Genomic DNA, 72,089 nt, shown 5'->3' with positions numbered 1-72,089 from the left:
CCAAATGGAACAATCCCGAATGCAACAAAATGTATTGTTTCCATAAGGGTTCCAAATTGTGTATCACACAATCACTAAAAATTTTAAAGACAGGATTAGCTCTGTCCACTGCCAGAAGAGTGAATGCAATGGCTTCTGCTAAAGAAACTAAAATACTGTATTGAAACCTCCTCATCTCGCCCTCTGGTAACAGGAGGCTAATGTATTTTATGTCTCCTTATCACCACTCGGTTGGGTTTCTTGTCCCAGTAAAATGAGCACTTTTAATAATATAACTGTGGAATGGATTGTTCCTATCTCCATGCCTTTACTGTGGTTGATTACCAACAGTGGAGAGGCAGAGGTAAGATGTGGTCCATCTGTGGTATCTTCTATTAGAGCAGTTGGTAATGGGATAATGCATTCCCCATGTGAGGAGGCAATCTCCCTAGAAGCTGTTTCCACAAGTCTCCTGCATGAGCTCAAACCTGTTACGACACACACATGCCCCCTAGGATATCTCCTGTGAAAAGCCCTGACGTTGTTTTCTCCTGCTGGACAACACAAAAGCTCAGGAAGGGAAGTCAAGTAATCCCTTCAGCTTACATCCACCCACCATGGCCAGGAACCTACCCTCGTTGTCAACCTCACAGACCACTGATTCAATGTGGCCTCCCAGATTAAGCCTCCACATACCGCCATGGAATCTAGCCTGGGGCTGTCCCCAAATCCCAGTTTCAGCCCAGATCCCTATTGTGAAAACATTTCCAGCCTGACATCTTGCAAAAGGTTGATGGAGCCAGGACTCAACTCATTGTCACCTGGAAACAGGTTGGAGGTCTCCCTAGAACTGCATCCAGGATTGGCAATTCCGGGTTCCCTGGAAAGGACTGGGGAATCTGTTCTGTGGGAGGCTATGCAGATTCTTCGGTCTGTCCTCCTGACTAATAGATCTTGATATAGAGTGAAACCCCTTAAGTAACTAATGGATACCTGGACAGGATGAGCATTGACCTCCAGATACCTACCCAGAGAATTCATCTGCTGACTGTCCAGCCTCCACAGTCCCCACAATGTGCTACCCAACCATCTCCTGGTCATCCCTCCCAGGTGTCTCTACTAGCCTTGGCCAGAGATGGTGTGCTCCTGGTTCAAATCTACTCCCCCCACCTAATTTTTCACACACACTTCTTCCTGGTCAGAGCCCTCATAACTGAAGAGACCCTGAAGAATAATGTGCCCATGTCCCATTGCATTTCCTCTTAAATGGCTCCTGGCGCTTCCCCTATATTAATCCAGTGAGTAGGAGTGAGACATTCCCATAGAGGGAGGATATGAATTTAGGTTGCTGGTGACCTAGATGTGGCTGCGGGAATTCCACTCAGGGTAAACAGGCAAAGAAGCCTCTGTGAGGAGCCAGCCTGGAAATAAAATAATTATTTCAAATATCTGAAATACTGGGGAGTAAAAGCATGCACACCAAATCATATGTTGCAGTCTTCTATTAAGATTAAAAAAAAACACACAACTGCCTAATAACATTTTAGATCAAAAATGAACAAAGCAGATGCAATATTCCCCATAACAATTTCAGAAAAATAATATCAACAAGTACAGAAAATGTCTTCTAGGAGAAAACATAGTATAATTTGCAGATCTCTGGATGGGATCTTTTTCTAAATCAGAAATTCAGACATTTGTAAAACAGTTTCAGATTAACTTGTTTACTTCTGTTTACAACCAATGTACAAATTGCCAGGATGATTTACCTACATTTTTTAGAAAATGTATTTCAGTAAGACAAACTTGACATTCTGGATTGGTAAGCACCCTTTGAGATTCCCATATATATACCTAACGAAAAACTGCAGTGTCTGTGTAGTGGGGGGAGTATATGTGTAGGCGCCCAAAAGCATACCATGTAGCACATTGTGGACTTGACCATTTCCAACTAGTTCAGCAGAGGAATTCCTGGTTCACCATATCAGTCCAGGAGGGGGACATATCCTTATTCCAACAGACTCCTCCTGAGGGACCTCTTCTGTGAAAGACAAGTCTCCCAGTCCATGAGCTGTCTCATTCCCTATGACAGTCTTCAGAGGACGAGGATACCTACAGGTCTTCTTAGGAAACTCTAGCAAACACATACACAGAGGTTCCCTCACTCTTTATGACACGATAAACTGTGTTTGTAAAAAAAAAAAAAATTCCCAGAAATGAAAGAAACCTTGACACTTTCTATCTCTAATCTGCCTCTGTTACATGAAAATCTACAAAAAAGTGTGATTTCTTCTGCACAGTTCCTATTGTCCCTTACTTTCCAGTAAGGGTGGCATGTCCAAGTTTGAATACAGAGTGAACATACATTATGATGAGATGTCACAACTGCACATCTATGGTCACACTCAGAAGCTTTTGGTTATCATGCGATAATTTTCATTCTACAATCAATTTGTCAATTACTTCTCTAAGAAATAGAATGATAACACAGAGCACCTATAACCTGACCTCAAAAACCATTTTGCTAGATTCGTGAACTTGGCACTGTTTTTCTGAGGTATCAACCCAGGTCCAAACGTGAATTTGAACTGGTCTGAAATCCAGAGTCCACTTCTTCTGTGGCAGGAGGTGCCACATAGCAGACGGTAGCAAAATATTCATAGGAACTTATGTTCAGTGGGAGGCTGGGCATTTCCCCTTGGAATAAGAGTCCCTGTCAGTTTCCTTCTCTGCCGTCTTAATGTAGGAGATAGTGAAGGGAACATAATACATTCAATGAGATTCAATCAGGCTGGATGCAGTTATCTCCCCAAAATAAGCATTTAATTCCTTTCTTACCATTTCCAAGCAATGACCAAAACACATCGCTGGCAAGGCCCCACGCATGCTTCTGTTCAGGCAAATATTCTTTTGATATAAATAGAAGATAAGCAATGGGAAGTGCGGAGCATGACGAGAGGGTCGAATATACTTCAAATCCAGGTCCTCAGCATCATATCCACTCTCAATCCTGACTGCTCACTACCTCTCACCTGCAAGTTGCCCCTACTCTCCCCAAGGCTGAAGGAGAGGCCGGTTCCAGGATAGACCCCATATGAATCCACACTATTCCAATATAAGATCATGACAATGAACCCGCTTTAAATGTCAGTGTCCTCTAGTTTCAGTCGAAGGCCATAGCCCAGGAACACACCCAGATAGATGGTTCTTCCATACATACAGAACACACATTTCACACAACACCAAATATTTCCAGTGTGGGACTGTGTTCGGGTTTGGTGAGTGAGTGACACCGTGTGTGTGTGTGTGTGTGTGCGCGCGTGCGCGTGCGTGCCCATGTGCAATAAAGTTAGTAGACACATCCCTGCACTGCTTCCCCAGACCTCTGTCCCTTCTTGCTCGTCCTTTTGGTTGGTCTGGCTCTCCCTGGCACATGCGGGACTTTGGCCACATCCCCGGCCACCTGAGGTGGGATCATCCCAGCTGCAGTGTGGAGCAGGTCCATGGTTTGCTGAGGATGATTCTTGGGCATCTCATGTCTGTATTTGGAGTGCTGAAGGATGACTGCATTCTCAGGAAGAGCAATTTCTCTTCTCCTGACATGAAGTTCAGGCTTAGGTCGGTTGCGTTCTTGGAGGCATCTCCCCTGGTCTAATGTGGTTTGTTGCCTTGAGGTCTCTTCCCCGTGCTCCTCTGACTCAGCAAGGTTCACAGTGGGATCCCTTGTGCTCTCTCCTGAGGCCTCACCCACCTCTGCGGGGTCTGCCTCGGGAGATGCGATTCCTCCCTCGACTGACCCACTCACAAGGTCTCTTTCCATATCGGTCTTCTGCATATAAAAGAGGACATAGGCAAGTTGGCGCAGGGCACAAGTCACAACGCAGGCGCTGACCTTAGCATCATCCATTTTATGCCACTGGCCATTTCCTGCCTTTACGAAACAGAAATAACGTCCACTGTGGCAACTCCACCCAGCATGCACCAGCACGGCATAGAGCACATAAACCAAGGGTCCTGCCCTCTGCTCAGACAGGGAGTGTTGCATGTCAAGGCACTCAGGATATTGCATCTCCTTAGTCATTTTGTTGCCTGTGAAGTCTGAGAATCGTTTCAAGACCAGGATGAGGACTTTTGCACAACTGTGCAAAGTCAACACCTTGGACGCAGGCACTTTCTCTAGACACTTACTACAATGGTAGGCATTTTCACCTTCAAGCATTTCGGGCTTCACCAACTGCTCCAAAGCTTGGCTGACACTCTGAGCAGCCCCGATGTCCAGGCTGATGTCCAGGTAAGGTTCCAGAGTGCTGGAAATGCTTTGGCAGTGGAGACACTGGATTTGTGACCTCCAGTACCCCCCAAAGCTATGCTGGATGAGGGTGCTGTCCTGAGCATGCTGAGAGTCTGAGGGCTTGTCTTCAGGCAAGCATGCTTGCTGCATTGCATCCAGAATGAACATGAGATACTCATGGGCATCTTCTTGCTTGTGTGTGTGGAAGGCGGCGAGCAGGAGTGGAAGGGGTCGGAGCACACGTCCAGGATGGCAGAGAACCCGGGTCATGTGAGCCTGCAGAGTACACAGCGTGCAGGATGTCTGCTTCCTACAGGCTGTCCCGTGCTTCTGGGACAGCACGTAGCTGGCAAGGGGCTCTGTGTAGGTCAGACACTGTAGGGTTGCATTCACGTAGCAAGTGTTCCCCGTGTTCTGAAGCCCAGCTCCCACCTGGGAAAGATCCTCCCAACTCAGAGGCGTCTTGGTGGGAGGCCGCCCTGCTGATGCGGGAGCCAAAGGATCAGTCAGGGAGGAGAGTGTCTTTGATGCAGGGGATGTCTTCTCAGGCAGAGAGGGTCCTCCGTGGACTTCAGCACCACCTCTCTTTGACCAGCATGATTGGGGTTTGGGAGAGTCGTTGAACTGAGATGCCTCTGAGCGGTGGAGGTAGGCAGCCTCCATGTCGGCAGAAACAGTGTCCACAAGATAAATTCAACCAGGAGCTTCAGGTCACAAAGGGATGCTTCTCTCACTGAGCCAGTTTCCAAATGGCAGATAGTGACCCTCACCTCCACCTTTTATGGCTTTTGGGCCCTGGGATAAGGCACAAAATCCTCTAATCCACTGGAATCGCTTGATTGGATTACAGGATTTGGGTGTGGTCCCTTTCTCATAGAGAACATTCAGGTCAGCCCACCTCCTAATCTTGCCTCTGAAAACAGCCAACACATTCAGATTCTTCTCAACCTCTTTAAGTGTCCCTGCACCTTTCTGAACAGAATTTGTTCAGAGTTTCTATGTTCAAAGGAAATCTTTTTGAAAGTCCTTTTCCTTTGACTAACCGCAAGGGAGCCAAGGAGTGTCAGATGTCAGTCCTGTAGGACAGGGAAGCTCACTTTCCCAAAGGAGCTGAGATATCACATAGGAACACGTTCTCCTCACCAGCCAGAGTGTTTGTAGCTGTAACCAATTATTTGGGAACGTGGCATCCATTGCTTTGCTTCTACACCTTCATCTCTCTCTACTATGATTCCAATATACAAAGATTATGAAGGTTTAGATGAATATCATTTTCTGCTTAGGTGTGTCTCGGGTCTACAACAAGAGAAATTCAATGGCTGGTTCTATGCTTTGGGAAAGATTCCTTTAAAACTCCTTTTCCTGCAAGTCTATATCTTAAATCCAGTTTTTATATGCCTAATTTTAACTGTTCCTCAGGTAATTCTACACCAATATCCATTATATACTTTCGATTTAATTGGAGTATGTTGTAGGCTTGCACATTTTTTACACATTATGGTTTTGGCAGTTGTAGATGCAGGGAGGAAGGCACTGCGGTGGCTCGTGGTTTGGAAATGCCATTATGGTTTATTCTGCTTACAGAATTAGTAGTGTCTGTGGAAATTTTGAGTCGACAAGACAATTAATTCCTTCTTGTGACCATGACCTTTTCCAGTTTATGAATTTGGGTAAGTCTTAGGAAAGGTGGAAACCTAAGTCCATTTGTCTTCGTTACTAAACAGAGGCCAAGAACAACAGGAGCATTTTGCCAGGCCTTGGTCAGTGACTGGGCTTCAGAAACACTGGGGCCCTGCTGAATTCTTGACGTTCACTTGTCATCACTGGACACTAAGAGAATAAAAGTGTCATCTTTGACACCACCATGTTTTAGGATATTTATTCTGTAATCACGGAGTCCAAAAAAATTTTGTGTAGGATGCTCTTTATGATATCTCCGTTTTTAACTGGAAGTTTTAATTGACAAAATGAATGTTACATCATGAATATCCTCAAACTTTGACCCCATTTTCATTGCCATTAGCTCTCAATCGAGCAGAAGTGTTGGTAAAATACCAATAGTCAGGAAACAGGAGTCCTGAGGTTAATTCCCACGCTAAAATGTACCACTATGATTTCACTTGCAGAAATTTTGGTATCCACCAAATCCGCATGGACTTACATGTCCATTCAGAGACACACACACAGGCACACACACATAGAGCCCACCCGCTGTGGGCTCTGCAAATGGACATTGTTTTCTCCTGAGATGGGTTTTTCTTGTGTCAATGCTGGTAGCTTTGCGGGAACTGTGATTGTCAATATTTAACCCATGCAGCTTGTTTATTCTTTAGTGTTAATTTAGAATTGTGTGTAGTGTTTTATGTCCCTTAATAAAATATTAGCACAGATGAATAGCGTGCATGTCTTGCTTTTGATCTTGTTTTGTGGGGGGGTTTTCTCGGCATTTCTGAACCTCTCTATAATTATATTAAGTCCATTAATTCCTCCAGCCTTAGTTACCTGAGGGGAGACAGCAGCTTGATCGGTTCAGGGAATACGTAGACATTGAGGATCTCCTGCACACCCAGGGTTCTGCGTGAAGTACTGCATAGGGAACATTGATCCCTGAGCATCCAGGGTGGGTGCCATTAGCACCACATGGGGCCTCGGTTGCACGTTGGTCTGTAATGGGACGAGTTGACGGTTGTCCTCTATACATATCCCAAAACCCACTTCAATGTTGGTTCATGCTGCCTCCTTCCTGAGGCCTGGGCATGGAGATTTTTCACCCTCCAGATGATTTCCCAAGGAGGCAATGTTTGACAAGTGGGCACATAATGGTCCAATAACACGAGACCCAGGACTGGTTGCTTTCTTCTGACTCTCTCTCTCTTTCTCTCTCTGTCTCTCATCCTCAGGCATATCTCTGATGTGGGCTCATGGAAACAAAACAATATAACACCATGTGAAACCAAACCAAATGAAACTAAATGAAACAAAACCAAATCAATCCAAACCAAACCAAACCAAACCAAAGCACATCCATTGTCGTGTTGAGAGAATTTCTTTTTTTAGGAAAAACAACTGACTGCTCTTTCCTCACTCCAGAGCACATGTTTAAGGGTGTTCCCTCTCTCTGTGCAGATGCCTGTAGGTGGAGGGTAGAGGAGCTCCTGGATGAGCGCACTGGGCTTTTAAAAGTCAGAGGTCAGTAGAGAAGCCATGGTGTGGGATCCTTCTCCTGCCCCCAAGGCCTAAGTAACTCCCATTCATGCAATCATTATGTGACCCAGGTCAGAGTCTGGTCCCTTGAGCCTTGGGCCCCGGTCTCATCCCATGAACACTTCCCTATTGCTATCTCACGGCTTCTGACGAAAATGCGGCTTCTTGGGCACTCAAGGGATGCGTGCAGTAATAGAAATGTTCCCTACTTTCTGGAAGCCTATGAAGATCCCAGAGGTCCAAGGGTAGAAAGGCCTATCCTCACAGGGGATGTTGGGATTGGAGCTAGTGAAGTAGCCTAAGGAGTCTTGAACCTGCAGATATATAGGGTACAGGGGTGAGGAGACAGGCAGGCGTGAGCAAAGGGCCATAAGGCTGGGTTCTCCATCAGAATTGGCACTTCATGTACAGTTGAGGGGATTCATTCCATGTGACCAGGGAGACCAGGGAGAAAGGCTAGCTGAAGAAGTCCTGAGCAGGCCCGTGCTCTCCCCTCTAGTCACCTCACGTGTCTTTTGCTTCCCCGCCATCCATTAACCAAAGCAAAGCAAAGCAAAGCAAAGCAGACCAAACCTGTCTTCCCAAAGGAAAATCCACTCCCATCCAGATATGGAGGAAGACAGAGTTATCTGGACAAACTGGCATAGGTTATGGATACACCATGAGCGTGAGACACTAAATCTCAAAATTGTCAAGAAGCAAAACTTATAGATGGAGAACCATAAAATTCATTCCAGTGACAAAAAGCCAAACATGAAGAATGTATCTATAAAATAAAAATGTAAAAAAATTGATGTTAACAAAAGCCTTAAAATCAGAGTTGAGAAAATATGAAACCAGGTGAAAAGGGGAAAAACACAAAAAAGCATCGTATAATTTTAAACCGCAGATATAGGAATCATTAGGTAAATGCTCAAATTCTGTATACTGTGTTGTCCCAAACCCGGGATACGCACAACTGAATACATATTCTTCTCAAGTGCACATGGAACTTTCTCCAGAATGGACCACATATTGGGTCACAAATCGGGTCTGAACTGATACCAAAAGATTGGGATCGTCCCCTGCATATTCTCAGACCATAATGCTTTGAAATTAGAACTCAATCACAAGAAGTTTGGAAGGATTTCAAACACGTGGAGGTTAAGGACCATCCTGCTAAAGATGAAAGGGTCAACCAGGAAATTAAGGAAGAATTAAAAAGATTCATAGAAACAAATGAGAATGAAGATACAACCATTCAAACTCCTTGGGATAGAGCAGTACCAAAGTTTCTACAAATAGTCCTATATTGGTTGATTTTACTGTGGGTTTTAACCTGAGGCTTTATCTCTGCTGAATTTTTTTTTATTTTATCACGATTCTGCTCAACTTAGAGCAAATAACAATGGAATAGACCTACAAATGTGGATCACCAAATTAACTGAAATAGTTATCAGTCTACTAGTTTTAAAATGACCAATGGACGCCTGCCTGGCTCAGTCTGAAGGGCGTGTGGTTATTGATCTTGGGGTCGTGACTTCGAGTCCCACATCGGGCACAGAGTTTCCTTAAAAAAAAAAAAGAAAAGAAAAGCACAAGTGTTTAAAAATGCCCCAAATCAATAAGGCTCCCACCGCTGAGCTGGCCCATGGTGGGATGGGACTTCCCACCTGCTCCTTCAGCCGCTGAGCCCTGAGCACAGATAGTGCCAGAGCTGAGAAGCCGACCAGGTCCTCCTTCTCGGAGCTCATGCTCCAGGGGGAAAGATGGACAAAATACGGAAAATCATCAGGAATGAAAAGAGCAATTGCTCCCTAAAAAAAGAGCCTGATGCTACCTCTGACTCCTGAACTCTACAGGTGAGGCTGTGTCAAACTGTGGGGCTTTGACAAACGCAGCAGCTGGGGTTCCAGGGAGCCACTGAGGGGAGGAGGTGCAGATCCAAGCAGAGCCACTGCCTGCCAGGATCACAGCCTGTGAAGAAGGCAGAAGGGAGCATGGAGCCAGCTCTGTGCCTTCTTTTGGGGTCAAGGCTGCTCCTCCCTTCCTGAGGGGGCTGGGGAAAGTTGTGTGGATGGAACTGGCTACAGACATGGAGATGTGACGGGGGTGGGGGTGGGCACTGACAGCCCAGACAGGAGGCATTCCAGCACATTCCAGTCTGAGGAAGAGCCCGGGTCAGGGCGACACACTGGGTGCACCGCTGTCCACAGCTCACCCAGTGGAAATGAAGGAATGGCCTGTAACACACGACAGGTAGGGTTTCAGGATGAGGACAGCCTCACACCTTCTGGGCCAAGACTCCGACAACTTCTGTAGGGTTTGCCTTGGATTCAGGAGACTAGGATCGTGGGAAGCTATTACCCATCCCTCCCCCGGAGGGACTGTCATCTTCTGGGCCTCCAGAATGAGAATACAGGTGCCCACGTGTGTGCACACAGGACCTTGTGGGCCTGGACACAGGTACACACCAAGGAAGAACATGTGGTGGGAGGTATTTCCTGCATGTGACACCCGTCTCCAATGTCATAGATATGATGCCACAGTGGCCTGGGGACATCTGGAGGAAGCACCCGCTAGGATACTCCCTGTTCCACAGGCAAGACGCAGACCATCCCCGACAGGCACAATGGCTTCTGAGGGGTCAAAACCAGGGAAGAATGGAAAGTTGTGTCTGAACCCAGGTGTGTTTCCAGGCTGGGGCCCTGGCTGCACACAGTCCTTCCATGGGGCCTGCGGAGAGGGATGCAGTTGTGTCATTCTGTGCACACATGCCATTGCCTGCAGGGAGCCGTCGGCAGCCCCGAGCACTGCTCCTGAAGCTTCCTCCAGGTGTGGACTCAGGCAGGGGGTTCCAGGCAGTGAGGTGACTTCCTTGACACAGAGCCCAACAGAACTTGGAACCCCTGTAACCAGGCACCCGCATTCTAGGGCAGCCCCACCTCAGGGTCACTTGGCTGGAGACATCCGCGACTGAAAGATGTTCTCTTGCTACTTTCCCACTTCTGGGGACTCTGGTTTCCAGGAACCCCAGGGATGCCGCTTGTTCACAAGGCCTTCCAGTCAGAGGAAGAACCCGGGTCAGGGCGACACACAGTTCACAAGGGGCTGTAGACTTTGGCTCCACCATAAAATCCAACGCCTCAGGGCGTTTATCAAGAGGCACCATAAGGTAATACAGAGCAGCCCAGCCCAGGCCAGGCCACCTCTGCCAGCCATCCTGGGCAGCCCCATCCCCTCCTCTTCAGTTTCAGGGAAACAGGGATCTGTGGGCAGGTCACATCCAGGCTGGAGGACGTTGCAGGGCAGCAGGTCCCCGGTGATCCCTTCAGGGTCACCCTGATGTCACGGTGGGCAGGGTGGAAACAGGATTCCTGAGGTGCCTCTTACCCAACCCAGAGTTAACCCAAGGCCTGGCAGCTGCATCCCTTTGCTCTCCTTGGGGGAGGTGTGTGCCGACTGCACTGTGGTGTGTCTGGAATGGAGTCAGCTGGGTGTGCGGCCCAGCCAAGGCAGCCAGACCGGGCGCTGAGGCCTCCTGCCGGGCTGCCGGGCACTGTCTTTACACGGAGATCCACCCAGGACATGGGGCAGGAGGGGGAGGAAGAGGTGGTCTGCCCCACCGCCTTGGGGAACTGGGAATTGCCCTGCACAGCTAACAGAGGCCAGCGCGGGCTCCAGGTGAGTGCAGGGGCTGGGGCTATCTGACACCCAGGGCTCTGATGTGGCAGGAAGACCCCGGGTCCCAGAAGCCAGCCTGCAACTCCCCTGGGCTCCCCCCTAGACACCTGCTCCCACATGAGCTGGATTCCCCTCCTCCCCAGACTTGCCCCCATGGCCCTGACCCTGCCTGGGCCAGATGCAGAGTCCCTGTGCACAGATTTGGAGGAATATCAGAATAGAGCCTTCAGGGGATGGCTGGTCGCCCAGTGGTTTAGCGCCTGCCTTCCACCCAGGCCCTGACCCTAAGAGTCCCGGTATCCAGTCCTGCCTCGGGCTCTCTGCACGGCGGCTGCTTCTGCCTCTGTCAGTGTGTCTGCCTCTCTGCTTTTGTGTCTCTGTGTCTCTCATGAATAAATAATAAATGTTTTAAAAAAGAGACACACCATGTCTCATCGCACTCACTCTCCAGTAGTTTGCACTGTCCTATGCTTTCTCCTAACTGGTGCTCCCCGGAGACCCCATTGGCCTGAGGTCCTTCCCCACCTTCCCCAAGGCTTGAGCATGGTCCTGGTGAGTTGGGAGACTTTCTCCCAAAGGGACACGGGGCTCACTGTACTGTGTCTATTGCTCCGCAGTTAGGTTTTGAAGGAGCACATCCCTGACCCCCTTCCCGGGGTCAGGCACAGGGGCCTCGTGTGCTGCACAACATGTCAGAAGGCCAGTCGGTTCCCACAGCCATTGAGCCCTTCACTGATGCAGGGCTCGATGCGATTCCCTTCTGTTGCCAAATTACAGGACGGAGCTCAACATCCTGCAGCCCTCACACCCTGAGCCCTCCCACCCAAGGAAAGGTCTCCCTGTTGGCACCTCAAGAGACAGACGTGTGGTCAAATTCAAGGGGTAAAGCCATTAACGCAGGGAAGTGATTTTAAACCTCAGCTGGCAGTTGGACCTGGGATGCCAACCTCTCCCACTAGATCCTTGTATTGATCCAAATTTGTTTGAAAATTTATCCTCTCAGATTATTTCTTTATTGGATAATTTGCTTGTTTAAGAGGCAGGCAGGGAGCAAGGAGTAGGAGAGGGAGACACGGGCTCCTCAAGCACACTCTGCCCTAAGCGCAGAGCCTGCCAGGGGCACGATCTCAGGATGTTGAGGCTATGACCTGAGCCACAAGCAAGAGTCAGATGCTAAGTGACTGAGCTGCAGGCGTCTAGCCCCAGGTTCCTGCTGTGGGGAGAGAGAGTCCCTGAGATGTTTCCAAAGGAAATCCTGGCCCCTTTGGGAACATGGACCCTGTCATTTGGAACCAGTACACCACCAATGCTCAATGGAGGTCTGGCCATGAAGACCAATGAGATCTCTGTGATCCAGAGTGGGGGGATTCCTACCCTCCCAGTCTCCCTGGGGCCAGCTCCATTGTGAACAACACCCCTATCTCCGAGATGGATGGCTCCCAGTCTGCCATCAGTGCTGAAGTGGAAAAACCAGGTGCTGCCGACAGCGTCCCCAAACACCAATTCCCTCACTTCCTCGAAGAAAATAAGATTGCAGTCAGCTAAGCTCTTTGTCGAGGGAGAAATGCAGGCAGAATGACCTCTAGAACTCTACTTTTTTTTTTTCCTTGTTAGAAGAACCCATCTCCTCCTGTTTTTCTTACTGATGTGCAGATGTTTACACTTGTGATCACAACCTCAGGCAAGTCCTACAATCAGATGTTGTTATGCTGCTTTGCAAAAAAAAAAAAAAAAAAAAAAAAAAAATTAAAAAAGAGAAAAGAAATTGAAAAAAGAAAAAAACCAAAAAATACTGAAACGTATACAGGCTAGAATTTTTTTTTCTTCATTTTGGAAAGAAGCGGGTCCTGCAAAGTAGCTTTGTTACTTGCGACAAGCTGTATACATAAAACCCTTGTACAACCAAGAATAAGTATTTCCAAAGACTATCCTCCTATTTCAAGTTGGAACTTACTGAATTAAAATGGACAAGACAACTGTTAGCCTATTGGGGGAGGGGGTACTGTATACTTCCCTGGTGACTCTATGTGGGTACGTGGACAAGATCTGGCATCTGTTTAGGGCCCTGTTTCGTATGACACCCACCCACCATCTTTCCATTTTTTTTCCTGAATGTACTTTCTTTTTCTTTAAACCAAGGTTGTAGAATTACAAAATTCCTTCAACCTTGGTCCTTAGGTAGGATACCCTCAAATGGACTGGTTTAGTCCTTAGGGGGTCAATATGTGTTGCTGCTTATTTAAATAGAGTCATTCAGAGCCCCAAGAGTGGCAATATACTCCCTATGCTTTCCAGGTGTCTCATTCGTGAGCCAGCAGGAGGGCTAGGCACCTAAGCAGGGACCCTCAGGTGACTTAATTTGGTTCCCCAGTGCCTACTCGATCAAAGACCTGGGTTTTCCTTCTTGAAGAAACTCACGGAAAGGGCATATTTCTTACAGGTTCACATACTACTTTGTACAGAAAAAGTGTCCTTGGTGCAGCTTATGCCAAGTTAGTATGAAGATTGTTCTTGAGTATTGCATGAAGGCTACGATGTTCGAATGGGCAAGTCATGGGTGTGAAAGCTTTAATTTATCTACCTCATTTATTTTTTATTTTTGTAGCCATAATGTCTATTTTCCTATTTTATGACCGCTGAAGTGTTCTAATGCGCTGTCTTAAACCTGAGTTGATGTGTGGTGGGAGCAGCTGGACGTGGAAGATATTTTCATGGTTCTTTTTTTTTTAACTCTACTCGCCCCCCCTTTTTTGTATATGTAATGATGAAACATGCTCTGATGGTTGAACAAAGAGGGAGAAAGAAAGACTTTAATTTCCGAGTGGAGAATCACCTTCTTTGTGGAAAAGTAGATCAAGACTGTTAACAAAAGTTGGTCTGTGTTATGGCACCTGACTTTAGGATCCAAATTTTTTTGGCCACGTTGTGCCTTTCCTTCTGGAATTGTAAGTTGAGAACACAATGCTAGTACCTCCTTACACTGTGAAGTGGATATTGTTACTGAGAACACACCAGCGCTTTTTTCCCTGTTAAGCAAATCATGCCCGTGTGAATGTATGATCTGTGGAGAAACCCCTGTAGTTTTTACCTGCTGATGCTGTCGGTCTTGTTGGAGAATAAATTTTGGATGTTTTTGTTCTCCCCCCCCCCCAAAAAAAAAACAAAGAGCAAAATCATGTGATAATCATCTTTCTCTAATCGACTTATTTTGCTTAGCATAATAACTTCTAGTTCCAACGACATTGTGGCAAATTGTAAGATTCCACCATTTTGATATCTGAGTAATATTCCATTATACATATATATATGAATATATATATATAATGCATATATATTCCATATATTTATAATATAATGTTGCTTTCAAAACCCCTGCTCACGCTGCTTCACCTCCTGTGGAGGAATTCCAGCTCCACTCACCTGCACCCAGCAAACATCCGTTTGGGAGATACTCATTTTTCTTTCTCTTCAACAGTCTCCTGTCTATTCCTTGGGACCAAGGTCTCCCACTTTTCTACTCAGAGGCCTTTTCCTGATGCTTCCGTTATGAGTGATGGCATGATTTGTGACATTAAAAATACATGTCTCTCTCAGACATGACATCTTAAGTTCTTGAATTCAGGATATGGTTTATTCCTTATGGAGCCTAGAATATGGCCAATGGCCAATGTACATCAGCAGAGCTGGTGTTGGATAATCGACCCAGGATCACACAACTCATTAAGAGCAAAACTTGATGTGTGTGCCTGCAAGACTTGGTTCATATCCTCTTTGCTTCCCTCCCTGACAATGAGATCTTCTACCCTGGAGATGCTGAGCTTGAACACAAAGATCTTTCTCCTAGAAATGCACATTTCTGGAATCCTGTGGAAGAACTTGGAAATGATATTCTGATAGGAAAAATATTACATATAGGAGTTGTTTTAGGCAGAGGTAACTAATGGAGAAAGATTTACTTTTCAAAAATGCATGACACTGTAAAAATACCAAAGAGTGCAGAAATAAAAGATGAGGCCAGGAGAGGTGATCTCCAAAAACGTAGGTCTCCTGAGATAATCAGTTACATGGAAAATAATCAAATATCAATCTTGCCCTCCTGTCCTATATTTACTTGGGAAGAGATTCCCAAGCTGCTGTTCATCAAAGGAGTTGTACCAAGTTCTGGATCTTATAAAGGCCAAAGAACGTATGGATACTCATTCTGACTTGTGTATTCTGCAGAGAAGAATAACAAATCTTCCTTCTCTTTCCTCCATAGATTCTTTATCACACTCAGATCTCTTACCAGAGGCAGACAGCTTCTGAGATGCCTCTGTTGACCCTTGAGGATGAAATAGAGGCCAATCTCTTGACCCTACAGCAAGACACTACAGAGGTCTAGCTGTAGGGTCAGATGTTCTCTTAATGAACCAACCAGTTATGGGCAACTCAGAGTACAAATTATCGGGAACTTGGTACTAAAAAAAGGAGGGGGGCAAGACACTTACAATATAAGTGTATAATATAAGAAATTATATATCTTACAGTATAAGAAAAGGTTTATGATGAAAATAAGAACTGCCTTGCAGAGAAAAAAGACCAATAAGCTATACACATTAACAGCCCTGGTCCCATAGTTGAAGCCACAAGGGGATGTCTGAAACATTTAATCTGGACTCCAACATCCAAATAGGTAGTATGTAAACAGTTATACTTAGATACATTTTATAAACAAGACTGCAATAATGAAATATGAAAACCACTATGGAAATTAATAGTTTAAGACATACCTTAAACATTAAAGAGAAATACACAGAAATGTATTAATAAAAGACTATATTCACAATAAAAATATCAACGAAACAGAATAAATACATATCCAGGACCAAAAGAATAAGTAAATGCTTGTTATCTAAAAGGAAATTTTGTAGTAGAATATCTACCAAGACAGGGTTGCTTGGCTGACTCAGTCGGTTAAGCATCAGATTCTTGACTCTTGATTTCAGCTCAGGTCATGGACTTATGGTCCTGGGATCAAGTCCCACATCAGCTCTGTGCTCAGAGGGGTGTCTGCTGGAGATTCTCTCTCCCTCTCCTTCTGCCCCTCCGTGTTTGCTTTCTCTCAAATAAACAAATCTTTAGATAATGATAATAATCCTATTAAAAGAATATCCACCAAGAAAATCAAGGAATACTCTTTTCTATTCTGGATGCACAGGCCACTTTTAAATATTATTTGCATTATATTCTCAAAAGAGAGAGAAATTGATTTTCCTCCTACCCAAGAAGGACTCAATTCAAATGTGTTTTCTCATCCTTTCCTAGGAATGCATATAGTTACAAATGAAAGCAAAGGAAGAGATTACGTGCTGTAAAGAACAAATAAGTATTATACCAATTTCTCAAAGAAATAAAATAAAAGTCAATGAATTATCAGTAAGGTGCTCAAAAAAGATAATTATCTGTCAGAATTCTGAGGTTAATGAAAAGTCCTTTAAAAACAGAATTAAATACATTTTCATTTAAGAACAAACATTATGTTTTGTATAGAAAAGCATTATCTTCAGATAAATGATAGTGATCCCAGGTGCAGGAAGCCTAAAGAATCAGGAAAGGAGAAAGAAAACAAAAAGGGCAAATTTTCATGTGATTAAAAAATAAGCAAGTAGTGTATAGCAATGCTAATTTTATAAAAAGTCATGTATGGCATATAAACACATACACACTAATGTTTATATATTCATATATATATATATAATTTATATTTAAATACATATATTTAAATAAACTAATACACTAGTATCATAGTACACAATCCATAAAGGTAAAATTAGTTAAAGCCCAGAGACACATAAAATACTAGTTCATACTTGAGATTAGTCTTTAGTAAGTCAAGGTTGTAAGTTTTTGTTTTTGAAGATTACTTTAAATATAAATGAATTAAACTCCCCAACCTATAGACATAGAATGGCAGCATGGATTGAAAATTTTAAACAAAGCCAAAGCACTCCTACTGTCTCTGCTCCAGAATTTGCTCCTGGGTTGATTCCAAGTGAGGGAACACTCCTGGTATATCCATACCCTATACCATTTTGTCCAGAATTTAACTCTTCTTCCATATCTGGATGAGAGTGGATTTTCCTTTGGGAAGATAGCTTTGGTTTGGTTTGGTTCGGTTTGGATTTTTGTTGGCGGAGAAGCAAAAGACATGAGAGGTGACTAGAGGGGGAGAACAGGCCTGCTCAGGACTTCTTCAGCTAGCCTTTCTCACTGATCTCCCTGGGCACATGGAAGGAATCCCCTCAACTGCCCATGAAGTGCCAAATCTGCTGGAGAGCCCAGCATTAAGGCCCTTCGCTCAAGCCTGCCTGCCTCCTCACCCCTGTGCCCTGTATACCTGCAGGTCCAAGAATCCTTAGGCTACTTCACTAGCTCCAATCCTGAGATTCCCCTGTGAGGATAGGCCTTTCTACCCTTGGACCTCTGGGATCTTCATAGGCTTCCAGAAGGTAGGGAATGTTTGTTTCCCCACCTATACATCGAGTGGCCAGAAATCAAGAGCCAGGAAGCTGGGTTTTCCTCAGAGGCCATGAGATAGCAATAGGGCAGCATTAATGGGATGAGACAGGGGCTTGAGGCTCAAGGGGCCAGACTCTGACCCTGGTCACATAACGACTGCATGGATGGGAGTTACGGAGGGCTTGGGAGCAGGAGAGGGATCCCAAACCTGCTTCTGTACTGTCCTCTGCCTCTTAAAAATCTAGTGTGCTCATCGAGGAGCTCCTCCACCCTTCAGCTACAGGCATCTGCAGAGAAAGAGAGAGCACCCTTCAATAGGTGCTCTGGAGTGAGGAAAGACCAGTCAGTTGCTCTTCCTAAGAAAGGAATCCTCTCAACACCACTATGGCTTTGTTTGCTTTGGCTTGGTGTGGTATGGTTTTGTTTCCATGGGTTCTCATCAGAGATTTCTGAGAGAGAGAGAGAGAGAGAACTGTAGCCTGTATCTCATGCTAGTTGGACCAACAAGGACCCAGTTGTCAAACATTGCTTCCTAAAGCATCTTGAGGGTGAAAAATCTCCATGCCGAGGCCTCAGAAAGGAGTCATCATGATCCAACATTGAAGTGGGTTCCAGAATATGCATAGAGGGAAACCACCAACTCATCCCCTTATAGACCAACGTGTGACCGTGGCCCCTTGCAGTGCACATGGCACCCACACAGGATGCATGGGGATCAATGTTCCCTATACAGCTCTTCATGCAGGAGAGCTGGGTGTACCCTAGACCCTCGATGTCTAAGAATCCCCCGGTCATAACATGCTGCTGTCTCTTCTCAGGTAATTAAGGCTGGAGGAATTAAAATAACTATAGAGAGGTTCAGAAATGCTGAAAAACAACAACAACAACAACAACAACAATAACAACAACAAAACCCCACAAAACAAAATCAAAAGAAAGACATGCACACTATTCATTGGTGCTAACATTTTATTAAGGGAAATAAAACACTACACACGACTCGAAGGTAACATTCAAGAACAAAAATGAACTACATGGGTGAAATATTGCCCATCAGAAATCCCACAAAGCTACCACCAGGGAGTCAAGAAAAACTCATGTCAGGAGAGAATACGGCATCCATTTGCAGAGCACACAGTGGGTACGCCATGCTGAATCCCCAAATGCAGACATGCGTAAACCAAAGAGAGCTTAACATCTTAGATTTTATTTCCATTGGAGTGACAAGTGCTCACTCAAATCTCCCTCCATTTCACAGATAATGTATTTCTGGAAGAACAACTTGACATTCCACAGGGAAGACTAGCCTTTGCCACAGCCCATGGATTTCCCTAAAGAACAGTACAGTGTGTCTGTTGAGGGGTGGGCATCTGAGCACGGCCCCCAGAAACATGAGAGGCAGGACGCTGTGGGCCTGAAATATTCCATGCAATGCAGTTGAGCAAGCGCCGAATCCCCACATCAGTCCAGGAGTGGACCACGTCCTCAGGTCCACAGACACCCCGTCAGGGTGCAGTGGGGTGGAGGACAAGTGTCCGAGGCCAGGAGCTGGCTCATTCGCTCTCAGTGTCTTCTGAGGATGAGGACACCTGTAGGTCATCGTGGAGGATACTCCAGGGGACATAGTCACAGGCTCCATCCGACATCTGGGTGGCAGGAAGGCCCTGAGCAGGGCCTGGCTTCTCGGGAGGAAGGAATGAGGGAGCTGCTAGGAACCTGGAGCTCCAGCAGCTTCTGTCCAATCTGGTGAAGACCATTCTCAGGGGCTGAGTGGGGGCCAGCACAGAGGGCGGCCGTGGGGGGACGGTGCACGGCCGCAGCGTTTCCAGGTGAGGTGTGGCAGGTGTGGGCCGGGTGCCCCTGCTTGGCAGGAGGGCAGGTGTCTTTCGGGTCTGCGGGGGCACGGCTGTGCATCCACGTGCACATATGCTTCCTGGAGGACATAGACTCCCCGAAATCCCCAGGTGGGCTCCCTGGATGCTCCTGAGGGTGTGCTGGGTGGGGCTCCATTGCGCTTTCTTTCGGGGGTTCTGGGTCCTGTCTAGGGGCATCTGGGCACAGTTCTTGCCTGGAGTCTGGAGGGCCATTTGGGAATTGTCTGCCAATGCGTTGCTGACAGCGGGACAGGTGTTCTCCTCAGGATACTTGGGTGGTGCCTGGGTGTGTCCCAGCCCATGGACCTTGGTGCCAGCCTGGGGATCTTTGAGGGAGACTGGACAGGGCCTCTTGGCTCTCTGCTGCACAACCAGGCTATCAGCCCTGACACAGGGTTGGCGTGCCGGCTGAGGTGTGTCAGCAACCGGCATTTCCTGGACACCAGGAGGTCCACTAGGTGGGCTGAGGCTGACTTTAGGGCTACTGAGAGGAGATGTGGAATGAGACCGGACACGCACGTCAGGGTTCTCAGTACGTGCTTCCGTCGGCAGGGAAGGCTCAGGGATAGAAGGCCTCCTGGTGGTGTAGACGGGCATCGGCATGTGTGGACGCTGTGGGAAAAGAGAACACACGGGACACCATGAGTGTGGCCTCGGCACCAAGGCAAAAGTAACATTCAGGAAAGAAAGAAACCAACAAATGCCTAAGACCTTCTGAACCACCCCCTCCCCCAGAACAGGGAAAGAAAGAGATGGGATCTGTTGACCTACAAGTAGGGAATCCGGCTCCAGGGCTGGTCCGGAACAAAGGCATGACTGGATGCTGCTGATGCACTTTTGACATCGGGGAGGAACACACAAATTTTAGCCTCACATCGATGCTTCCTCCATTGGACCAGCTCTTCCATCCACTCTGCTCACGAGGCTATAGGAGTCCTGCTGCTGGAGGGTCACAGTGGCAGCTCCTGAGGAGGGATGGGCAGTGGGGGAATGTGTCAGGAAGGACAGCGGCTTGTTCTTCTCTAAGGATGGCATGTGTTCCAGGAGTGTCCGCCAATGACCTTCACATGTCAACAAACCCACTGTTCGCACACATTCAAGGCATAAGGCAACATCATGGGCACCAAGGGAAAAATGGGTGCAAAGACCGGGCCACTCAACTGCCCCTGGTCAGAGTGGAAGTGGAGCCCCGCCCTCCCCCAGGAGGCCAATGGAGCCCAGCGAGTGCCCCACAGAGCACAGCAGCCGGGAAGCAGCGCACACTCACCCTCACATAGTCACAAGATTCTGTGCCTTCCTTCCAGGTGCGCTTCTGCCCCTCTCGGGGTCTCCTGGGGAACCTCTGGAGCAGGGCCTTCCTCTGCTCGGCTTCTTGCCTGCACAAGAAATCAAAGCATGGAAAGGAGAAGGAACTCCCTTCCCTGTCTTCCAGCTGGACACCAGGTCCGGGCTTGGGCCAACATGGTCTTTTCCCTACTCCGCCATTTGACGCCCACGCCTGCCCCTCACCCTGACTAAAGTGAGCCCACCAGGTCGTCCAGGCAGTTTCTCTCATTCAGAGCCTATGAGAGAGTTTGCCTTATATTGTGCCAAGCTCCATACATTCACTGGTGCAGGCACACTGCTCCAGCCACAAAACCCCACACCAAGTCAGCAAGGACAGCACCATCAGCCAAATGTGGTCCCTGTTAGCCTGGGAGCTCCTCTGCCTGCCTCGCCTCTCCTGACTCTGCCCGCACGCTGCAGGGCACACAGTGTGCATGCGCACAGACACGGTGTCTGTCGGTCTCATCCCTGGCATTCGGGTCAGCAAGCCCCATTACTCACCTTCGTCTCTCTACTTTCTCCCTCTCAGCCTGGTTCAACAGCCCAGCCTGGTGCCGCTGGTCCCGCTGACTCCACGGCTCCACGTTCTCCTTCAGCCTCCTGGAGCCCAAGGCCACGGGAATGAGGGTTGCGCCCCAGTGTTTTATGGGGCATCTGGTGCTTGATGCCTTGTGTCCAAAGGCCCCACAGTCCCTGCACTTTACCTGGGGGAGGAAGGGGGAGGAGTCAGTGCATCCATTCAAATGCCAGTGAACCTGCCAAGCACACCAATGGGAGGCCATCCTCAGGGTGTGGCACATGGGTTGAGGACAGGGGACATCCTATCTGGCTAGTGAGGTGCCAGCATAGTGAAGACCTCAGGATGCTTCCTCCACAGCCCATGGAAAGGGGAGGGGAGGGGAGGGGAGGGGAGAAGGCATTGGAGGTGTCAGGTTGAAGACAGGTGGAAGCATCATTAAGATTAAGATTCGGGAATCTTAATCTGAAGGCTGAATCTGATCTTATGGTGCCCTGGGGCTGATGCTCAGAGCCTCTGAGTGTCCCAATGTGTAGCCTGGGGCATTTCCTGCCCATGTCACATTGGACAACTGAGTCTGGGCCATGATCTTCTGGGAGCCTAGCCTGTCTCAAGACTCCTGGCAGAGCTCCTGCTTCAAAACCCATGCCAGCCTCCACACTTACCCTGGGATCCTCCTCCTCTGGTCTGGGAACTCTGAGGGCCAGTCCTGCTGTCTGTGGCCTCTTGCCCTTCTGGGCTCTCAAGGGTCTGTTGGGCCCAAGCTGGCTGTGACGCGCCGCCATCAGTCCCACGTCCTGGAGGGACAAGTCAGTCAGCTTCGGGGATGGGTTTCGGGTAGCCTGAGGCAAAAGAAACAAGTGAGTCCTATTCACCATGACATCGGCCTCCTCCCTGTACCGTCTTACCAAGGAGGCATTAGCGAGTGTCAGGACATTTGTGCCAAACACACAATTCCCACTGTCTCTTCTCTTTCCTCCTTCCTGTCTACACCCTCCTGGCCAAGCCACATCCCCGCTCTGAGGAAGCCCACCCTGGAGGCTCAGGGACTCTTGTTGACACTATCATTAAGTCTCTCCAAATCCCCTGTGGAAACAAAACCAGGGACGAGACCTCTCCCGATTGAGGCCCAGTGGGATCCACCATGGAGCACGCAAAAGGCAAAAGCATCGGGAAAGTGGGCTTCCCTCTCTCATATCTGAATGCCCCTTGGGACACCAGAGGAAGCCATAGTTAAGTCCAGATACACTGGGAAAACACATTCCCCTCTACTCCATGGGAAGCTGCCCATCTGAGCACTTCCATTCCATGTGTTCGTGGCAGTGCCCCTAATTAACTGCCATCGAAACTTTGGGAAGTGAATTTCTTTTCACCTTGCGAACCAGGTAATTCTTCTATTGAAAAAAAAGTCAGTTATTTATGGGAGAAAGAGAGAGAGAGAGAGAGAGAGAGAGTGTGTGTGTGTGTGTGTGTGTGTGTGTGTGTGTGTGTGTGTAAGGGAGAGTGATCACCTGAGCTGTATGGACAGAGGGAGAAGCAGACACTCCCTGGGCAGGAAACCCAGTGAGCGCCTGGACTCATCTCCAGAGCCTGAGATCATGACCCGACCCAAGTCAGACCCTGAAACAATGGAGCTGCGCAGGCGCCCTGATCCTGTGTCTTCTCTAGGTCTGCAGTGCCCACTGAGACATTTACAGGCCTTCTGTCCCTGCTCGTCTACCACCCCACACCAATGTGACACTCGAGGCCCCATTCCATTCGCATTGGAACCTCCGGGTGTCCTGGGCATTCACAGCCATGCCTTGGCTCAGTCCCTGCTCTTAGAACATGTTAGACCAGAAAGAGTCCTTAACCCATGGAGGAAGGGCCAATCCCTCCACCATTTCCTCACTGTCCCATTATTCGCTCAGGAAAGGTAGGACCAGTGGTCCGAAAACTCACTTGAAGTGCAACTGTGGTCCTCACGCCTGTCAGGAGATGCTGGGAAAGGTCCTGGACAGGCTCCACTGCAGGAGACGGTGTGTCTCGTGGGAGAGAGGGATGGTGAGGAATGGCCACTTCCGTTGCTCCCTGACTTTTATACTGCTCCGAGGTCACGTGACGTTTCAACCACTTGAAAGACATCCATCTAATCCTCTTAGCTGCAGCAGGGTTTGAGCCAATCAGCAGCTGCAAGGAAGCTAATGATGCCCTCATGAGAAAGATTTCTATGACTCTGTGTGTGTGCCTGTGTGTGTGTGTGTCTGGGTGTGAATGGAGATGTAGGTCCATGCGGATTTGGTGGATACCAAAATTTCTGCAGGTGAAATTATATTGGTATATTTCAGCGTGGGAATTAACCTCAGGACTCACGGTTCCTGAACTATTTGTATTTTGCCAGCACTTCTGCTCAATTTAGAGCTAATAGCAATAAGAATGGGGTCACACTTTGAGGTTATTCATAATGTAATATCCTTTTTGTCAATTAACTTTCAGTTAAAAACTGAAATATCATAAAGAGCAAAAGCTTCCAATCGGCACTAATCACTTGATTGGATTAAGGGATTTGGGAGTGGTCCCTTTCTCATAGAGACCTATCAGGCCAGCCCACCTCCTCATCTTGCCTCCCTCAACAGACAGCACCTTCAGGTCTTTCTCAACCTCCCTAACAGCAGCCCCTGCACCTTTCTGAACAGAATTTGATCCGAGTTTCCATGTTGAATGGATACCTTTATGAATGTCCTTTTTCTTCTTGAGTAACTTCAAGTGAGCGAAGGAGAGTTAGACGTTAGTGCTCTAGAACAGGGAAGATCTCTTTCCCAAAGGAGCTCAGGTATCCCAGGGGAACGCCTTCTCCTCACCAGTCAGAGGCTTTGAGGCTGTAACCAATTATTTGGGGTATATGGTGTCCATGCTTTGCTTCTGCACTTCCATCTCTCTCAACTATGATCTCAATCTACAAAGATTATGAAGGTTTTGATGAATACCAGTATCTGCCTAGGTGTGGCCTGGGTCCACCACAAGAGAAATCCTCTGGCTGGTTTTATGATTTTGGGAAACATTCCTTCGAACTCTGTTTCCTACAAGAGTCTATATCCTAAATGCAGTGTTTATATGCCTCATTTTAACTGTTCCTCAGGGAATTCCACCCCAATATCCTTTATATTCTCTTGATTCAGTTGGAGTACGTTGTAGGCTTGTGCCTTTTTCCACATTACTGAGTAACACTGGACTCCACAGATATAATTGACTTGGATGTGGGAACATTGATGCAAAGATGCAAACATGTTTCATTGTTGGTTTCTTGTTTAAGATGATAGATAGATAGATAGATAGATAGATAGATAGATAGATAGATGATAGATAGATAGATGATAGATAGATAGATAGATAGATAGACAGATAGATAGATAGTTAGATGATAGATAGATTTGAGACAAGAAGAGACCAGAGAGAAACCACAGAGTAGCAGGAGAGTGGGGGCTGAAAAATAGAGGGAGAGAGATTCTCAAGGAGATTACCCAGCAGCCATGCTGCTGGGTGCTGAGCTGCCTCCCACATTGCTGAGACCAACGTGTTTCACATTATTTTTCATTTCCAGTTAAGAAGCATAGGACACTAAGGCCCTTGACCAGACATTATCTAGAACACCTCAACTGCCAAAGCAGCCACATTGGAAGGAATTGGCATCGGATTCCTTCCTGACAGTGGGGCTTTTCCTTATCCACTACTGTCTCACGTCTATGAACCAGAGTATCTTCACTCCCTTGCTCTTACTCTGTGTGGGATTTCTTAAAATTCCATTCTCTCCCTGAGTTCCCTTCCTTGTTTATGGAGTCTTCAGGTACCATGTTTCCTTCAATTCTTTGCTTCTGTATGATCCCTGGCATGTGAGACCCAACATGCTAGAGCCACCACATGGAACTGGTTTACTTAGATGTCTCCAAATGGAACAATCCCGAATGCAACAAAATGTATTGTTTCCATAAGGGTTCCAAATTGTGTATCACACAATCACTAAAAATTTTAAAGACAGGATTAGCTCTGTCCACTGCCAGAAGAGTGAATGCAATGGCTTCTGCTAAAGAAACTAAAATACTGTATTGAAACCTCCTCATCTCGCCCTCTGGTAACAGGAGGCTAATGTATTTTATGTCTCCTTATCACCACTCGGTTGGGTTTCTTGTCCCAGTAAAATGAGCACTTTTAATAATATAACTGTGGAATGGATTGTTCCTATCTCCATGCCTTTACTGTGGTTGATTACCAACAGTGGAGAGGCAGAGGTAAGATGTGGTCCATCTGTGGTATCTTCTATTAGAGCAGTTGGTAATGGGATAATGCATTCCCCATGTGAGGAGGCAATCTCCCTAGAAGCTGTTTCCACAAGTCTCCTGCATGAGCTCAAACCTGTTACGACACACACATGCCCCCTAGGATATCTCCTGTGAAAAGCCCTGACGTTGTTTTCTCCTGCTGGACAACACAAAAGCTCAGGAAGGGAAGTCAAGTAATCCCTTCAGCTTACATCCACCCACCATGGCCAGGAACCTACCCTCGTTGTCAACCTCACAGACCACTGATTCAATGTGGCCTCCCAGATTAAGCCTCCACATACCGCCATGGAATCTAGCCTGGGGCTGTCCCCAAATCCCAGTTTCAGCCCAGATCCCTATTGTGAAAACATTTCCAGCCTGACATCTTGCAAAAGGTTGATGGAGCCAGGACTCAACTCATTGTCACCTGGAAACAGGTTGGAGGTCTCCCTAGAACTGCATCCAGGATTGGCAATTCCGGGTTCCCTGGAAAGGACTGGGGAATCTGTTCTGTGGGAGGCTATGCAGATTCTTCGGTCTGTCCTCCTGACTAATAGATCTTGATATAGAGTGAAACCCCTTAAGTAACTAATGGATACCTGGACAGGATGAGCATTGACCTCCAGACACCTACCCAGAGAATTCATCTGCTGACTGTCCAGCCTCCACAGTCCCCACAATGTGCTACCCAACCATCTCCTGGTCATCCCTCCCAGGTGTCTCTACTAGCCTTGGCCAGAGATGGTGTGCTCCTGGTTCAAATCTACTCCCCCCACCTAATTTTTCACACACACTTCTTCCTGGTCAGAGCCCTCATAACTGAAGAGACCCTGAAGAATAATGTGCCCATGTCCCATTGCATTTCCTCTTAAATGGCTCCTGGCGCTTCCCCTATATTAATCCAGTGAGTAGGAGTGAGACATTCCCATAGAGGGAGGATATGAATTTAGGTTGCTGGTGACCTAGATGTGGCTGCGGGAATTCCACTCAGGGTAAACAGGCAAAGAAGCCTCTGTGAGGAGCCAGCCTGGAAATAAAATAATTATTTCAAATATCTGAAATACTGGGGAGTAAAAGCATGCACACCAAATCATATGTTGCAGTCTTCTATTAAGATTAAAAAAAACACACAACTGCCTAATAACATTTTAGATCAAAAATGAACAAAGCAGATGCAATATTCCCCATAACAATTTCAGAAAAATAATATCAACAAGTACAGAAAATGTCTTCTAGGAGAAAACATAGTATAATTTGCAGATCTCTGGATGGGATCTTTTTCTAAATCAGAAATTCAGACATTTGTAAAACAGTTTCAGATTAACTTGTTTACTTCTGTTTACAACCAATGTACAAATTGCCAGGATGATTTACCTACATTTTTTAGAAAATGTATTTCAGTAAGACAAACTTGACATTCTGGATTGGTAAGCACCCTTTGAGATTCCCATATATATACCTAACGAAAAACTGCAGTGTCTGTGTAGTGGGGGGAGTATATGTGTAGGCGCCCAAAAGCATACCATGTAGCACATTGTGGACTTGACCATTTCCAACTAGTTCAGCAGAGGAATTCCTGGTTCACCATATCAGTCCAGGAGGGGGACATATCCTTATTCCAACAGACTCCTCCTGAGGGACCTCTTCTGTGAAAGACAAGTCTCCCAGTCCATGAGCTGTCTCATTCCCTATGACAGTCTTCAGAGGACGAGGATACCTACAGGTCTTCTTAGGAAACTCTAGCAAACACATACACAGAGGTTCCCTCACTCTTTATGACACGATAAACTGTGTTTGTAAAAAAAAAAAAAATTCCCAGACATGAAAGAAACCTTGACACTTTCTATCTCTAATCTGCCTCTGTTACATGAAAATCTACAAAAAAGTGTGATTTCTTCTGCACAGTTCCTATTGTCCCTTACTTTCCAGTAAGGGTGGCATGTCCAAGTTTGAATACAGAGTGAACATACATTATGATGAGATGTCACAACTGCACATCTATGGTCACACTCAGAAGCTTTTGGTTATCATGCGATAATTTTCATTCTACAATCAATTTGTCAATTACTTCTCTAAGAAATAGAATGATAACACAGAGCACCTATAACCTGACCTCAAAAACCATTTTGCTAGATTCGTGAACTTGGCACTGTTTTTCTGAGGTATCAACCCAGGTCCAAACGTGAATTTGAACTGGTCTGAAATCCAGAGTCCACTTCTTCTGTGGCAGGAGGTGCCACATAGCAGACGGTAGCAAAATATTCATAGGAACTTATGTTCAGTGGGAGGCTGGGCATTTCCCCTTGGAATAAGAGTCCCTGTCAGTTTCCTTCTCTGCCGTCTTAATGTAGGAGATAGTGAAGGGAACATAATACATTCAATGAGATTCAATCAGGCTGGATGCAGTTATCTCCCCAAAATAAGCATTTAATTCCTTTCTTACCATTTCCAAGCAATGACCAAAACACATCGCTGGCAAGGCCCCACGCATGCTTCTGTTCAGGCAAATATTCTTTTGATATAAATAGAAGATAAGCAATGGGAAGTGCGGAGCATGACGAGAGGGTCGAATATACTTCAAATCCAGGTCCTCAGCATCATATCCACTCTCAATCCTGACTGCTCACTACCTCTCACCTGCAAGTTGCCCCTACTCTCCCCAAGGCTGAAGGAGAGGCCGGTTCCAGGATAGACCCCATATGAATCCACACTATTCCAATATAAGATCATGACAATGAACCCGCTTTAAATGTCAGTGTCCTCTAGTTTCAGTCGAAGGCCATAGCCCAGGAACACACCCAGATAGATGGTTCTTCCATACATACAGAACACACATTTCACACAACACCAAATATTTCCAGTGTGGGACTGTGTTCGGGTTTGGTGAGTGAGTGACACCGTGTGTGTGTGTGTGTGTGTGCGCGCGTGCGCGTGCGTGCCCATGTGCAATAAAGTTAGTAGACACATCCCTGCACTGCTTCCCCAGACCTCTGTCCCTTCTTGCTCGTCCTTTTGGTTGGTCTGGCTCTCCCTGGCACATGCGGGACTTTGGCCACATCCCCGGCCACCTGAGGTGGGATCATCCCAGCTGCAGTGTGGAGCAGGTCCATGGTTTGCTGAGGATGATTCTTGGGCATCTCATGTCTGTATTTGGAGTGCTGAAGGATGACTGCATTCTCAGGAAGAGCAATTTCTCTTCTCCTGACATGAAGTTCAGGCTTAGGTCGGTTGCGTTCTTGGAGGCATCTCCCCTGGTCTAATGTGGTTTGTTGCCTTGAGGTCTCTTCCCCGTGCTCCTCTGACTCAGCAAGGTTCACAGTGGGATCCCTTGTGCTCTCTCCTGAGGCCTCACCCACCTCTGCGGGGTCTGCCTCGGGAGATGCGATTCCTCCCTCGACTGACCCACTCACAAGGTCTCTTTCCATATCGGTCTTCTGCATATAAAAGAGGACATAGGCAAGTTGGCGCAGGGCACAAGTCACAACGCAGGCGCTGACCTTAGCATCATCCATTTTATGCCACTGGCCATTTCCTGCCTTTACGAAACAGAAATAACGTCCACTGTGGCAACTCCACCCAGCATGCACCAGCACGGCATAGAGCACATAAACCAAGGGTCCTGCCCTCTGCTCAGACAGGGAGTGTTGCATGTCAAGGCACTCAGGATATTGCATCTCCTTAGTCATTTTGTTGCCTGTGAAGTCTGAGAATCGTTTCAAGACCAGGATGAGGACTTTTGCACAACTGTGCAAAGTCAACACCTTGGACGCAGGCACTTTCTCTAGACACTTACTACAATGGTAGGCATTTTCACCTTCAAGCATTTCGGGCTTCACCAACTGCTCCAAAGCTTGGCTGACACTCTGAGCAGCCCCGATGTCCAGGCTGATGTCCAGGTAAGGTTCCAGAGTGCTGGAAATGCTTTGGCAGTGGAGACACTGGATTTGTGACCTCCAGTACCCCCCAAAGCTATGCTGGATGAGGGTGCTGTCCTGAGCATGCTGAGAGTCTGAGGGCTTGTCTTCAGGCAAGCATGCTTGCTGCATTGCATCCAGAATGAACATGAGATACTCATGGGCATCTTCTTGCTTGTGTGTGTGGAAGGCGGCGAGCAGGAGTGGAAGGGGTCGGAGCACACGTCCAGGATGGCAGAGAACCCGGGTCATGTGAGCCTGCAGAGTACACAGCGTGCAGGATGTCTGCTTCCTACAGGCTGTCCCGTGCTTCTGGGACAGCACGTAGCTGGCAAGGGGCTCTGTGTAGGTCAGACACTGTAGGGTTGCATTCACGTAGCAAGTGTTCCCCGTGTTCTGAAGCCCAGCTCCCACCTGGGAAAGATCCTCCCAACTCAGAGGCGTCTTGGTGGGAGGCCGCCCTGCTGATGCGGGAGCCAAAGGATCAGTCAGGGAGGAGAGTGTCTTTGATGCAGGGGATGTCTTCTCAGGCAGAGAGGGTCCTCCGTGGACTTCAGCACCACCTCTCTTTGACCAGCATGATTGGGGTTTGGGAGAGTCGTTGAACTGAGATGCCTCTGAGCGGTGGAGGTAGGCAGCCTCCATGTCGGCAGAAACAGTGTCCACAAGATAAATTCAACCAGGAGCTTCAGGTCACAAAGGGATGCTTCTCTCACTGAGCCAGTTTCCAAATGGCAGATAGTGACCCTCACCTCCACCTTTTATGGCTTTTGGGCCCTGGGATAAGGCACAAAATCCTCTAATCCACTGGAATCGCTTGATTGGATTACAGGATTTGGGTGTGGTCCCTTTCTCATAGAGAACATTCAGGTCAGCCCACCTCCTAATCTTGCCTCTGAAAACAGCCAACACATTCAGATTCTTCTCAACCTCTTTAAGTGTCCCTGCACCTTTCTGAACAGAATTTGTTCAGAGTTTCTATGTTCAAAGGAAATCTTTTTGAAAGTCCTTTTCCTTTGACTAACCGCAAGGGAGCCAAGGAGTGTCAGATGTCAGTCCTGTAGGACAGGGAAGCTCACTTTCCCAAAGGAGCTGAGATATCACATAGGAACACGTTCTCCTCACCAGCCAGAGTGTTTGTAGCTGTAACCAATTATTTGGGAACGTGGCATCCATTGCTTTGCTTCTACACCTTCATCTCTCTCTACTATGATTCCAATATACAAAGATTATGAAGGTTTAGATGAATATCATTTTCTGCTTAGGTGTGTCTCGGGTCTACAACAAGAGAAATTCAATGGCTGGTTCTATGCTTTGGGAAAGATTCCTTTAAAACTCCTTTTCCTGCAAGTCTATATCTTAAATCCAGTTTTTATATGCCTAATTTTAACTGTTCCTCAGGTAATTCTACACCAATATCCATTATATACTTTTGATTTAATTGGAGTATGTTGTAGGCTTGCACATTTTTTACACATTATGGTTTTGGCAGTTGTAGATGCAGGGAGGAAGGCACTGCGGTGGCTCGTGGTTTGGAAATGCCATTATGGTTTATTCTGCTTACAGAATTAGTAGTGTCTGTGGAAATTTTGAGTCGACAAGACAATTAATTCCTTCTTGTGACCATGACCTTTTCCAGTTTATGAATTTGGGTAAGTCTTAGGAAAGGTGGAAACCTAAGTCCATTTGTCTTCGTTACTAAACAGAGGCCAAGAACAACAGGAGCATTTTGCCAGGCCTTGGTCAGTGACTGGGCTTCAGAAACACTGGGGCCCTGCTGAATTCTTGACGTTCACTTGTCATCACTGGACACTAAGAGAATAAAAGTGTCATCTTTGACACCACCATGTTTTAGGATATTTATTCTGTAATCACGGAGTCCAAAAAAATTTTGTGTAGGATGCTCTTTATGATATCTCCGTTTTTAACTGGAAGTTTTAATTGACAAAATGAATGTTACATCATGAATATCCTCAAACTTTGACCCCATTTTCATTGCCATTAGCTCTCAATCGAGCAGAAGTGTTGGTAAAATACCAATAGTCAGGAAACAGGAGTCCTGAGGTTAATTCCCACGCTAAAATGTACCACTATGATTTCACTTGCAGAAATTTTGGTATCCACCAAATCCGCATGGACTTACATGTCCATTCAGAGACACACACACAGGCACACACACATAGAGCCCACCCGCTGTGGGCTCTGCAAATGGACATTGTTTTCTCCTGAGATGGGTTTTTCTTGTGTCAATGCTGGTAGCTTTGCGGGAACTGTGATTGTCAATATTTAACCCATGCAGCTTGTTTATTCTTTAGTGTTAATTTAGAATTGTGTGTAGTGTTTTATGTCCCTTAATAAAATATTAGCACAGATGAATAGCGTGCATGTCTTGCTTTTGATCTTGTTTTGTGGGGGGGTTTTCTCGGCATTTCTGAACCTCTCTATAATTACATTAAGTCCATTAATTCCTCCAGCCTTAGTTACCTGAGGGGAGACAGCAGCTTGATCGGTTCAGGGAATACGTAGACATTGAGGATCTCCTGCACACCCAGGGTTCTGCGTGAAGTACTGCATAGGGAACATTGATCCCTGAGCATCCAGGGTGGGTGCCATTAGCACCACACGGGGCCTCGGTTGCACGTTGGTCTGTAATGGGACGAGTTGACGGTTGTCCTCTATACATATCCCAAAACCCACTTCAATGTTGGTTCATGCTGCCTCCTTCCTGAGGCCTGGGCATGGAGATTTTTCACCCTCCAGATGATTTCCCAAGGAGGCAATGTTTGACAAGTGGGCACATAATGGTCCAATAACACGAGACCCAGGACTGGTTGCTTTCTTCTGACTCTCTCTCTCTTTCTCTCTCTGTCTCTCATCCTCAGGCATATCTCTGATGTGGGCTCATGGAAACAAAACAATATAACACCATGTGAAACCAAACCAAATGAAACTAAATGAAACAAAACCAAATCAATCCAAACCAAACCAAACCAAACCAAAGCACATCCATTGTCGTGTTGAGAGAATTTCTTTTTTTAGGAAAAACAACTGACTGCTCTTTCCTCACTCCAGAGCACATGTTTAAGGGTGTTCCCTCTCTCTGTGCAGATGCCTGTAGGTGGAGGGTAGAGGAGCTCCTGGATGAGCGCACTGGGCTTTTAAAAGTCAGAGGTCAGTAGAGAAGCCATGGTGTGGGATCCTTCTCCTGCCCCCAAGGCCTAAGTAACTCCCATTCATGCAATCATTATGTGACCCAGGTCAGAGTCTGGTCCCTTGAGCCTTGGGCCCCGGTCTCATCCCATGAACACTTCCCTATTGCTATCTCACGGCTTCTGACGAAAATGCGGCTTCTTGGGCACTCAAGGGATGCGTGCAGTAATAGAAATGTTCCCTACTTTCTGGAAGCCTATGAAGATCCCAGAGTTCCAAGGGTAGAAAGGCCTATCCTCACAGGGGATGTTGGGATTGGAGCTAGTGAAGTAGCCTAAGGAGTCTTGAACCTGCAGATATATAGGGTACAGGGGTGAGGAGACAGGCAGGCGTGAGCAAAGGGCCATAAGGCTGGGTTCTCCATCAGAATTGGCACTTCATGTACAGTTGAGGGGATTCATTCCATGTGACCAGGGAGACCAGGGAGAAAGGCTAGCTGAAGAAGTCCTGAGCAGGCCCGTGCTCTCCCCTCTAGTCACCTCACGTGTCTTTTGCTTCCCCGCCATCCATTAACCAAAGCAAAGCAAAGCAAAGCAAAGCAGACCAAACCTGTCTTCCCAAAGGAAAATCCACTCCCATCCAGATATGGAGGAAGACAGAGTTATCTGGACAAACTGGCATAGGTTATGGATACACCATGAGCGTGAGACACTAAATCTCAAAATTGTCAAGAAGCAAAACTTATAGATGGAGAACCATAAAATTCATTCCAGTGACAAAAAGCCAAACATGAAGAATGTATCTATAAAATAAAAATGTAAAAAAATTGATGTTAACAAAAGCCTTAAAATCAGAGTTGAGAAAATATGAAACCAGGTGAAAAGGGGAAAAACACAAAAAAGCATCGTATAATTTTAAACCGCAGATATAGGAATCATTAGGTAAATGCTCAAATTCTGTATACTGTGTTGTCCCAAACCCGGGATACGCACAACTGAATACATATTCTTCTCAAGTGCACATGGAACTTTCTCCAGAATGGACCACATATTGGGTCACAAATCGGGTCTGAACTGATACCAAAAGATTGGGATCGTCCCCTGCATATTCTCAGACCATAATGCTTTGAAATTAGAACTCAATCACAAGAAGTTTGGAAGGATTTCAAACACGTGGAGGTTAAGGATCATCCTGCTAAAGATGAAAGGGTCAACCAGGAAATTAAGGAAGAATTAAAAAGATTCATAGAAACAAATGAGAATGAAGATACAACCATTCAAACTCCTTGGGATAGAGCAGTACCAAAGTTTCTACAAATAGTCCTATATTGGTTGATTTTACTGTGGGTTTTAACCTGAGGCTTTATCTCTGCTGAATTTTTTTTTATTTTATCACGATTCTGCTCAACTTAGAGCAAATAACAATGGAATAGACCTACAAATGTGGATCACCAAATTAACTGAAATAGTTATCAGTCTACTAGTTTTAAAATGACCAATGGACGCCTGCCTGGCTCAGTCTGAAGGGCGTGTGGTTATTGATCTTGGGGTCGTGACTTCGAGTCCCACATCGGGCACAGAGTTTCCTTAAAAAAAAAAAAGAAAAGAAAAGCACAAGTGTTTAAAAATGCCCCAAATCAATAAGGCTCCCACCGCTGAGCTGGCCCATGGTGGGATGGGACTTCCCACCTGCTCCTTCAGCCGCTGAGCCCTGAGCACAGATAGTGCCAGAGCTGAGAAGCCGACCAGGTCCTCCTTCTCGGAGCTCATGCTCCAGGGGGAAAGATGGACAAAATACGGAAAATCATCAGGAATGAAAAGAGCAATTGCTCCCTAAAAAAAGAGCCTGATGCTACCTCTGACTCCTGAACTCTACAGGTGAGGCTGTGTCAAACTGTGGGGCTTTGACAAACGCAGCAGCTGGGGTTCCAGGGAGCCACTGAGGGGAGGAGGTGCAGATCCAAGCAGAGCCACTGCCTGCCAGGATCACAGCCTGTGAAGAAGGCAGAAGGGAGCATGGAGCCAGCTCTGTGCCTTCTTTTGGGGTCAAGGCTGCTCCTCCCTTCCTGAGGGGGCTGGGGAAAGTTGTGTGGATGGAACTGGCTACAGACATGGAGATGTGACGGGGGTGGGGGTGGGCACTGACAGCCCAGACAGGAGGCATTCCAGCACATTCCAGTCTGAGGAAGAGCCCGGGTCAGGGCGACACACTGGGTGCACCGCTGTCCACAGCTCACCCAGTGGAAATGAAGGAATGGCCTGTAACACACGACAGGTAGGGTTTCAGGATGAGGACAGCCTCACACCTTCTGGGCCAAGACTCCGACAACTTCTGTAGGGTTTGCCTTGGATTCAGGAGACTAGGATCGTGGGAAGCTATTACCCATCCCTCCCCCGGAGGGACTGTCATCTTCTGGGCCTCCAGAATGAGAATACAGGTGCCCACGTGTGTGCACACAGGACCTTGTGGGCCTGGACACAGGTACACACCAAGGAAGAACATGTGGTGGGAGGTATTTCCTGCATGTGACACCCGTCTCCAATGTCATAGATATGATGCCACAGTGGCCTGGGGACATCTGGAGGAAGCACCCGCTAGGATACTCCCTGTTCCACAGGCAAGACGCAGACCATCCCCGACAGGCACAATGGCTTCTGAGGGGTCAAAACCAGGGAAGAATGGAAAGTTGTGTCTGAACCCAGGTGTGTTTCCAGGCTGGGGCCCTGGCTGCACACAGTCCTTCCATGGGGCCTGCGGAGAGGGATGCAGTTGTGTCATTCTGTGCACACATGCCATTGCCTGCAGGGAGCCGTCGGCAGCCCCGAGCACTGCTCCTGAAGCTTCCTCCAGGTGTGGACTCAGGCAGGGGGTTCCAGGCAGTGAGGTGACTTCCTTGACACAGAGCCCAACAGAACTTGGAACCCCTGTAACCAGGCACCCGCATTCTAGGGCAGCCCCACCTCAGGGTCACTTGGCTGGAGACATCCGCGACTGAAAGATGTTCTCTTGCTACTTTCCCACTTCTGGGGACTCTGGTTTCCAGGAACCCCAGGGATGCCGCTTGTTCACAAGGCCTTCCAGTCAGAGGAAGAACCCGGGTCAGGGCGACACACAGTTCACAAGGGGCTGTAGACTTTGGCTCCACCATAAAATCCAACGCCTCAGGGCGTTTATCAAGAGGCACCATAAGGTAATACAGAGCAGCCCAGCCCAGGCCAGGCCACCTCTGCCAGCCATCCTGGGCAGCCCCATCCCCTCCTCTTCAGTTTCAGGGAAACAGGGATCTGTGGGCAGGTCACATCCAGGCTGGAGGACGTTGCAGGGCAGCAGGTCCCCGGTGATCCCTTCAGGGTCACCCTGATGTCACGGTGGGCAGGGTGGAAACAGGATTCCTGAGGTGCCTCTTACCCAACCCAGAGTTAACCCAAGGCCTGGCAGCTGCATCCCTTTGCTCTCCTTGGGGGAGGTGTGTGCCGACTGCACTGTGGTGTGTCTGGAATGGAGTCAGCTGGGTGTGCGGCCCAGCCAAGGCAGCCAGACCGGGCGCTGAGGCCTCCTGCCGGGCTGCCGGGCACTGTCTTTACACGGAGATCCACCCAGGACATGGGGCAGGAGGGGGAGGAAGAGGTGGTCTGCCCCACCGCCTTGGGGAACTGGGAATTGCCCTGCACAGCTAACAGAGGCCAGCGCGGGCTCCAGGTGAGTGCAGGGGCTGGGGCTATCTGACACCCAGGGCTCTGATGTGGCAGGAAGACCCCGGGTCCCAGAAGCCAGCCTGCAACTCCCCTGGGCTCCCCCCTAGACACCTGCTCCCACATGAGCTGGATTCCCCTCCTCCCCAGACTTGCCCCCATGGCCCTGACCCTGCCTGGGCCAGATGCAGAGTCCCTGTGCACAGATTTGGAGGAATATCAGAATAGAGCCTTCAGGGGATGGCTGGTCGCCCAGTGGTTTAGCGCCTGCCTTCCACCCAGGCCCTGACCCTAAGAGTCCCGGTATCCAGTCCTGCCTCGGGCTCTCTGCACGGCGGCTGCTTCTGCCTCTGTCAGTGTGTCTGCCTCTCTGCTTTTGTGTCTCTGTGTCTCTCATGAATAAATAATAAATGTTTTAAAAAAGAGACACACCATGTCTCATCGCACTCACTCTCCAGTAGTTTGCACTGTCCTATGCTTTCTCCTAACTGGTGCTCCCCAGAGACCCCATTGGCCTGAGGTCCTTCCCCACCTTCCCCAAGGCTTGAGCATGGTCCTGGTGAGTTGGGAGACTTTCTCCCAAAGGGACACGGGGCTCACTGTACTGTGTCTATTGCTCCGCAGTTAGGTTTTGAAGGAGCACATCCCTGACCCCCTTCCCGGGGTCAGGCACAGGGGCCTCGTGTGCTGCACAACATGTCAGAAGGCCAGTCGGTTCCCACAGCCATTGAGCCCTTCACTGATGCAGGGCTCGATGCGATTCCCTTCTGTTGCCAAATTACAGGACGGAGCTCAACATCCTGCAGCCCTCACACCCTGAGCCCTCCCACCCAAGGAAAGGTCTCCCTGTTGGCACCTCAAGAGACAGACGTGTGGTCAAATTCAAGGGGTAAAGCCATTAACGCAGGGAAGTGATTTTAAACCTCAGCTGGCAGTTGGACCTGGGATGCCAACCTCTCCCACTAGATCCTTGTATTGATCCAAATTTGTTTGAAAATTTATCCTCTCAGATTATTTCTTTATTGGATAATTTGCTTGTTTAAGAGGCAGGCAGGGAGCAAGGAGTAGGAGAGGGAGACACGGGCTCCTCAAGCACACTCTGCCCTAAGCGCAGAGCCTGCCAGGGGCACGATCTCAGGATGTTGAGGCTATGACCTGAGCCACAAGCAAGAGTCAGATGCTAAGTGACTGAGCTGCAGGCGTCTAGCCCCAGGTTCCTGCTGTGGGGAGAGAGAGTCCCTGAGATGTTTCCAAAGGAAATCCTGGCCCCTTTGGGAACATGGACCCTGTCATTTGGAACCAGTACACCACCAATGCTCAATGGAGGTCTGGCCATGAAGACCAATGAGATCTCTGTGATCCAGAGTGGGGGGATTCCTACCCTCCCAGTCTCCCTGGGGCCAGCTCCATTGTGAACAACACCCCTATCTCCGAGATGGATGGCTCCCAGTCTGCCATCAGTGCTGAAGTGGAAAAACCAGGTGCTGCCGACAGCGTCCCCAAACACCAATTCCCTCACTTCCTCGAAGAAAATAAGATTGCAGTCAGCTAAGCTCTTTGTCGAGGGAGAAATGCAGGCAGAATGACCTCTAGAACTCTACTTTTTTTTTTCCTTGTTAGAAGAACCCATCTCCTCCTGTTTTTCTTACTGATGTGCAGATGTTTACACTTGTGATCACAACCTCAGGCAAGTCCTACAATCAGATGTTGTTATGCTGCTTTGCAAAAAAAAAAAAAAAAAAAAAAAAAAAAAAAAAATTAAAAAAGAGAAAAGAAATTGAAAAAAGAAAAAAACCAAAAAATACTGAAACGTATACAGGCTAGAATTTTTTTTTCTTCATTTTGGAAAGAAGCGGGTCCTGCAAAGTAGCTTTGTTACTTGCGACAAGCTGTATACATAAAACCCTTGTACAACCAAGAATAAGTATTTCCAAAGACTATCCTCCTATTTCAAGTTGGAACTTACTGAATTAAAATGGACAAGACAACTGTTAGCCTATTGGGGGAGGGGGTACTGTATACTTCCCTGGTGACTCTATGTGGGTACGTGGACAAGATCTGGCATCTGTTTAGGGCCCTGTTTCGTATGACACCCACCCACCATCTTTCCATTTTTTTTCCTGAATGTACTTTCTTTTTCTTTAAACCAAGGTTGTAGAATTACAAAATTCCTTCAACCTTGGTCCTTAGGTAGGATACCCTCAAATGGACTGGTTTAGTCCTTAGGGGGTCAATATGTGTTGCTGCTTATTTAAATAGAGTCATTCAGAGCCCCAAGAGTGGCAATATACTCCCTATGCTTTCCAGGTGTCTCATTCGTGAGCCAGCAGGAGGGCTAGGCACCTAAGCAGGGACCCTCAGGTGACTTAATTTGGTTCCCCAGTGCCTACTCGATCAAAGACCTGGGTTTTCCTTCTTGAAGAAACTCACGGAAAGGGCATATTTCTTACAGGTTCACATACTACTTTGTACAGAAAAAGTGTCCTTGGTGCAGCTTATGCCAAGTTAGTATGAAGATTGTTCTTGAGTATTGCATGAAGGCTACGATGTTCGAATGGGCAAGTCATGGGTGTGAAAGCTTTAATTTATCTACCTCATTTATTTTTTATTTTTGTAGCCATAATGTCTATTTTCCTATTTTATGACCGCTGAAGTGTTCTAATGCGCTGTCTTAAACCTGAGTTGATGTGTGGTGGGAGCAGCTGGACGTGGAAGATATTTTCATGGTTCTTTTTTTTTTAACTCTACTCGCCCCCCCTTTTTTGTATATGTAATGATGAAACATGCTCTGATGGTTGAACAAAGAGGGAGAAAGAAAGACTTTAATTTCCGAGTGGAGAATCACCTTCTTTGTGGAAAAGTAGATCAAGACTGTTAACAAAAGTTGGTCTGTGTTATGGCACCTGACTTTAGGATCCAAATTTTTTTGGCCACGTTGTGCCTTTCCTTCTGGAATTGTAAGTTGAGAACACAATGCTAGTACCTCCTTACACTGTGAAGTGGATATTGTTACTGAGAACACACCAGCGCTTTTTTCCCTGTTAAGCAAATCATGCCCGTGTGAATGTATGATCTGTGGAGAAACCCCTGTAGTTTTTACCTGCTGATGCTGTCGGTCTTGTTGGAGAATAAATTTTGGATGTTTTTGTTCTCCCCCCCCCCCAAAAAAAAAACAAAGAGCAAAATCATGTGATAATCATCTTTCTCTAATCGACTTATTTTGCTTAGCATAATAACTTCTAGTTCCAACGACATTGTGGCAAATTGTAAGATTCCACCATTTTGATATCTGAGTAATATTCCATTATACATATATATATGAATATATATATATAATGCATATATATTCCATATATTTATAATATAATGTTGCTTTCAAAACCCCTGCTCACGCTGCTTCACCTCCTGTGGAGGAATTCCAGCTCCACTCACCTGCACCCAGCAAACATCCGTTTGGGAGATACTCATTTTTCTTTCTCTTCAACAGTCTCCTGTCTATTCCTTGGGACCAAGGTCTCCCACTTTTCTACTCAGAGGCCTTTTCCTGATGCTTCCGTTATGAGTGATGGCATGATTTGTGACATTAAAAATACATGTCTCTCTCAGACATGACATCTTAAGTTCTTGAATTCAGGATATGGTTTATTCCTTATGGAGCCTAGAATATGGCCAATGGCCAATGTACATCAGCAGAGCTGGTGTTGGATAATCGACCCAGGATCACACAACTCATTAAGAGCAAAACTTGATGTGTGTGCCTGCAAGACTTGGTTCATATCCTCTTTGCTTCCCTCCCTGACAATGAGATCTTCTACCCTGGAGATGCTGAGCTTGAACACAAAGATCTTTCTCCTAGAAATGCACATTTCTGGAATCCTGTGGAAGAACTTGGAAATGATATTCTGATAGGAAAAATATTACATATAGGAGTTGTTTTAGGCAGAGGTAACTAATGGAGAAAGATTTACTTTTCAAAAATGCATGACACTGTAAAAATACCAAAGAGTGCAGAAATAAAAGATGAGGCCAGGAGAGGTGATCTCCAAAAACGTAGGTCTCCTGAGATAATCAGTTACATGGAAAATAATCAAATATCAATCTTGCCCTCCTGTCCTATATTTACTTGGGAAGAGATTCCCAAGCTGCTGTTCATCAAAGGAGTTGTACCAAGTTCTGGATCTTATAAAGGCCAAAGAACGTATGGATACTCATTCTGACTTGTGTATTCTGCAGAGAAGAATAACAAATCTTCCTTCTCTTTCCTCCATAGATTCTTTATCACACTCAGATCTCTTACCAGAGGCAGACAGCTTCTGAGATGCCTCTGTTGACCCTTGAGGATGAAATAGAGGCCAATCTCTTGACCCTACAGCAAGACACTACAGAGGTCTAGCTGTAGGGTCAGATGTTCTCTTAATGAACCAACCAGTTATGGGCAACTCAGAGTACAAATTATCGGGAACTTGGTACTAAAAAAAGGAGGGGGGCAAGACACTTACAATATAAGTGTATAATATAAGAAATTATATATCTTACAGTATAAGAAAAGGTTTATGATGAAAATAAGAACTGCCTTGCAGAGAGAAAAGACCAATAAGCTATACACATTAACAGCCCTGGTCCCATAGTTGAAGCCACAAGGGGATGTCTGAAACATTTAATCTGGACTCCAACATCCAAATAGGTAGTATGTAAACAGTTATACTTAGATACATTTTATAAACAAGACTGCAATAATGAAATATGAAAACCACTATGGAAATTAATAGTTTAAGACATACCTTAAACATTAAAGAGAAATACACAGAAATGTATTAATAAAAGACTATATTCACAATAAAAATATCAACGAAACAGAATAAATACATATCCAGGACCAAAAGAATAAGTAAATGCTTGTTATCTAAAAGGAAATTTTGTAGTAGAATATCTACCAAGACAGGGTTGCTTGGCTGACTCAGTCGGTTAAGCATCAGATTCTTGACTCTTGATTTCAGCTCAGGTCATGGACTTATGGTCCTGGGATCAAGTCCCACATCAGCTCTGTGCTCAGAGGGGTGTCTGCTGGAGATTCTCTCTCCCTCTCCTTCTGCCCCTCCGTGTTTGCTTTCTCTCAAATAAACAAATCTTTAGATAATGATAATAATCCTATTAAAAGAATATCCACCAAGAAAATCAAGGAATACTCTTTTCTATTCTGGATGCACAGGCCACTTTTAAATATTATTTGCATTATATTCTCAAAAGAGAGAGAAATTGATTTTCCTCCTACCCAAGAAGGACTCAATTCAAATGTGTTTTCTCATCCTTTCCTAGGAATGCATATAGTTACAAATGAAAGCAAAGGAAGAGATTACGTGCTGTAAAGAACAAATAAGTATTATACCAATTTCTCAAAGAAATAAAATAAAAGTCAATGAATTATCAGTAAGGTGCTCAAAAAAGATAATTATCTGTCAGAATTCTGAGGTTAATGAAAAGTCCTTTAAAAACAGAATTAAATACATTTTCATTTAAGAACAAACATTATGTTTTGTATAGAAAAGCATTATCTTCAGATAAATGATAGTGATCCCAGGTGCAGGAAGCCTAAAGAATCAGGAAAGGAGAAAGAAAACAAAAAGGGCAAATTTTCATGTGATTAAAAAATAAGCAAGTAGTGTATAGCAATGCTAATTTTATAAAAAGTCACGTATGGCATATAAACACATACACACTAATGTTTATATATTCATATATATATATATATAATTTATATTTAAATACATATATTTAAATAAACTAATACACTAGTATCATAGTACACAATCCATAAAGGTAAAATTAGTTAAAGCCCAGAGACACATAAAATACTAGTTCATACTTGACATTAGTCTGTAGTAAGTCAAGGTTGTAAGTTTTTGTTTTTGAAGATTACTTTAAATATAAATGAATTAAACTCCCCAACCTATAGACATAGAATGGCAGCATGGATTGAAAATTTTAAACAAAGCCAAAGCACTCCTACTGTCTCTGCTCCAGAATTTGCTCCTGGGTTGATTCCAAGTGAGGGAACACTCCTGGTATATCCATACCCTATACCATTTTGTCCAGAATTTAACTCTTCTTCCATATCTGGATGAGAGTGGATTTTCCTTTGGGAAGATAGCTTTGGTTTGGTTTGGTTCGGTTTGGATTTTTGTTGGCGGAGAAGCAAAAGACACGAGAGGTGACTAGAGGGGGAGAACAGGCCTGCTCAGGACTTCTTCAGCTAGCCTTTCTCACTGATCTCCCTGGGCACATGGAAGGAATCCCCTCAACTGCCCATGAAGTGCCAAATCTGCTGGAGAGCCCAGCATTAAGGCCCTTCGCTCAAGCCTGCCTGCCTCCTCACCCCTGTGCCCTGTATACCTGCAGGTCCAAGAATCCTTAGGCTACTTCACTAGCTCCAATCCTGAGATTCCCCTGTGAGGATAGGCCTTTCTACCCTTGGACCTCTGGGATCTTCATAGGCTTCCAGAAGGTAGGGAATGTTTGTTTCCCCACCTATACATCGAGTGGCCAGAAATCAAGAGCCAGGAAGCTGGGTTTTCCTCAGAGGCCATGAGATAGCAATAGGGCAGCATTAATGCGATGAGACAGGGGCTTGAGGCTCAAGGGGCCAGACTCTGACCCTGGTCACATAACGACTGCATGGATGGGAGTTACGGAGGGCTTGGGAGCAGGAGAGGGATCCCAAACCTGCTTCTGTACTGTCCTCTGCCTCTTAAAAATCTAGTGTGCTCATCGAGGAGCTCCTCCACCCTTCAGCTACAGGCATCTGCAGAGAAAGAGAGAGCACCCTTCAATAGGTGCTCTGGAGTGAGGAAAGACCAGTCAGTTGCTCTTCCTAAGAAAGGAATCCTCTCAACACCACTATGGCTTTGTTTGCTTTGGCTTGGTGTGGTATGGTTTTGTTTCCATGGGTTCTCATCAGAGATTTCTGAGAGAGAGAGAGAGAGAGAACTGTAGCCTGTATCTCATGCTAGTTGGACCAACAAGGACCCAGTTGTCAAACATTGCTTCCTAAAGCATCTCGAGGGTGAAAAATCTCCATGCCGAGGCCTCAGAAAGGAGTCATCATGATCCAACATTGAAGTGGGTTCCAGAATATGCATAGAGGGAAACCACCAACTCATCCCCTTATAGACCAACGTGTGACCGTGGCCCCTTGCAGTGCACATGGCACCCACACAGGATGCATGGGGATCAATGTTCCCTATACAGCTCTTCATGCAGGAGAGCTGGGTGTACCCTAGACCCTCGATGTCTAAGAATCCCCCGGTCATAACATGCTGCTGTCTCTTCTCAGGTAATTAAGGCTGGAGGAATTAAAATAACTATAGAGAGGTTCAGAAATGCTGAAAAACAACAACAACAACAACAACAACAATAACAACAACAAAACCCCACAAAACAAAATCAAAAGAAAGACATGCACACTATTCATTGGTGCTAACATTTTATTAAGGGAAATAAAACACTACACACGACTCGAAGGTAACATTCAAGAACAAAAATGAACTACATGGGTGAAATATTGCCCATCAGAAATCCCACAAAGCTACCACCAGAGAGTCAAGAAAAACTCATGTCAGGAGAGAATACGGCATCCATTTGCAGAGCACACAGTGGGTACGCCATGCTGAATCCCCAAATGCAGACATGCGTAAACCAAAGAGAGCTTAACATCTTAGATTTTATTTCCATTGGAGTGACAAGTGCTCACTCAAATCTCCCTCCATTTCACAGACAATGTATTTCCAGAAGAACAACTTGACTTTCCACAGGGAAGACTAGCCTTTGCCACAGCCCATGGATTTCCCTAAAGAACAGTACAGTGTGTCTGTTGAGGGGTGGGCATCTGAGCACGGCCCCCAGAAACATGAGAGGCAGGACCCTGTGGGCCTGAAATATTCCATGCAATGCAGCTGAGCAAGCGCCGAATCCCCACATCAGTCCAGGAGTGGACCACGTCCTCAGGTCCACAGACACCCCGTCAGGGTGCAGTGGGGTGGAGGACAAGTGTCCGAGGCCAGGAGCTGGCTCATTCGCTCTCAGTGTCTTCTGAGGATGAGGACACCTGTAGGTCATCGTGGAGGATACTCCAGGGGACATAGTCACAGGCTCCATCCGACATCTGGGTGGCAGGAAGGCCCTGAGCAGGGCCTGGCTTCTCGGGAGGAAGGAATGAGGGAGCTGCTAGGAACCTGGAGCTCCAGCAGCTTCTGTCCAATCTGGTGAAGACCATTCTCAGGGGCTGAGTGGGGGCCAGCACAGAGGGCGGCCGTGGGGGGACGGTGCACGGCCGCAGCGTTTCCAGGTGAGGTGTGGCAGGTGTGGGCCGGGTGCCCCTGCTTGGCAGGAGGGCAGGTGTCTTCCGGGTCTGCGGGGGCACGGCTGTGCATCCACGTGCACATATGCTTCCTGGAGGACATAGACTCCCCGAAATCCCCAGGTGGGCTCCCTGGATGCTCCTGGGGGTGTGCTGGGTGGGGCTCCATCGCGCTTTCTTTCGGGGGTTCTGGGTCCTGTCTAGGGGCATCTGGGCACAGTTCTTGCCTGGAGTCTGGAGGGCCATTTGGGAATTGTCTGCCAATGCGTTGCTGACAGCGGGACAGGTGTTCTCCTCAGGATACTTGGGTGGTGCCTGGGTGTGTCCCAGCCCATGGACCTTGGTGCCAGCCTGGGGATCTTTGAGGGAGACTGGACAGGGCCTCTTGGCTCTCTGCTGCACAACCAGGCTATCAGCCCTGACACAGGGTTGGCGTGCCGGCTGAGGTGTGTCAGCAACCGGCATTTCCTGGACACCAGGAGGTCCACTAGGTGGGCTGAGGCTGACTTTAGGGCTACTGAGAGGAGATGTGGAATGAGACCGGACACGCACGTCAGGGTTCTCAGTACGTGCTTCCGTCGGCAGGGAAGGCTCAGGGATAGAAGGCCTCCTGGTGGTGTAGACGGGCATCGGCATGTGTGGACGCTGTGGGAAAAGAGAACACACGGGACACCATGAGTGTGGCCTCGGCACCAAGGCAAAAGGAACATTCAGGAAAGAAAGAAACCAACAAATGCCTAAGACCTTCTGAACCACCCCCTCCCCCAGAACAGGGAAAGAAAGAGATGGGATCTGTTGACCTACAAGTAGGGAATCCGGCTCCAGGGCTGGTCCGGAACAAAGGCATGACTGGATGCTGCTGATGCACTTTTGACATCGGGGAGGAACACACAAATTTTAGCCTCACATCGATGCTTCCTCCATTGGACCAGCTCTTCCATCCACTCTGCTCACGAGGCTATAGGAGTCCTGCTGCTGGAGGGTCACAGTGGCAGCTCCTGAGGAGGGATGGGCAGTGGGGGAATGTGTCAGGAAGGACAGCGGCTTGTTCTTCTCTAAGGATGGCATGTGTTCCAGGAGTGTCCGCCAATGACCTTCACATGTCAACAAACCCACTGTTCGCACACATTCAAGGCATAAGGCAACATCATGGGCACCAAGGGAAAAATGGGTGCAAAGACCGGGCCACTCAACTGCCCCTGGTCAGAGTGGAAGTGGAGCCCCGCCCTCCCCCAGGAGGCCAATGGAGCCCAGCGAGTGCCCCACAGAGCACAGCAGCCGGGAAGCAGCGCACACTCACCCTCACATAGTCACAAGATTCTGTGCCTTCCTTCCAGGTGCGCTTCTGCCCCTCTCGGGGTCTCCTGGGGAACCTCTGGAGCAGGGCCTTCCTCTGCTCGGCTTCTTGCCTGCACAAGAAATCAAAGCATGGAAAGGAGAAGGAACTCCCTTCCCTGTCTTCCAGCTGGACACCAGGTCCGGGCTTGGGCCAACATGGTCTTTTCCCTACTCCGCCATTTGACGCCCACGCCTGCCCCTCACCCTGACTAAAGTGAGCCCACCAGGTCGTCCAGGCAGTTTCTCTCATTCAGAGCCTATGAGAGAGTTTGCCTTATATTGTGCCAAGCTCCATACATTCACTGGTGCAGGCACACTGCTCCAGCCACAAAACCCCACACCAAGTCAGCAAGGACAGCACCATCAGCCAAATGTGGTCCCTGTTAGCCTGGGAGCTCCTCTGCCTGCCTCGCCTCTCCTGACTCTGCCCGCACGCTGCAGGGCACACAGTGTGCATGCGCACAGACACGGTGTCTGTCGGTCTCATCCCTGGCATTCGGGTCAGCAAGCCCCATTACTCACCTTCGTCTCTCTACTTTCTCCCTCTCAGCCTGGTTCAACAGCCCAGCCTGGTGCCGCTGGTCCCGCTGACTCCACGGCTCCACGTTCTCCTTCAGCCTCCTGGAGCCCAAGGCCACGGGAATGAGGGTTGCGCCCCAGTGTTTTATGGGGCATCTGGTGCTTGATGCCTTGTGTCCAAAGGCCCCACAGTCCCTGCACTTTACCTGGGGGAGGAAGGGGGAGGAGTCAGTGCATCCATTCAAATGCCAGTGAACCTGCCAAGCACACCAATGGGAGGCCATCCTCAGGGTGTGGCACATGGGTTGAGGACAGGGGACATCCTATCTGGCTAGTGAGGTGCCAGCATAGTGAAGACCTCAGGATGCTTCCTCCACAGCCCATGGAAAGGGGAGGGGAGGGGAGGGGAGGGGAGAAGGCATTGGAGGTGTCAGGTTGAAGACAGGTGGAAGCATCATTAAGATTAAGATTCGGGAATCTTAATCTGAAGGCTGAATCTGATCTTATGGTGCCCTGGGGCTGATGCTCAGAGCCTCTGAGTGTCCCAATGTGTAGCCTGGGGCATTTCCTGCCCATGTCACATTGGACAACTGAGTCTGGGCCATGATCTTCTGGGAGCCAAGCCTGTCTCAAGACTCCTGGCAGAGCTCCTGCTTCAAAACCCATGCCAGCCTCCACACTTACCCTGGGATCCTCCTCCTCTGGTCTGAGAACTCTGAGGGCCAGTCCTGCTGTCTGTGGCCTCTTGCCCTTCTGGGCTCTCAAGGGTCTGTTGGGCCCAAGCTGGCTGTGACGCGCCGCGATCAGTCCCACGTCCTGGAGGGACAAGTCAGTCAGCTTCGGGGATGGGTTTCGGGTAGCCTGAGGCAAAAGAAACAAGTGAGTCCTATTCACCATGACATCGGCCTCCTCCCTGTACCGTCTTACCAAGGAGGCATTAGCGAGTGTCAGGACATTTGTGCCAAACACACAATTCCCACTGTCTCTTCTCTTTCCTCCTTCCTGTCTACACCCTCCTGGCCAACCCACATCCCCGCTCTGAGGAAGCCCACCCTGGAGGCTCAGGGACTCTTGTTGACACTATCATTAAGTCTCTCCAAATCCCCTGTGGAAACAAAACCAGGGACGAGACCTCTCCCGATTGAGGCCCAGTGGGATCCACCATGGAGCACGCAAAAGGCAAAAGCATCGGGAAAGTGGGCTTCCCTCTCTCATATCTGAATGCCCCTTGGGACGCCAGAGGAAGCCATAGTTAAGTCCAGATACACTGGGAAAACACATTCCCCTCTACTCCATGGGAAGCTGCCCATCTGAGCACTTCCATTCCATGTGTTCGTGGCAGTGCCCCTAATTAACTGCCATCGAAACTTTGGGAAGTGAATTTCTTTTCACCTTGCGAACCAGGTAATTCTTCTATTGAAAAAAAGTCAGTTATTTATGGGAGAGAGAGTGTGTGTGTGTGTGTGTGTGTGTGTGTGTGTAAGGGAGAGTGATCACCTGAGTTGTATGGACAGAGGAAGAAGCAGACACTCCCTGGGCAGGAAACCCAGTGAGCGCCTGGATTCATCTCCAGAGCCTGAGATCATGACCCGACCCAAGTCAGACCCTGAAACAATGGAGCTGCGCAGGCACCCTGATCCTGTGTCTTCTCTAGGTCTGCAGTGCCCACTGAGACATTTACAGGCCTTCTGTCCCTGCTCGTCTACCACCCCACACCAATGTGACACTCGAGGCCCCATTCCATTGGCATTGGAACCTCCGGCTGTCCTGGGCATTCACAGCCATGCCTTGGCTCAGTCCCTGCTCTTAGAACATGTTAGACGAGAAAGAGTCCTTAACCCATGGAGGAAGGGCCAATCTCTCCACCATTTCCTCACTGTCCCATTATTCGCTCAGGAAAGGTAGGACCAGTGGTCCGAAAACTCACCTGAAGTGCAACTGTGGTCCTCACGCCTGTCAGGAGATGCTGGGAAAGGTCCTGGACAGGCTCCACTGCAGGAGACGGTGTGTCTCGTGGGAGAGAGGGATGGTGAGGAATGGCCACTTCCGTTGCTCCCTGACTTTTATACTGCTCCGAGGTCACGTGACGTTTCAACCACTTGAAAGACATCCATCTAATCCTCTTAGCTGCAGCAGGGTTTGAGCCAATCAGCAGCTGCAAGGAAGCTAATGATGCCCTCATGAGAAAGATTTCTATGACTCTGTGTGTGTGCCTGTGTGTGTGTGTGTCTGGGTGTGAATGGAGATGTAGGTCCATGCGGATTTGGTGGATACCAAAATTTCTGCAAGTGAAATTATATTGGTATATTTCAGCGTGGGAATTAACCTCAGGACTCATGGTTCCTGAACTATTTGTATTTTGCCAGCACTTCTGCTCAATTTAGAGCTAATAGCAATAAGAATGGGGTCACACTTTGAGGTTATTCATAATGTAATATCCTTTTGTCAATTAACTTTCAGTTAAAAACTGAAATATCATAAAGAGCAAAAGCTTCCAATCGGCACTAATCACTTGATTGGATTAAGGGATTTGGGAGTGGTCCCTTTCTCATAGAGACCTATCAGGCCAGCCCATCTCCTCATCTTGCCTCCCTCAACAGACAGCACCTTCAGGTCTTTCTCAACCTCCCTAACAGCAGCCCCGGCACCTTTCTGAACAGAATTTGATCCGAGTTTCCATGTTGAATGGATACCTTTATGAATGTCCTTTTTCTTCTTGAGTAACTTCAAGTGAGCGAAGGAGAGTTAGACGTTAGTGCTCTAGAACAGGGAAGATCTCTTTCCCAAAGGAGCTCAGGTATCCCAGGGGAACGCCTTCTCCTCACCAGTCAGAGGCTTTGAGGCTGTAACCAATTATTTGGGGTATATGGTGTCCATGCTTTGCTGCTGCACTTCCATCTCTCTCAACTATGATCTCAATCTACAAAGATTATGAAGGTTTTGATGAATACCAGTATCTGCCTAGGTGTGGCCTGGGTCCACCACAAGAGAAATCCTCTGGCTGGTTTTATGCTTTTGGGAAACATTCGTTCGAACTCCGTTTCCTACAAGAGTCTATATCCTAAATGCAGTGTTTATATGCCTCATTTTAACTGTTCCTCAGGGAATTCCACCCCAATATCCTTTATATTCTCTTGATTCAGTTGGAGTACGTTGTAGGCTTGTGCCTTTTTCCACATTACTGAGTAACACTGGACTCCACAGATCTAATTGACTTGGATGTGGGAACATTGATGCAAAGATGCAAACATGTTTCATTGTTGGTTTCTTGTTTAAGATGATAGATAGATAGATAGATAGATAGATGATAGATAGATAGATAGATAGATAGATAGTTAGATGATAGATAGATTTGAGACAAGAAGAGACCAGAGAGAAACCACAGAGTAGCAGGAGAGTGGGGGCTGAAAAATAGAGGGAGAGAGATTCTCAAGGAGATTACCCAGCAGCCATGCTGCTGGGTGCTGAGCTGCCTCCCACATTCCTGAGACCAACGTGTTTCACATTATTTTTCATTTCCAGTTAAGAAGCATAGGACACTAAGGCCCTTGACCAGACATTATCTAGAACACCTCAACTGCCAAAGCAGCCACATTGGAAGGAATTGGCATCGGATTCCTTCCTGACAGTGGGGCTTTTCCTTATCCACTACTGTCTCACGTCTATGAACCAGAGTATCTTCACTCCCTTGCTCTTACTCTGTGTGGGATTTCTTAAAATTCCATTCTCTCCCTGAGTTCCCTTCCTTGTTTATGGAGTCTTCAGGTACCATGTTTCCTTCAATTCTTTGCTTCTGTATGATCCCTGGCATGTGAGACCCAACATGCTAGAGCCACCACATGGAACTGGTTTACTTAGATGTCTCCAAATGGAACAATCCCGAATGCAACAAAATGTATTGTTTCCATAAGGGTTCCAAATTGTGTATCACACAATCACTAAAAATTTTAAAGACAGGATTAGCTCTGTCCACTGCCAGAAGAGTGAATGCAATGGCTTCTGCTAAAGAAACTAAAATACTGTATTGAAACCTCCTCATCTCGCCCTCTGGTAACAGGAGGCTAATGTATTTTATGTCTCCTTATCACCACTCGGTTGGGTTTCTTGTCCCAGTAAAATGAGCACTTTTAATAATATAACTGTGGAATGGATTGTTCCTATCTCCATGCCTTTACTGTGGTTGATTACCAACAGTGGAGAGGCAGAGGTAAGATGTGGTCCATCTGTGGTATCTTCTATTAGAGCAGTTGGTAATGGGATAATGCATTCCCCATGTGAGGAGGCAATCTCCCTAGAAGCTGTTTCCACAAGTCTCCTGCATGAGCTCAAACCTGTTACGACACACACATGCCCCCTAGGATATCTCCTGTGAAAAGCCCTGACGTTGTTTTCTCCTGCTGGACAACACAAAAGCTCAGGAAGGGAAGTCAAGTAATCCCTTCAGCTTACATCCACCCACCATGGCCAGGAACCTACCCTCGTTGTCAACCTCACAGCCCACTGATTCAATGTGGCCTCCCAGATTAAGCCTCCACACACCGCCATGGAATCTAGCCTGGGGCTGTCCCCAAATCCCAGTTTCAGCCCAGATCCCTATTGTGAAAACATTTCCAGCCTGACATCTTGCAAAAGGTTGATGGAGCCAGGACTCAACTCATTGTCACCTGGAAACAGGTTGGAGGTCTCCCTAGAACTGCATCCAGGATTAGCAATTCCGGGTTCCCTGGAAAGGACTGGGGAATCTGTTCTGTGGGAGGCTATGTAGATTCTTCGGTCTGTCCTCCTGACTAATAGATCTTGATATAGAGTGAAACCCCTTAAGTGACTAATGGATACCTGGACAGGATGAGCATTGACCTCCAGACACCTACCCAGAGAATTCATCTGCTGACTGTCCAGCCTCCACAGTCCCCACAATGTGCTATCCAACCATCTCCTGGTCATCCCTCCCAGGTGTCTCTACTAGCCTTGGCCAGAGATGGTGTGCTCCTGGTTCAAATCTACTCCCCCCACCTAATTTTTCACACACACTTCTTCCTGGTCAGAGCCCTCATAACTGAAGAGACCCTGAAGAATAATGTGCCCATGTCCCATTGCATGTCCTCTTAAATGGCTCCTGGCGCTTCCCCTATATTAATCCAGTGAGTAGGAGTGAGACATTCCCATAGAGGGAGGCTATGAATTTAGGTTGCTGGTGACCTAGATGTGGCTGCGGGAATTCCACTCAGGGTAAACAGGCAAAGAAGCCTCTGTGAGGAGCCAGCCTGGAAATAAAATAAATATTTCAAATATCTGAAATACTGGGGAGTAAAAGCAGGCACACCAAATCATATGTTGCAGTCTTCTATTAAGAATAAAAAAAAAGACACAACTGCCTAATAACATTTTAGATCAAAAATGAACAAAGCAGATGCAATATTCCCCATAACAATTTCAGAAAAATAATATCAACAAGTACAGAAAATGTCTTCTAGGAGAAAACATGGTATAATTTGCAGATCTCTGGATGGGATCTTTTTCTAAATCAGAAATTCAGACATTTGTAAAACAGTTTCAGATTAACTTGTTTACTTCTGTTTACAACCAATGTACAAATTGCCAGGATGATTTACCTACATTTTTTAGAAAATGTATTTCAGTAAGACAAACTTGACATTCTGGATTGGTAAGCACCCTTTGAGATTCCCATATATATACCTAACGAAAAACTGCAGTGTCTGTGTAGTGGGGGGAGTATATGTGTAGGCGCCCAAAAGCATACCACGTAGCACATTGTGGACTTGACCATTTCCAACTAGTTCAGCGGAGGAATTGCTGGTTCACCATATCAGTCCAGGAGGGGGACATATCCTTATTCCAACAGACTCCTCCTGAGGGTCCTCTTCTGTGAAAGACAAGTCTCCCAGTCCATGAGCTGTCTCATTCCCTATGACAGTCTTCAGAGGACGAGGATACCTACAGGTCTTCTTAGGAAACTCTAGCAAACACATACACAGAGGTTCCCTCACTCTTTATGACAGGATAAACTGTGTTTGTAAAAAAAAAAAATTTCCCATACATGAAAGAAACCTTGACACTTTCTATCTCTAATCTGCCTCTGTTACATGAAAATCTACAAAAAAGTGTGATTTCTTCTGCACAGTTCCTATTGTCCCTTACTTTCCAGGAAGGGTGGCATGTCCAAGTTTGAATACAGAGTGAACATACATTATGATGAGATGTCACAACTGCACATCTATGGTCACACTCAGAAGCTTTTGGTTATCATGCGATAATTTTCATTCTACAATCAATTTGTCAATTACTTCTGTAAGAAATAGAATGATAACACAGAGCACCTATAACCTGACCTCAAAAACCATTTTGCTAGATTTGTGAACTTGGCACTGTTTTTCTGAGGTATCAACCCAGGTCCAAACGTGAATTTGAACTGGTCTGAAATCCAGAGTCCACTTCTTCTGTGGCAGGAGGTGCCACATAGCAGACGGTAGCAAAATATTCATAGAAACTTCTGTTCAGTGGGAGGCTGGGCATTTCCCCTTGGAATAAGAGTCCCTGTCAGTTTCCTTCTCTGCCGTCTTAATGTAGGAGATAGTGAAGGGAACATAATACATTCAATGAGATTCAATCAGGCTGGATGCAGTTATCTCCCCAAAATAAGCATTTAATTCCTTTCTTACCATTTCCAAGCAATGACCAAAACACATCGCTGGCAAGGCCCCACGCATGCTTCTGTTCAGGCAAATATTCTTTTGATATAAATAGAAGATAAGCAATGGGAAGTGCGGAGCATGACGAGAGGGTCGAATATACTTCAAATCCAGGTCCTCAGCATCATATCCACTCTCAATCCTGACTGCTCACTGCCTCTCACCTGCAAGTTGCCCCTACTCTCCCCAAGGCTGAAGGAGAGGCCGGTTCCTGGATAGACCCCATATGAATCCACACTATTCCAATATAAGATCATGACAATGAACCCGCTTTAAAAGTCAGTGTCCTCTAGTTTCAGTCGAAGGCCATAGCCCATGAACACACCCAGATAGATGGTTCTTCCATACATACAGAACACACATTTCACACAACACCAAATATTTCCAGTGTGGGACTGTGTTCGGGTTTGGTGAGTGAGTGACACCGTGTGTGTGTGTGTGTGTGTGTGTGCGCACGCGCCCATGTGCAACAAAGTTAGTAGACACATCCCTGCACTGCTTCCCCAGACCTCTGTCCCTTCTTGCTCGTCCTCTTTGTTGGTCTGGCTCTCCCTGGCACATGCGGGACTTTGGCCACGTCCCCGGCCACGTGAGGTGGGATCATCCCAGCTGCAGTGTGGAGCAGGTCCATGGTTTGCTGAGGATGATTCTTGGGCATCTCATGTCTGTATTTGGAGTGCTGAAGGATGACTGCATTGTCAGGAAGAGCAATTTCTCTTCTCCTGACATGAAGTTCAGGCTTAGGTCGGTTGCGTTCTTGGAGGCATCTCCCCTGGTCTAATGTGGTTTGTTGCCTTGAGGTCTCTTCCCCGTGCTCCTCCGACTCAGCAAGGTTCACAGTGGGATCCCTTGTGCTCTCTCCTGAGGCCTCACCCACCTCTGCGGGGTCTGCCTCGGGAGATGCGATTCCTCCCTCGACTGACCCACTCACAAGGTCTCTTTCCATATCGGTCTTCTGCATATAAAAGAGGACATAGGCAAGTTGGCGCAGGGCACAAGTCACAACGCAGGCGCTGATCTTAGCATCATCCATTTTATGCCACTGGCCATTTCCTGCCTTTATGAAACAGAAATAACGTCCACTGTGGCAACTCCACCCAGCATGCACCAGCACGGCATAGAGCACATAAACCAAGGGTCCTGCCCTCTGCTCAGACAGGGAGTGTTGCATGTCAAGGCACTCAGGATATTGCATCTCCTTAGTCATTTTGTTGACTGTGAAGTCTGAGAATCGTTTCAAGACCAGGATGAGGACTTTTGCACAACTGTGCCAAGTCAACACCTTGGACGCAGGCATTTTCTCTAGACACTAACTACAATGGTAGGCATTTTCACCTTCAAGCATTTCGGGCTTCACCAACTGCTCCAAAGCTTGGCTGACACTCTGAGCAGCCCCGATGTCCAGGCTGATGTCCAGGTAAGGTTCCAGAGTGCTGGAAAAGCCTTGGCAGTGGAGACACTGGATTTGTGACCTCCAGTACCCCCCAAAGATATGCTGGATGAGGGTGCTGTCCTGAGCATGCTGAGAGTCTGAGGGCTTGTCTTCAGGCAAGCATGCTTGCTGCATTGCATCCAGAATGAACATGAGATACTCATGGGCATCTTCTTGCTTGTGTGTGTGGAAGGCGGCGAGCAGGAGTGGAAGGGGTCGGAGCACACGTCCAGGATGGCAGAGAACCCGGGTCATGTGAGCCTGCAGAGTACACAGCATGCAGGATGTCTGCTTCCTACAGGCTGTCCCGTGCTTCTGGGACAGCACGTAGCTGGCAAGGGGCTCTGTGTAGGTCAGACACTGTAGGGTTGCATTCACGTAGCAAGTGTTCCCCATGTTCTGAAGCCCAGCTCCCACCTGGGAAAGATCCTCCCAACTCAGAGGCATCTTGGTGGGAGGCCGCCCTGCTGATGCGGGAGCCAAAGGATCAGTCAGGGAGGAGAGTGTCTTTGATGCAGGGGATGTCTTCTCAGGCAGAGAGGGTCCTCCGTGGACTTCAGCACCACCTCTCTGTGACCAGCATGATTGGGGTTTGGGAGAGTCGTTGAACTGAGACTCCTCTGAGCGGTGGAGGTAGGCAGCCTCCATGTCGGCAGAAACAGTGTCCACAAGATAAATTCAACCAGGAGCTTCAGGTCACAAAGGGATGCTTCTCTCACTGAGCCAGTTTCCAAATGGCAGATAGTGACCCTCACCTCCACCTTTTATGGCTTTTGGGCCCTGGGATAAGGCACAAAATCCTCTAATCCACTGGAATCGCTTGATTGGATTACAGGATTTGGGTGTGGTCCCTTTCTCATAGAGAACATTCAGGTCAGCCCACCTCCTAATCTTGCCTCCCAAAACAAGCAACACTTTCAGATTCTTCTCAACCTCTTTAAGTGTCCCTGCACCTTTCTGAACAGAATTTGTTCAGAGTTTCTATGTTCAAAGGAAATCTTTTTGAAAGTCCTTTTCCTTTGACTAACCGCAAGGGAGCCAAGAAGTGTCAGATGTCAGTCCTGTAGGACAGGGAAGATCACTTTCCCAAAGGAGCTGAGATATCACATAGGAACACGTTCTCCTCACCAGCCAGAATGTTTGTAGCTGTAACCAATTATTTGGGAACGTGGCATCCATTGCTTTGCTTCTACACCTTCATCTCTCTCTACTATGATTCCAATATACAAAGATTATGAAGGTTTAGATGAATATCATTTTCTGCTTAGGTGTGTCTCGGGTCTACAACAAGAGAAATTCTCTGGCTGGTGTTATGCTTTGGGAAAGATTCCTTTAAAACTCCTTTTCCTGCAAGTCTATATCTTAAATCCAGTTTTTATATGCCTAATTTTAACTGTTCCTCAGGTAATTCTACACCAATATCCATTATATACTTTCGATTTAATTGGAGTATGTTGTAGGCTTGCACATTTTTTACACATTATGGTTTTGGCAGTTGTAGATGCAGGGAGGAAGGCACTGCGGTGGCTCGTGGTTTGGAAATGCCATTATGGTTTATTCTGCTTACAGAATTAGTAGTGTCTGTGGAAATTTTGAGTCGACAAGACAATTAATTCCTTCTTGTGACCATGACCTTTTCCAGTTTATGAATTTGGGTAAGTCTTAGGAAAGGTGGAAACCTAAGTCCATTTGTCTTCTTTACTAAACAGAGGCCAAGAACAACAGGAGCATTTTGCCAGGCCTTGGTCAGTGACTGGGCTTCAGAAACACTGGGGCCCTGCTGAATTCTTGACGTTCACTTGTCATCACTGGACACTAAGAGAATAAAAGTGTCATCTTTGACACCACCATGTTGTAGGATATTTATTCTGTAATCACGGAGTCCAAAAAAATTTTGTGTAGGATGCTCTTTATGATATCTCCGTTTTTAACTGGAAGTTTTAATTGACAAAATGAATGTTACATCATGAATATCCTCAAACTTTGACCCCATTTTCATTGCCATTAGCTCTAAATCGAGCAGAAGTGTTGGTAAAATACCAATAGTCAGGAAACAGGAGTCCTGAGGTTAATTCCCACGCTAAAATGTACCACTATGATTTCACTTGCAGAAATTTTGGTATCCACCAAATCCACATGGACTTACATCTCCATTCAGAGACACACACAGGCACACACACATAGAGCCCACCCGCTGTGGGCTCTGCCAATGGACATTGTTTTCTCCTGAGATGGGTTTTTCTTGTGTCAATGCTGGTAGCTTTGCGGGAACTGTGATTGTCAATATTTAACCCATGCAGCTTGTTTATTCTTTAGTGTTAATTTAGAATTGTGTGTAGTGTTTTATGTCCCTTAATAAAATATTAGCACAGATGAATAGCGTGCATGTCTTGCTTTTGATCTTGTTTTGTGGGGGGTTTTTCTCGGCATTTCTGAACCTCTCTATAATTACATTAATTCCATTAATTCCTCCAGCCTTAGTTACCTGAGGGGAGACAGCAGCTTGATCGGTTCAGGGAATACGTAGACATTGAGGATCTCCTGCACACCCAGGGTTCTGCGTGAAGTACTGCATAGGGAACATTGATCCCTGAGCATCCAGGGTGGGTGCCATTAGCACCACACGGGGCCTCGGTTGCACGTTGGTCTGTAATGGGACGAGTTGACGGTTGTCCTCTATACATATCCCAAAACCCACTTCAATGTTGGTTCATGCTGCCTCCTTCCTGAGGCCTGGGCATGGAGATTTTTCACCCTCCAGATGATTTCCCAAGGAGGCAATGTTTGACAATTGGGCACATAATGGTCCAATAACACGAGACCCAGGACTGGTTGCTTCCTTCTGACTCTCTCTCTCTTTCTCTCTCTGTCTCTCATCCTCAGGCATATCTCTGATGTGGGCTCATGGAAACAAAACAATACAACACCATGTGAAACCAAACCAAATGAAACTAAATGAAACAAAACCAAATCAAACCAAACCAAACCAAACCAAAGCACATCCATTGTCGTGTTGAGAGAATTTCTTTTTTTAGGAAAAACAACTGACTGCTCTTTCCTCACTCCAGAGCACATGTTTAAGGGTGTTCCCTCTCTCTGTGCAGATGCCTGTAGGTGGAGGGTAGAGGAGCTCCTGGATGAGTGCACTGGGCTTTTAAAAGTCAGAGATCAGTAGAGAAGCCATGGTGTGGGATCCTTCTCCTGCCCCCAAGGCCTAAGTAACTCCCATTCATGCAATCATTATGTGACCCAGGTCAGAGTCTGGTCCCTTGAGCCTTGGGCCCCGGTCTCATCCCATGAACACTTCCTATTGCTATCTCACGGCTTCTGACGAAAATGCGGCTTCTTGGGCACTCAAGGGATGCGTGCAGTAATAGAAATGTTCCCTACTTTCTGGAAGCCTATGAAGATCCCAGAGGTCCAAGGGTAGAAAGGCCTATCCTCACAGGGGATGTTGGGATTCGAGCTAGTGAAGTAGCCTAAGGAGTCTTGAACCTGCAGATATATAGGGTACAGGGGTGAGGAGACAGGCAGGCGTGAGCAAAGGGCCATAAGGCTGGGTTCTCCATCAGAATTGGCACTTCATGTACAGTTGAGGGGATTCATTCCATGTGACCAGGGAGACCAGGGAGAAAGGCTAGCTGAAGAAGTCCTGAGCAGGCCCGTGCTCTCCCCTCTAGTCACCTCACGTGTCTTTTGCTTCCCCGCCATCCATTAACCAAAGCAAAGCAAAGCAAAGCAAAGCAAAGCAGACCAAACCTGTCTTCCCAAAGGAAAATCCACTCCCATCCAGATATGGAGGAAGACAGAGTTATCTGGACAAACTGGCATAGGTTATGGATACACCATGAGCGTGAGACACTAAATCTCAAAATTGTCAAGAAGCAAAATTATAGATGGAGAACCATAAAATTCATTCCAGTGACAAAAAGCCAAACATGAAGAATGTATCTATAAAATAAAAATGTAAAAAAATTGATGTTAACAAAAGCCTTAAAATCAGAGTTGAGAAAATATGAAACCAGGTGAAAAGGGGAAAAACACAAAAAAGCATCGCATAATTTTAAACCGCAGGTATAGGAATCATTAGGTAAATGCTCAAATTCTGTATACTGTGTTGTCCCACACCCGGGATACGCAGTCCTTTGATGTCCATAAACATGGTGTTCATGGGATCTTCGGAGCTGATCTTCCGGGGGAGGGGCATGCTGCACTGATGCACAGTGTCTGTTGCTCGTCTGGTTTACACCTCTCCTTGCCACGGGGTCTGGCTCATTGTGAGCTCTTTCTGGTTTTCCTGTGTGGCTTCGTTCCCTGAAAGCTCCCTGTGCCACTTTAGGAGACCAGCACAAAATGGCTGGAATCTGATCTCCAGTCTCAGAGCAGAGAGATCAGGCTCCTGCTCTTCAGTCAGCTCTCAGGGACAAGCAGGAGTCACTGCTGGGGGTGCCAGACGCTGCAGACTCCTGTAGTGGATGCCCAGACCAATCCGCCTGGAGGAGAGAGAGGGTTGCCCTGTTACTGTTTGTTCCAGGGTCTCTGCACTGAGGGCTGTCCCCCGGTGGTGCACCTACACCCTCTGTCTCTCCCAGGGCAAGGCGCAGGGTCCCCACTTCCCCGTCCCTTGCAGAATTCCCAGGTGGAGAGTGGTCAGCCGACTAGGCAAAGTGGCTCCAGTTTTACGGCCAACTGAGCTGAGAGCCCCCTTGCACTCTTGGTGACCATGACCAGTGTCCACAGCCCAGGATTTGGGAAGGCCACCCCCTCGGGCATCCCCATTCTTTCTGGAATTCTGGGAATTCTGAGACACTGTGTCCGGACTAGTGTCTGCCCATTTCACCAACTGAGCTCCTTTCAGGCAAGGTTGTCTCTCACCAGATCAGATTGCTAAGGCTTGCAATTGTGGGCTCCGTGGCCCTTTCCTTTCCCAATCCTGGGATGTGTAAACTGCCTGCCCTGCCATTTGCCTTCTGATGTATCACTTTGGATTCACGTCTCGCATCTCCCACCTTGCCGAGGGTGGTTGCTTTTCTACTTGCAGAGGTCCAGCAAGTCTTTTATTAAACGTCATGTTGACTTCCTGGCTGTTCACAATGATTTGGTAGCATCTACCTAGCTTCAAGGATCCAGATGAACTGAGGTCCCCAATTCTTCTACCATCTTGCCCCTTCCCTATAATTTTTCATTTCAATTGTAATTTTGCCACTGATTTACAGACTTGAACTCAATGATTTTTTAGAATATATTTATTCTTGAGAAAACAATAATCAATTTGCCAGGCTCCTCGGGGAGTTGGTGCATATACAACGCCTAATATCTTTTGTAAGTTATCATAGAAATACAAGTATTGTGATGAAGCTATTTGGAGTTAATGATGTGCATAGAAACAGGGTTAGAGGATGATAACACCTCTAACTAGTTCATATCCAAAAGTAGATACTGATGCATTGATGGGAAGCCAGAATGGTCACTGTCCTCCTAATTTCTGTCAAATGCACTTAGTCCTATTTGGGAAATTTCAAATTCGATGTAGAAAACTCTTCTTGGTTAACTGATGTGCAGTATCTGATGGCTCTAGCTTTGCTTATTTAATAGAGGATGCACGGGCATAGCTCGTTGTTTTCCTATCCCGAGGAATCCACCCACATGTAGAGAAAGTATCCTCTTTCTTTTAGAATATAAAATAAATATGTGTCACTTGCTTCAAAAAGTTAAAATACATTGGATCCAGAAGTGATGAGGTCTGAAGACAGGTGGAAAACCATTTGTCTTACTTAGACAATATTTAGAATCGTTCATTTAAGTGTGGATGTGTGTGTTGTTCGAGTATCTGTGTGTGTTGGGGGTTTGTTTCAGGAAAGAGGGTCTACCTGGAGGAAGACCAGACCTTGCCCACCCCACAAGCTGTCCTCCAAAGCCCCATCTGCCCTGAAAACTCTAGTGATGAATGACCTGTCACTCTTCCTGCAATTTTCTCTATCCTACAACAGTCATGTCTGGGTCCAGGTGTGACTCTGAGACTGGGCTAAATAGTTCCCTCTGTGCCCTGAAATCCTGTGTGTGTCATTTTGGCTGGAGCCGTTTTGTAAAACCTACCAACCTTTGCATCCCTGGATCCAGGAATTCCAGATCAAAGAAGACTGATATAGTATTTTTGGAATTAAAGGGTTTAAACTCACAAAGTGGAGTTCGATTTTGAATGACTACATCCAATGAAGTCACTTTTATTGTTGATTTGATCTAAATTGACAAGAATCTTAAGTGACATGGAAATAGGGCAGCACGCATGAATGACGAAGGAAAAAGCCACAGAAAAATCCACATATACAAGTCAGTCTGTAGATTTTGGTATCCAAACTTCTGCTGGATTAACATGTGCTTTCATACGCACACACACAAGCGCACACATTATTTGATCTTATCTCATGAAAACCTCCATAATTACCCATTCAGCTCCCTGCACGGTGTGGCCAGCACCTCCAGGAGGCCCTTCTCCCACCTGTGCTACCCACACCTGAGGAAGTCCACCCACCTGGTTCGCATTCCATGGGGGAAGTCACAGGAAGGAGCCTTGCACGGTGATCTCAGACCAGCAGGGGGCGACGCTGGCCAGCACAAGTTTTTCCTAGGCTTCCAGGAGGACCCCACTTTGTGCAGTTGCTCAGGCTGGCAGGTGTGCAGCTCCACACTTTGGGCTGCAGCGTGTGCAATTGCTAGAGCTGCAGAGGCACGATGAATATTTACAGAAGGTCTGGGAAAGTGGTATTCCCACCTTGCAACTCTAATGTTGGCACAGCTGGACACTGCATTCTGAGGAAAGGTGAAAAAATCCTTCATGTGCTGTGCTTCCAGTACTCCACAGTCCTTGCTCATCCCCTGTGCGGCCCCTGCATCTGTGGAAATCGTGGCTTTCAATGGAAGACTGGAGGCCCTACTGAGAGTTAAATATTGGTTTGGAAAAGAGTAGATAGGTTGTGACCCTGTAGGAGCCAGGAAGTTTCTGATAATATTGCCCTGCTAGTAATTGCTCCTCAAGATTCACCTCTGGCTAGGACTTTCCAAGCAGGGAAGGAGGCCTGAGGAATCGCTCTCAAGAACAATGTTACTCCCTATCTATTTTTCGATCTACTGTTTTGTCCACCTATCCCTGAAGAACCTATCTGTAATCCATGTCTCCTCCATCATCTCTCCATCATACACCTAGAAATATCTCATTCATCACAGTCCACATATTCACTTTCACATAATAGGAGAGGAGATGATTTTCCCGCTGCTGTGCACCTGATTTCACAGAAACTACTAAGGCAGGACTGTCTTGGCCCAGTACATAGTAGTTTTTAAACATAACTGTCTTGTGTTTTAAAATGACTTAGCTTGGGGGAGGAGCAAGATGGCGGAAGAGTAGGGTCTCCAAATCACCTGTCTCCACCAAACTACCTAGAAAACCTTCAAATTATCCTGAAAATCTATGAATTCGGCCTGAGATTTAAAGAAAGACCAGCTGGAATGCTACAGTGAGAAGAGTTCGCGCTTCTATCAAGGTAGGAAGACGGGGAAAAAGAAGCAAAGAAACAAAGGCCTCCAAGGGGGAGGGGCCCGCGAGGAGCCGGGCTGAGGCCGGGGCGAGTGTCCCCAGGACAGGAGAGCCCCGTCCCGGAGACGCAGGAGCTGCACCGACCTTCCCGGGCGGAAAGGGGCTCGCAGGGAGTTGGAGCAGGACCCAGGAGGGCGGGGATGCCCTCGGGATCCCGGGGACACTAACAGCAACTGCGCGCCCAGGAGAGTGCGCCGAGCTCCCTAAGGGCTGCAGCGCGCAAGGCGGGACCCGGCGGGACCCGGAGCAGCTCGGGGGGGCTCGGGCGGAGGAAGATGCTCCGTGCGGAGGCGGCTGCGCGGTTCCAGGAGCAGCTCGGAGGGGCTTGGGCGGCGGCTCTGCGGAGGGGGCTGCGCGGCCCGGGAGCGCGAATCCACCAGCGCAGGCACCGGAGCACAGGGCGCCGGGACACAGCCCAGGATCCCGCCTCCCTCGGGAAAGGCAGAGGTCGGGAGGGACCAGGACCCCAAGGACGCTCCTGCCCCAGCTGAGCAGATCAGCGGCCCCGCCCCGGAGCCTCCAGGCCCTGCAGACGGAGCTCCTGCCGGAGCTGAATCCAGGTTTCCAGAGCTGCCCCGCCACTGGGGCTGTTCCTCCTGCGGCCTCACAGGGTAAACAACCCCCACCGAGCCCTGCACCAGGCAGGGGCACAGCAGCTCCCCCAACTGCTAACACCTGAAAATCAGCACAACAGGCCCCTCCCCCAGAACACCAGCTAGACGGACAACTTCCAGGAGAAGCCAAGGGACTTAAAGAACACAGAATCAGAAGATACTCCCCTGTGGTTCTTTTTTTGTTTGTTTGTTTTTGTTTTTGTTTTTGTTTTGTTTTGCTTTTTGATTTGTTTCCTTCCCCCACCCCCTTTTTTTTCTCCTTTCTTTTTCTTTCTCTTTTTCTTCTTTTTTTTTTTCTTTTTCGTTTTTTTTTTCTTTTTCTTCCCTTTTTTTTTCTCTTTCTCTTTTCTTTCCTTCTCTCTCTCCTCTCTTTTTCTCTTTTTCCCAATACAACTTGCTTTTGGCCACTCTGCACTGAGCAAAATGACTAGAAGGAAAACCTCACCTCAAAAGAAAGAATCAGAAACAGTCCTCTCTCCCACAGAGTTACAAAATCTGGATTACAATTCAATGTCAGAAAGCCAATTCAGAAGCACTATTATACAGCTACTGGTGGCTCTAGAAAAAAGTATAAAGGACTCAAGAGACTTCATGACTGCAGAATTTAGAGCTAATCAGGCAGAAATTAAAAATCAATTGAATGAGATGCAATCCAAACTAGAAGTCCTAACGACGAGGGTTAACGAGGTGGAAGAACGAGTGAGTGACATAGAAGACAAGTTGATAGCAAAGAGGGAAACTGAGGAAAAAAGAGACAAACAATTAAAAGACCATGAAGATAGATTAAGGGAAATAAACGACAGCCTGAGGAAGAAAAACCTACGTTTAATTGGGGTTCCCGAGGGCGCCGAAAGGGCCAGAGGGCCAGAATATGTATTTGAACAAATTCTAGCTGAAAACTTTCCTAATCTGGGAAGGGAAACAGGCATTCAGATCCAGGAAATAGAGAGATCCCCCCCTAAAATCAATAAAAACCGTTCAACACCTCGACATTTAATTGTGAAGCTTGCAAATTCCAAAGATAAGGAGAAGATCCTTAAAGCAGCAAGAGACAAGAAATCCCTGACTTTTATGGGGAGGAGTATTAGGGTAACAGCAGACCTCTCCACAGAGACCTGGCAGGCCAGAAAGGGCTGGCAGGATATATTCAGGGTCCTAAATGAGAAGAACATGCAACCAAGAATACTTTATCCAGCAAGGCTCTCATTCAAAATGGAAGGAGAGATAAAGAGCTTCCAAGACAGGCAGCAACTAAAAGAATATGTGACCTCCAAACCAGCTCTGCAAGAAATTTTAAGGGGGCCTCTTAAAATTCCCCTTTAAGAAGAAGTTCAGTGGAACAGTCCACAAAAACAAAGACTGAATAGATATCATGATGACACTAAACTCATATCTCTCAATAGTAACTCTGAATGTGAACGGGCTTAATGACCCCATCAAAAGGCGCAGGGTTTCAGACTGGATAAAAAAGCAGGACCCATCTATTTGCTGTCTACAAGAGACTCATTTTAGACAGAAGGACACCTACAGCCTGAAAATAAAAGGTTGGAGAACCATTTACCATTCGAATGGTCCTCAAAAGAAAGCAGGGGTAGCCATCCTTATATCAGATAAACTAAAATTTACCCCAAAGACTGTAGTGAGAGATGAAGAGGGACACTATATCATACTTAAAGGATCTATTCAACAAGAGGACTTAACAATCCTCAATATATATGCTCCGAATGTGGGAGCTGCCAAATATATAAATCAATTATTAACCAAAGTGAAGAAATACTTAGATAATAATACACTTATACTTGGTGACTTCAATCTAGCTCTTTCTATATTCGATAGGTCTTCTAAGCAAAACATCTCCAAAGAAACGAGAGCTTTAAATGATACACTGGACCAGATGGATTTCACAGATATCTACAGAACTTTACATCCAAACTCAACTGAATACACATTCTTCTCAAGCGCACATGGAACTTTCTCCAGAATAGACCACATATTGGGTCACAAATCGGGTCTGAACCGATACCAAAAGATTGGGATTGTCCCCTGCATATTCTCGGACCATAATGCCTTGAAATTAGAACTAAATCACAACAAGAAGTTTGGAAGGACCTCAAACACATGGAGGTTAAGGACCATCCTGCTAAAAGATGAAAGGGTCAACCAGGAAATTAAGGAAGAATTAAAAAGATTCATGGAAACTAATGAGAATGAAGATACAACCGTTCAAAATCTTTGGGATGCAGCAAAAGCAGTCCTAAGGGGGAAATACATCGCAATACAAGCATCCATTCAAAAACTGGAAAGAACTCAAATACAAAAGCTAACCTTACACATAAAGGAGCTAGAGAAAAAACAGCAAATAGATCCTACACCCAAGAGAAGAAGGGAGTTAATAAAGATTCGAGCAGAACTCAACGAAATCGAGACCAGAAGAACTGTGGAACAGATCAACAGAACCAGGAGTTGGTTCTTTGAAAGAATTAATAAGATAGATAAACCATTAGCCAGCCTTATTAAAAAGAAGAGAGAGAAGACTCAAATTAATAAAATCATGAATGAGAAAGGAGAGATCACTACCAACACCAAGGAAATACAAACGATTTTAAAAACATATTATGAACAGCTATACGCCAATAAATTAGGCAATCTAGAAGAAATGGACGCATTCCTGGAAAGCCACAAACTACCAAAACTGGAACAGGAAGAAATAGAAAACCTGAACAGGCCAATAACCAGGGAGGAAATTGAAGCAGTCATCAAAAACCTCCCAAGACACAAGAGTCCAGGGCCAGATGGCTTCCCAGGAGAATTTTATCAAACGTTTAAAGAAGAAATCATACCTATTCTCCTAAAGCTGTTTGGAAAGATAGAAAGAGATGGAGTACTTCCAAATTCGTTCTATGAAGCCAGCATCACCTTAATTCCAAAGCCAGACAAAGACCCCGCCAAAAAGGAGAATTACAGACCAATATCCCTGATGAACATGGATGCAAAAATTCTCAACAAGATACTGGCCAATAGGATCCAACAGTACATTAAGAAAATTATTCACCATGACCAAGTAGGATTTATCCCTGGGACACAAGGCTGGTTCAACACCCGTAAAACAATCAATGTGATTCATCATATCAGCAAGAGAAAAACCAAGAACCATATGATCCTCTCATTGGATGCAGAGAAAGCATTTGACAAAATACAGCATCCATTCCTGATTAAAACTCTTCAGAGTGTAGGGATAGAGGGAACATTCCTCGACATCTTAAAAGCCATCTATGAAAAGCCCACAGCAAATATCATTCTCAATGGGGAAGCACTGGGAGCCTTTCCCCTAAGATCAGGAACAAGACAGGGATGTCCACTCTCACCACTGCTATTCAACATAGTACTGGAAGTCCTAGCCTCAGCAATCAGACAACAAAAAGACATTAAAGGCATTCAAATTGGCAAAGAAGAAGTCAAACTCTCTCTCTTCGCCGATGACATGATACTCTACATAGAAAACCCAAAAGTCTCCACCCCAAGATTGCTAGAACTCATACAGCAATTCGGTAGCGTGGCAGGATACAAAATCAATGCCCAGAAGTCAGTGGCATTTCTATACACTAACAATGAGACTGAAGAAAGAGAAATTAAGGAGTCAATCCCATTCACAATTGCACCCAAAAGCATAAGATACCTAGGAATAAACCTCACCAAAGATGTAAAGGATCTATACCCTCAAAACTATAGAACACTTCTGAAAGAAATTGAGGAAGACACAAAGAGATGGAAAAATATTCCATGCTCATGGATTGGCAGAATTAATATTGTGAAAATGTCAATGTTACCCAGGGCAATATACACGTTTAATGCAATCCCTATCAAAATACCATGGACTTTCTTCAGAGAGTTAGAACAAATAATTTTAAGATTTGTGTGGAATCAGAAAAGACCCCGAATAGCCAGGGGAATTTTAAAAAAGAAAACCATATCTGGGGGCATCACAATGCCAGATTTCAGGTTGTACTACAAAGCTGTGGTCATCAAGACAGTGTGGTACTGGCACAAAAACAGACACATAGATCAGTGGAACAGAATAGAGAATCCAGAAGTGGACCCTGAACTTTATGGGCAACTAATATTTGATAAAGGAGGAAAGACTATCCATTGGAAGAAAGACAGTCTCTTCAATAAATGGTGCTGGGAAAATTGGACATCCACATGCAGAAGAATGAAACTAGACCACTCTCTTTCACCACACACAAAGATAAACTCAAAATGGATGAAAGATCTAAATGTGAGACAAGATTCCATCAAAATCCTAGAGAAGAACACAGGCAACACCCTTTTTGAACTCGGCCATAGTAACTTCTTGCAAGATACATCCACAAAGGCAAAAGAAACAAAAGCAAAAATGAACTATTGGGACTTCATCAAGATAAGAAGCTTTTGCACAGCAAAGGATACAGTCAACAAAACTCAAAGACAACCTACAGAATGGGAGAAGATATTTGCAAATGACATATCAGATAAAGGGCTAGTTTCCAAGATCTATAAAGAACTTATTAAACTCAACACCAAAGAAACAAACAATCCAATCATGAAATGGGCAAAAGACATGAACAGAAATCTCACAGAGGAAGACATAGACATGGCCAACATGCATATGAGAAAATGCTCTGCATCACTTGCCATCAGGGAAATACAAATCAAAACTACAATGAGATACCACCTCACACCAGTGAGAATGGGGAAAATTAACAAGACAGGAAACAACAAATGTTGGAGAGGATGCGGAGAAAAGGGAACCCTCTTACACTGTTGGTGGGAATGTGAACTGGTGCAGCCACTCTGGAAAACGGTGTGGAGGTTCCTAAAGGAGTTAAAAATAGACCTGCCCTACGACCCAGCAATTGCACTGTTGGGGATTTACCCCAAAGATACAAATGCAATGAAACGCCGGGACACCTGCACCCCGATGTTTCTAGCAGCAATGGCCACTATAGCCAAACTGTGGAAGGAGCCTCGGTGTCCAACGAAAGATGAATGGATAAAGAAGATGTGGTTTATGTATACAATGGAATATTACTCAGCTATTAGAAATGACAAATACCCACCATTTGCTTCAACGTGGATGGAACTGGAGGGTATTATGCTGAGTGAAGTAAGTCAGTCGGAGAAGGACAAACATTATATGTTCTCATTCATTTGGGGAATATAAATAATAGTGAAAGGGAAAATAAGGGAAGGGAGAAGAAATGTGTGGGAAATATCAGAAAGGGAGACAGAACGTAAAGACTGCTAACTCTGGGAAACGAACTAGGGGTGGTAGAAGGGGAGGAGGGCGGGGGGTGGGAGTGAATGGGTGACGGGCACTGGGTATTATTCTGTACGTTAGTAAACTGAACACCAATAAAAAAAAAATAAAAAAAAATAAAATGACTTAGCTTGTGAAAAGTCCATTAAAAATGACATTGGCACAGGCATGTTGACTTCCATGTCTCTTAAACATCCTGCCTGCAATGCTGCTACTTTCTGGTGAATAACTCCATGACCAAGAGAAGAGAAAAAGAAAGTAGAGGAGCCCCAGTTTGCACAAACACCACAGTGTCCTCCATTAACTTGGTAATGAGCATGTCTGCACGTGGCCTGGCCCAGAGCCTGATCCTTTATACTCCTGAGCGCTTGCCCCCAGGCCTATAGCCTTCCCCACCGCTGTGACACAGTCAGCACACACTAGCTGCACTGGAGCTTCAGTTCTGTGAAAGCAAGTGTTCCAGAAGACATAGGAAATAACCGGCCCCCTCCTGGACTCTTCTAAATAGCACATGAGTTAGTGAGTGTGCGTGTCCAACATAGATATCATTTAATTTGGAATAATTTGTGTGGAGTCAGTCTTCTTGAATGTGTAACTCATGAATCGAAGTGTGAAGAGAAAGGACGGTTTTCTGAAATAGCTGCAGTTTTGAACACCTGACTCAGGGTTACAGGGCACCAAGGGTTCCATTCAAGAGCAAATCCACAACCCCAGACTCAGAATCACAACAGGAGTCCAGACGTATACCTTCTGACTCCGACCTTCTTCCATGCAAACTTCCTTCCTGGAAAACACTCACAGTCAAACACACACACACACACACACACACACACACACATTAAATAGTATTGTTGAATTGGAAAGACAAATGGTTTTCCAGATATTTTCCTACCCCATCACTTTTTGCTTCAATGCATTTCTGCATTTTGGAGCAAACAGCTCATATCTAACACACATTTAAAGAAGAGGACAAGTGCTTAGTTACTTGGATGTGTCTCTGAATTACTCAGGAAAGAGAAATGTTGAGGCACATTAGTATATCTTTTTTTTTTTTCCAGAGAAGCAAAATTAACACTCATCAGATAATGCATCATTTTCTCTTAACAAACTTCGGCAAGAACAGTGTTCTATTTTAGCCTTAATCCTTCCAAACATGACTCCATGAGTTTGATGGAAGCTGAAAGGACAAGGAGATAACTTGCCTTCCCTAAATGCTTCTTTTCTAGTGCACGATATTAAATGAGTTATTAAATTTCTGACAATAGGCTCATCAATGCTCTGTATAAAAAGAAGTGTTATTTCTGTGAGTGAATATTTCCTTTAGAAATGTGGATGTTTAGGATGACTCCATGGGGCAAGACCAAATCCACTGACTTGGCATCAGTAATTGCTCAAATACTGGTCCAAGTGAGGGCACCCTCTGGTGTTCCCATAATCAGTGTCACTTTGCCAATCATTGCGTTGTTATTATCCGAAGCCTTGACTGAGTTGGATATACATCTTGGAAGAAGATTTCCTGGAAAGCCTCGAGAACGTAATACCATTGCCTGAGCTTCCTGCAAATCTTTCACCTCAGTTCAGAGCCCGGGGTCCAGCAATTTTGAAAGTAGCATCACTAGGGGGGATTTCTGGGTCCTCAGATATTCTGTAATTACCCACTGTCCCTTTAGGGCCCTAGGAAATGCTCACACTGCAACCCCAAGCCATGGAGATGCAGACCTCCCTCCCTGGGCACCTGCACAGTGTCAAAGCCTCCTGGAAGCTTAGGAAAGGATTCTGGTTGCCGACGTCGCCCCCTGCTGGTCCAAGGACTCCTTACACGACTCCCTGTGGTGACCTCCCTGGAGAACCTGAAGCCAAGAGGGTGGACTTCCTTAGGTGTGAGTGCACTGCAGAAATTCATGTGGGAGCTGCCAGCAGCAATCATGCAGGGATCTGCGAGGATGCTAATGAATGTCCTCATGAGGACCATTTCAATCATATGAGCATGTGCATGTGTGTGTGTCTCTGTGAATAGAGATGGAAGTCCATGAGGAATATGGTGCAGGGTTTTAGACTGGAGAAAAAAGCAGGACCCATCTATTTGCTGTCTACAAGAGACTCATTTTAGACAGTAGGACACCTACAGCCTGAAAATAAAAGGTTGGAGAACCATTTACCATTCGAATGGCCCTCAGAAGAAAGCAGGGGTAGCCATCAGATAAACTAAAATTTATCCGAAGACGGTAGTAAGAGATAAAGAAGGACACTATGTCATACTTAAAGGATCTATCCAACAAGAGGACTTAACAATCCTCAATATATATGCCCCAAATTTGGGAGCTGACAAATATATCAATCAATTAATAACCAAAGTTAAGACGTACTTAGATAATGATACACTTATACTTGGTGACTTCAGTCTAGCGCTTTCTACACTCGATAGGTCTTCTAAGCATAACATCTCCAAAGAACAAGAGCTTTAAATGATACATTGGACCAGATGGATTTCACAGATATCTACAGAACTTTACATCCAAACACAACTGAATACATATTCTTCTCAAGTGCACATGGAACTTTCTCCAGAATAGACCACATATTGGGTCACAAATCGGGTCTGAACTGATACCAAAAGATTGGGATCGTCCCCTGCATATTCTCAGACCATAATGCTTTGAAATTAGAACTCAATCACAAGAAGTTTGGAAGGATTTCAAACACGTGGAGGTTAAGGACCATCCTGCTAAAAGATGAAAGGGTCAACCAGGAAATTAAGGAAGAATTAAAAAGATTCATAGAAACAATGAGAATGAAGATACAACCATTCAAACTCCTTGGGATAGAGCAGTACCAAAGTTTCTACAAATAGTCCTATATTGGTTGATTTTACTGTGGTTTTTAACCTGAGGCTTCATCTCTGCTGAATTTTTTTTTTATTTTATCACGATTCTGCTCAACTTAGAGCAAATAACAATGGAATAGACCTACAAATGAGGATCACCAAATTAACTGAAATAGTTATCAGTCTACTAGTTTTAAAATGACCAATGGACGCCTGCCTGGCTCAGTCTGAAGGGCTTGTGGTTATTGATCTTGGGGTCGTGAGTTCGAGTCCCACATCGGGCACAGAGTTTCCTTAAAAAAAAAAAAAGAAAAGAAAAGCACAAGTGTTTAAAAATGCCCCAAATCAATAAGGCTCCCACCGCTGAGCTGGCCCATGGTGGGATGGGACTTCCCACCTGCTCCTTCAGCCGCTGAGCCCCAGCACAGATAGTGCCAGAGCTGAGAAGCAGACCAGGTCCTCCTTCTCGGAGCTCATGCTCCAGGGGGAAAGATGGACAAAATACGGAAAATCATCAGGAATGAAAAGAACAATTGCTCCCTAAAAAAAGAGCCTGGTGCTACCTCTGACTCCTGAACTCTACAGGTGAGGCTGCGTCAAACTGTGGGGCTTTGACAAACGCAGCAGCTGGGGTTCCAGGGAGCCACTGAGGGGAGGAGGTGCAGATCCAAGCAGAGCCACTGCCTGCCAGGATCGCAGCCTGTGAAGAAGGCAGAAGGGGGCATGAAGCCAGCTCTGTGTCCTCTGTTGGGGGCCAAGGCTGCTCCTCCCTTCCTGAGGGGGCTGGGAAAAGGTTGTGTGGATGGAACTGGCTACAGACATGGAGATGTGACGGGGGTGGGGGTGGGCACTGACAGCCCAGACGGGAGGCATTCCAGCACATGTCAGTCTGAGGAAGAGCCCGGGTCAGGGCGACACACTGGGTGCACCGCTGTCCACAGCTCACCCAGTGGAAATGAAGGAATGGCCTGTAACACACGACAGGTAGGGTTTCAGGATGAGGACA

General features: G+C 46.5%; 2 protein-coding genes and 1 pseudogene across 2 annotated transcripts in view; all 3 read right to left on the bottom strand.

Moving 5' to 3' along the window:
* Positions 1-4,933, bottom strand: part of LOC140615306 (ubiquitin carboxyl-terminal hydrolase 17-like protein 6) — a 9,735-nt gene extending 4,802 nt beyond the window's left edge. Inside the window, exon 1 of the mRNA XM_072795217.1 lies at positions 3,363-4,933. Within this exon, the coding sequence (XP_072651318.1) occupies positions 3,363-4,933 (1,571 nt within the window). The remainder of the gene's footprint in view (positions 1-3,362) is intronic.
* A 15,526-nt stretch (positions 4,934-20,459) lies between these two features.
* On the bottom strand, positions 20,460-30,206 carry LOC140615305 (ubiquitin carboxyl-terminal hydrolase 17-like protein 6). Its single transcript, XM_072795216.1, has 4 exons — positions 28,636-30,206; positions 21,337-21,435; positions 20,777-20,885; positions 20,460-20,474 (listed from the first exon to the last, which is right to left on the bottom strand). The coding sequence occupies exons 1-4, from the start codon at positions 30,204-30,206 to the stop codon at positions 20,460-20,462; spliced, it is 1,794 nt and encodes a 597-aa protein (XP_072651317.1).
* Positions 30,207-49,121: 18,915 nt separating this feature from the next.
* Positions 49,122-55,403, bottom strand: LOC140615304 (ubiquitin carboxyl-terminal hydrolase 17-like protein 6; annotated as a pseudogene).
* Between the last annotated feature and the right edge of the window lie 16,686 nt (positions 55,404-72,089).

This window comes from Canis lupus, chromosome 23 (genome assembly GCF_048164855.1).
Source record: "Canis lupus baileyi chromosome 23, mCanLup2.hap1, whole genome shotgun sequence".
Lineage (NCBI taxonomy): Eukaryota > Metazoa > Chordata > Mammalia > Carnivora > Canidae > Canis > Canis lupus.
Note: the sequence above shows the minus strand (reverse complement) of the source record. Positions and strands in the feature narration are given on the sequence as shown.

Bases quoted from the DNA above. Each gene is read 5' to 3' on its own strand.
- LOC140615305 (XM_072795216.1), bottom strand. From the start codon at position 30,206: ATGGAGGCTGCCTACCTCCACCGCTCAGAGGCATCTCAGTTCAACGAC. The intron at 21,436-28,635 runs GTCTGGGGAAGC...CTTGGGCTCCAG, and splicing joins ACGAGCAAGAAGGGACAGAG to GAGGCTGAAGGAGAACGTGG. The intron at 20,886-21,336 runs GTGAGTAATGGG...TTTCTTGTGCAG, and splicing joins GAGAAAGTAGAGAGACGAAG to GCAAGAAGCCGAGCAGAGGA.